We start from the raw sequence: 53,279 nt of genomic DNA, 5'->3' as shown, positions 1-53,279 counted from the left end.
CGAGTATCATTGGATTCGTACTCTCATGGCTAGAGTGACCATTTGGGTGGCCTAAATGAGCAGGGGGTGGCGTCGTCATCATTGGTAGGGGAGGTGGTACTTTAGGGGGTATCTGGGTCGATGCCGCTGGATCGACTCCGATAGTTGTTTCTCGTCCTAACTGTACTCACCTAAGTCGTTCTTGCTCTCTTCCGAGTGCTTCTTGATACTCAACTTGTCGCCTGGTGTTTCGTCTCTGGGCATGCAGGATTAGCACCTCCTCATCATCTTCTGTGTCTGATGCGGTGAGTCCATCTATTTTATCATCCATCCTCTGAGTTGAGACGATTCGCTCCATAGGCGAGGGGTCATCGTATCGTCCCAGATCGATTTCCTCATCCACAGTTCGCATACCCCTTACATCTGCTCGTGATTCCTCAGGTGGTGGATGCCCATCACTTCCCTGCCTCGGCCCCGTTACTCCTCCTTGCATGTTACTGCCGGTGATCGTGCGGTTCCTCAGAGTTCTCCCCATCCCTGACGTGCTAGCCATCGGACACAGTATGTTGTAAGTCTGAGAGTCGTTCCTACCTACGTCAGCAGAAATAGACAACACCTTACTTTGACCTGTTTTTGAAAAGTTACTCTAGTACGTACGGTTTTAAAGGAAAAAGGTGACTTACACCAAAACTAAGTTTCCAAAGTACGATTCCCTCTACTCTATCATGCTGACCTCGCCAGTCTGCCCTGTTTTGAATCTAAGTGTTTCTTTTAGACGGTTATCATGCTACGTCACTTTCAAGGTTGCACGACGTCGCTTTCAGTACCACGACTCTGCATTAACTACAATTTGTCCTACATTCCCTAGACCCCAAATCATTAACTCCTAGTTCTTTTCGAGTAAAAGATCCAAATTTGTACTTTTTATGAGGTCAACACACCACATTAAAATTTGGATCAAAACTTATGAACTTCCTTGGAACTACACAGGGATGTCTTCTCTTAATTCCTTGGGTTCTTTCGCCGACGACTGATAATCTCGCCGTGCTATTGTTTTGGCATTTTCACAGGACAACATGGAACCTCAAGCAACTTCAACCACACATCGAAGATGCTATTTGGGAGTTTTAGAGGTATTCCGTTGTTGAACTCGTATGACGAAAACTAAGATTGAAATACAGAGATAAGTGCGAAAACTAATACGAAAACGAAGATTGAAACATGAAAACAGACTCGCCTTCGAGCATGGATAGTCGATCTGTCATCAGGATCCTTCCCTAGCCTCAACCAAACGCTAACAACGTTATTTGGGAGCTCTTGAAGGATTCCCTATCAACTCGACTGTTCGGAATTGCCCCAACTGAAAATGCTTGCTAACGACACGACTTCAACAATGAAAACTCAACCATATCAACAAACTTCAAAACTAAACAAACATAAAAAGACCTCACCAAACAGAGTTCATCCCATAGCATCAACTAACACAAAAGGTGTTCTTAGGAGCTTTTGGATCGTCTCTGTTGGCACACGCAGCCAAGGTATCCGGAGAACTTAGACGTTCCCCTTAGTCGGCGCCAGAATGTAGTGGCATAAAACCACACACTACATCCAATGGTATAGAAGATGAATTAAAACTAAGTAAAGATGCACAACAAACATAGACACAAAGGTATACGTGGTTCGGTATGATTACCTACGTCCACGGGGTGAAAATATTAATGTTATTATTTCTTTTCTTTGATTACAAGGTGTTCTCTCCTTCTCAAATGGTGTAACTCTCAAACTCTCAAATGTAGTGTCTTGTTTCTCTCCCTTTTAACCTGCCTCTCTATCTCGACCAGCCCTTGTATTTATAGGCCAAGGTCGAAACACAACAGAATTACAGTGTTGGTCACATTACATCAGTTTAGATGTTCCCTATCGGTCATGTGTTGGCGCTCGCCCATCTTTCTGGTATGGCCGATAGATTCTTGGTCTTTGATAGTTCTTCACCCGAGGTCGATTCCTGATCATCTGGTTGACACGGTGTCGCCCTTCTTTCTTATCGTCCCATTATTTGACCAGCTCCCTTTGTCTGACCGAGTGCTTTCTGATCGTCCATCCGACTTGTCAGAGGATAAGGGTCACGTTCCATCCGTCAACTGTAGGGCCATCATGTCTGACCCACGTGAAACCTCGCCATTTGCGCTATTTGGTTCTATCATGTGCCCGCTCTTTCCTCTTCGGTGTATCATAGCTTAGGATCTTTCCACCTAGCCCTGTGGATTATTTACACCTACACTATGTTTAAGTGTCAGAATGCATGGACCCAGAGTCGACATGCCTGGGCTTATCGACATCGTAACAAGGCGATGGTATACACCAGTATAATTTCCTGTATCTTTTCTAGCTAGTATGTTGCTTGTACTTGGATAAAGAGGCGGTCATACCCACCGAGATACATCTTAAGACTGCCAAGACTCGTGCTGTCAAATCTGGAAACAACGACAGCATAAACGGCTTTGGATAAAGAGCTGCTGGAAGAACAAAGAGATATAGCATTGCAGCAGTTGGTTCGAGACCAGCAGGAAATCAAGCTGAGCTATGATCGTAAATTCAGAGAACGATCATTCAAACCAGGGGAATATGTCTTGAAGAAAACTCGAGCAGCCACGAAGGAACCAAACTATGGAAAGCTCGGAGCAAATTGGGATGGCCCATACACAGTAGACAGGCCCGCATCTCGTGGCTCATACTACCTAAGGAACCTCGATGGAACTCAAGATTCAAAACCATGGAAGCCATGGAATTCGTTCCACTTGAAGCAGTTTTAACATTAACTAAATTCAAATAGGAGTAATTTTGTTCAAATCCTGTTGCATTGCACTCTTTTTCCTTTATGATGGTTTTATCCCACTGGGTTTTCCACGCAAAGGTTTAAACGAGGCAAATGTTGTTGGGCAGTAGGTACTTATCTTGTTATTCCTATTCAGATATTTAATTCAATATTATTTTTGTACTCCACATTATCAAGATTGTTCGTGTTTAATTATAAGCTGCTAAGGATGGTTCAAATCCGCAGTCAGTCCTAAATGGCAAAGCAGTACAGTTCGAGTCTAATGTTAGCAACATCTTCAACACCTTGCAGATAAGATCAATGTACAATACTTTGAGCATTTTTACCCTATTCTAAGCATATCCCCCTCATACATGACGTCAACAAATGTGGCGAACATTTTCTCCTGTCCAGACATGGGAAAATGTACACATCTCAACTCTGCACGCATCTTGAATAGTGGGATTGGCCCCATGCGCGAACTCAGGATAGCATAAAAACACAAATTCTCTTTCCATACGCGAGCAAAATACAGTAAGGAAGTGCACCCTTGCGCGAGCATTGAGCAGCATGACACAGTTACATGCTAGGGGAGAGATATATAACACCTCAGCTCATAAACAAAACAATACCTGGGGGCGAGTTGCATAACACTCCATAACGCGCTTGGGGGAGAGTTATGCAACACTCCAGAACAATGCGAGGTTCAGTCGCAGACAGATTGGGAAACCCGGACTTCTTAACCCATAAAAAGTTATGGATTAAGAGGGGGCGATGTTTGTACCCTAATATTTTACACTATAAATGGGCTTACTTGAACCTAATATGCTCTTCTTATTAGTCAAAAATTTCCAACTAGGCCTCACTAAGACTATACATGGAAGCCCATGAGGAAAGGTCCAAGTCAAGGTATGGAGGTGCCACATCAGCGTTCTCACGTCAGCAGGCATCTCCAACCAGTGTTTTCCACGTCACTGGAATAGGCACAATCAGAAGTTAGTGGGCAGTGACGTCAGCAAACTTAACGTCGTCACAGCTGTTATGACGCCGTTACAACAACGGCCAATCACATCTTCCGTAGGTAACGGCGTTATAACGGTTAGAAGTAACGTGAGGAGGTCAGCATGACGTCGTCATTATGACGTCATCGAAGACGCCAGCATAGTGACACAAGCATAGCGTCATCAGACGGTCATCTTCTCCAGCACCGATCATATTCTTTGACGACGGTTGCAACAAGTCCAGCGGCCGAACTGAATCCAGAACGGCGGCAGCGGTGGTACTCATTGAAAAATGTGTGGGTCTAACAACCACACCCAACAATTCGTTTGGAAATCCGAGAGGACTTACTCCAATACACTTTCTAGATAATCAACTAGACAGTCAGACTCAATCTAAAGTAAAGTATATCAAAGAGTTTTAATATCTCTGTTTCACAATGTAATCAGCAAATTGAACAAATAAAAATCCGTGAGCCTGATTATTATGTGAAACAACTTGAACGGTAGCAAAGACCAATGTTCAAGTGTCAATCAATGTAAATCAACAACCAAAGTTTGGATATTCTAATTGATTGATCTAAACGCACAACCTGTGATATTTCAATTATATAACAAAATATAATGCAGAAAAGAAATAACACAGACACCAGAATTTTGTTAATGAGAAAACCGCAAATGCAGAAAATCCCGCGACCTAATCCAGATTGAACACCACACTGTATTAATCCGCTACAGATACTAGCGTACTACCATATAACTTCAGACTGGATTATAGTTGAACCCTAATCAATCTCACACTGATTCAAGGTATAGTTGTGCTCCTTACGTCTCTGATCCCAGCAGGATACTACACACTTGATTCCCTTATCTGATCTCACCCACAACTAAGAGTTGCTACGATCCGAAGTCGAAGAATTGATAGACAAATCTGTCTCACACAGAAAAATCTATAGGATTGAATAAATCTATCTCCCATAGAAATACCCAAGAGATTTTGTTCCGTCTTTTGATAAATCAAGGTGAACATGAACCAATTGATAAACCAGACTTATATTCCCGATGAACAACCTAGTATTATCAATCACCTCACAATAATCTTAATCGACTAGCGAAACAAGATATTGTGGAATCACAAACGATGAGACGAAGTTTGTTTGTGATTTCTTTTCTATCCTGCCTATCAAGGATATAAATCTCGAGCCAATTATTTCAGTCGCACTCAACACGATATAAACAGCAAGATCAGATCACGCAACTACAAACATAATAGTTGGGTCTGGCTTCACAATCCTAATGAAATCTTCAAGTCGTTAACCTACAGGGTTTCGAGAAGAAACCTAAAATTAAAGTAGAATCGACTCTAGTTATGCAACTAGTAACACACAGGAGGTGTGGGGATTAGGTTTCCAAGTTGCTAGAGTTCTCCTTTATATAGTTTTCAAATCAGGGTTTCCAATCTAAGTTACATTGGTAACAAAGCATTCAATATTAATAGTTAGATGAAAAACCTGATTCAACCAAGCTAATATCTTTCAACCGTTAGATCGAACTTAGCATGCAACACACAAATGAAATGTACCCTCACTTAGGTTTATGTATCCGTACCTAAATGTGTACACCATGTTGGTTCACAAATAGTTAACCGAGGTTACCATATGATTACTCACATATCAACCTTATTCATCTAACCATAACTAGTTCAAATGACTTAAATGAAACTAGTTAAAGAGTTGTTCAACTGCTATATTCTCATATAATTATACAAGAACACAATTGAAGAAAAATCGGTTTGATTCACTCGAATCAGTACATGAATATTTTAGCCTCGATTTGCAAATATTGCATTCCTTAATATATATGTTTAGGTTCACGTACAACCGATTATAGAAATTAACACTCTTAAGTATGCATACGGGTATGCGTAATTAAGTAACCAAATTTGAGTTTGGTTTGTTCTTCAAACTCAGCAAAAATTCACGGACGTGAACTTTCCGCCAGTACGCGTACGGGTACGCGCACTTAGGTAACCGAATGAGATTGGTTTTGGTTTTCAAACTCATCCGAAATTCACGGACGTGAAGTTCCTCCAGTATGCGTACGGGTACGCATACTTACCCAGTCTCCTCCAACCATTTTGTATACACACAAGTATGTATACTTTTGGTTCCCGGTTTTGGACTTATACACTAATGTGTGAACGCACTATGCTTATATCCAAATATAGTTACAAGATTCTAAACTCTTTATTTCAATCATTGAAACATTCTTCTATAATGATAATAGCCGTTTTCACACAGTATTAGCATCAAAGCAATTTTCAAGATATTGAAATATTCATTATCGAAACATTCCAAGCCTACATCAAATGATTGTATCACACAAACCATGTAAGATGTTACTCAACAATTTTCTCATGATATAAGATGAACTTGGTCGAAGCGAAAGTTTACAAACACATATTTCGAGAAATATGTAAACGAGATATACTCAGCTCGAAATCTCAAATGTGTATAGAGAAAAACTATATCGTAACACGACTTATGTCTCAATATAGGAGATCGTAGAGATAGACTTTCCAATGAGTTCAAGTCTCCACATACCTTTTTTTGAAGAATTTCCACAAGCTCCCCTTAGTAGTCCTCGTCTTCAAATGATGAACACTGTGAAAACTAAGATCAACTACACTATATATGTCCTAGTCCGAGACATCTATAAATAGGCTAGAAATCAAGACTTATAGTTTTGATCACTAACATTGACAAACATGCTTGAGATAGCAACGCATGCGAGTTCGATCGAGCAATGCTCTAACAATCTTCCCATTTGTCAATTTTAGTGACAAAACTATCAATACATATGGATTGCAAAATAAATAGAAATTGTAGCTTCTCATCCACATGCTTGATATCCTTGGAATCTTCAACGTGACTCGAAATCTTCGTCACTTCCAATTACTCCATGATCCTAAAGGTTGTAAGTTCAGCATCATAGTTGTTGAAGATCCGTAGTGATAACAATTAGAAAACAATGCTCTCAATCATTGTTATACAGTGTCATAGTATTATTACACAACATCAAAGTTCAATTGTATCACAACTTTGACAACAATACTATGGTGATATCTATCACTCCCCCTTAGTCAATACTTTATCTCAACATGAAAACCACTCCCCCTTACATAATGATCCGTAAACCATATGTATTTGTAGTATGAAACTACACATTAATTCTCCTTCTTTTTGTCAATATAAATTGGCAAAGGTACGAAAATTAGTGGGATCCTCATGAAATTTTCACGGAGATACTTCATGACCAAAAGAGAATACCATACCAACTTACTTAGATGCCATCATAAAGACGAAGCTAAATGTATTCATTAAGGAGTTAATAAAGATACAAGATAACCCCTGTAATATTCCACAGCCGCACTCCCCACAAAGATTTGGCATTTAAGCACAAGTTCAAAAGAACTCTCCTCCATAATATGTCATTCCCAAAGGAACAACAAAGGCGACCTTGCTTTTACAAGAAAAAAAGGATTTATTTTGGATAAAATCAAATCATATAAGAAACATGAGTTTGTATCCAAGAAATTCAACTAAAATAACCACAAGAGAATCCATGGTTAGTTCAATCAAAATACACAACTAAATTAACCACAAGAAAGTGATCAATTCAATTGGTCATGCTCGTCATAAGAGAACTTACGGAGATACAACTAAATTCATCATAAGAAAATGATCAACTCAATCGGTTATGCTCAAACATAAGAATCCTTACGGAGCAACACAGTATATGCACAAAAAAATGTGGATCGAAACGACCAATACTTCGGAATAAACAAGGATTCATCCTATTTTCCATCACCATTTGCACAATGACATACAATAGACTTAATCCTTGTAGACAAAAGTTTTATCCTTTTTTCCATCAAATAATGACATAAAAGGAATTTAACTTTTGTAATGTCAAAAGTTCATTTTATCTTCTATCCATACATTCATACCGACATAATAAAGATAACTTTTGAACAAGTATGGGACAGTCACAGGTTCACGGACGTAAACAACATATCCCATAACAATTTGCAATATACAAAATCATAAAGATTAAAATTTCAAAAATCATCTTACAAATAACTTAGAATTTAAATAAATAAATCTAAAAGTATGAAGATGACAATCGTTGGACATAGCTATGTGTACTCACAATAATGGCTATTCCAAACCCTAGTTATTTTTCTAAAAACACAAGAAATAAATTCTCTAATTAAATTACTAGACATAAAAATCAAAGTTCCTTGAGAACCTCATACCTTTCAATGAATCCATCATAGAAGGTGTCATTGATTTCCTTCACTCTTTTGACCGTAGACACTCCATGTTCGTGAGTTAGTACACAAACTTTATGATCAACAACCCTAGAAAGTTTCCTAGCCTTGACACAGTCCATAATGAGTTTCTTCTGATTCCGTATCAGAATATTTTGATTTGCAAGGATTTTGGCCTGGCCATCTATGAGTTGGTTTATTTGCAGTTGGAGATTTGCAAATTCGACCTTTGAATCGTTCTGAAAACGAGTTAAATCCTTGACAGAATCATCAATCCAGGAGTTGTGGTCCTTCCTTGCAAGCATCTTCTTTATAACCAGCTCTTGAATCGACTCACGTCCTTGAGTGTCTTCCTCCATATCAAGATGCACAATCTCTTGATATTTTGCAGAGTTCTCCATGTAATTTTTGATAGGGATGGATTAATACAAATAAGATGTATATGTATTAATAGAAGGCACTTCTCATTAAGGAAACCATATGAACTCACATGAGTAGGACACGGACGTTCAAGGACCATTCACAAGAGAAAGATGAAAGAAATCCAATAAGGGAAAAACACAATGTTTGTAAATATAGCTCAGTAATATTTAAATTAGAGCCTGAGTCGTGACAACGGGATTGCATATCTCATATTGATTGACAAAAGAAAACAACAAAAAAATATACAACAAATCTTGAGACTCCCATAATCATCATCCTTGTACTCCTCAAGATAGATTCAACGATGAGGTTACCTAGAGTCAGGTAAAGGAGTGAGAAGTGATCTCACTACGAAACATGGGAGAAGGGTTGTACAAGTTTTTTGAGCGTTTTACTGGTGTGTTACCTCATTTCCATCGATTATAACGTATTCCAGAAGAATTTGTCATAAACCTTTTCAATAGTCCATCTGAAGGATTTTTCTGAGGACTGAGTCTAGGACCTCTAGAAATCGGTTCCAGAATAGGGAATTTGGAAGATTTCAATTTTCTTGATCTAGAAATACCAGACTTGTTCTTATAAACACATGGTAAGTGTTCATTAGTGGCACAAGAGTTTACACCATAATAAGGAACATGTAACCTGTGATGATTTCTAGACAAGAGATCATTTTTATAAGATTTTTGGTTTTTTGTAGGTAAGAAACTCATTGTAGATGTCGTCAGATGATTTACTCCATTGACAGTAGAAAGAAGCAAATTATGGAGAAATCTATTTCTTTTTGATAAACAATGAAGAGCATAGTGATTCTTTTTCCTACAGAAGGAACAACATCGTGGATTTAAGACATGATTTCCTTGACCCAAACCTTCGTCCTTCACATGCACATTTTGCAAGTGATTATCATGTAGTTGCAGGAAATCCTACACTACACCCCTCACAAGATTTCATTAACATTCAACTCATTTTATATTAACAATCTTAATTTTATTGATCAATCTTCGAACAATCTTACAAGAAAAGATAAAAGAATCAAGAATAACCACTGCTCTAGATTTTCTCTCTCCTATTTACTTGTTTCTCACTCAAAAAAGATATCTCCCTTTCCTTTACAACTGAGCGGCTATTTATAGGGAATTACATAGTGGATGACAACTAATCTGTCATTTATTTTCGGATATGGCTTGCGGCATTCTCGCATCCTTATGAATGTTAATCTCGCAAACTCTCTAATTTTCGCAGGACCGTCACATTTTACTAATGATTTAGCTGACGTCGTTTATTATGTCGTTTCTGAAATTGTTCTGCGACGCTATTGTGTTGCTGATAATTTCGCTGAGGCATTATTGCTGCGAGATTCTGATCCTACATCTTGCCTCTTCTCATATCTTTTCTGCGAAGTAGAGAATGATGTGAGAAATGCCGCAACTGTTCATCTCTTCATATTCTGCATTTATCACACGTATTCTTTCTTTCATCTATTTCTTGACACGTCTTCCGTAACCGCTGCTTTTCAACCGCTCACGTCTTTTCGCATTAATGGTGTTTATTTCTTCGAGTAAAAAAAATCTTCTTTATATATTCTTCTTACTCTTCTTTCTATTTTCTTTTTACTTTCTCTTCTCTTTTTATTCTCTCATCTCGGAACTCTATTGTTCTTCCGTAAGTTCTGCTACTGTAATTCTTCCCTCTTCAATCTTCTTACTTTTTATTCATTCCCATACTCTATATTCAGATATGCCTCCAAGTGGCCATAAACATGAGAAAAACTTAAAAGACGTCCAAAAAGATATTGCTGAGAAAGGTTTTACACTTTCTACCATTCCTGGTGAAAGTGCCAAGTCAATTATTTCTATCAAACTTTTCTCTGATCAACATTGTGATGATCAATCAATCATAATTTCGCTAGGTCAAATTCTCGCAGGTCTCTCCATTCCTCTTTACGACCCAGATATTCCTCTATTCTATGAAATTCTCGCTCACTCGGGATTTTCGTGAGCTATCTTCCAATTGAGTGGGGATTGCATCCATCTGATGCTAGAGTTCGCTAACCGTGGTGCTGGTAAAGGATCTCTTTACTCCAAAGAACTTAGGGATCCTAAATTCGCAGACTTGGAGATAATTGCTGAAAAATACACAGTAGCGAGTTTCTTTGAAAATTATGAATTGATCTCCATGAAGAAAGAGAATACTCGATGGGGTATTGATGAAGCTAAAATACTCATGCAAGACATTGATTGGCATTCTGGTAAGAACACAACTCCTCTCCAATCTAAATATGACAAATGGTGTGTTTTTCCCTTGATGCTGAAAGGACCCTACATTGCTGGGTCAAATGTTCTTCTTGAGAATCTCGCTTCTTATCAACCTTGGGTATTCTCTTGGCCCGAGAAGGACAAAGAGGTCTGTTTCTTCCAGTTTTACCCACTTTATATTTCTTTATTTGTCTTTATTCTTTTGTTCGCTGACTCTTGCGACATTCTACAGATCCAGAAACTGAAAGATAGCTATAACCAGACTGGGAAGGCTAGTACCTTGTTAGCTCTTCGCTCATACACAGATGAGGTAAGAAATATTATCTTATGATTTTAAACAGTTTACTGTTGCCTCTATTTCTTATTTTTATCTGTGTGTGAAGATTATTGCTGAAATAGAAGAGTCTTCCAATGTTGCGAAGACTGGTGATAAAGGCAAAGGTGCTATTCGCAGGGAAAAACCAGCTGCTCCTACTTCAAAGAAGGGAAAATTATGTTCTTCCTCTCCTTCAAATATTCCTTCTCATGAAAACTCCGAGAATGATGAGGATGATGAGGATAATGATGACCTTGCTGCAAATGAAGATTCTCCATCTGAATCTTCTATGGCTAAGCTCTCTGGCATGTTTTCTGATTCTTTACAAGGAATGGGAGATAGTCAATTCGCTAATACCTGCAAATCTCTCGCTACAATTTGCGATGTTCCTTTATTGGATGGTGATAATTCTCTTCGTGGAGTTTCTAGATCAGTGACTCCCAATGTCCTGCATTCTCTTAATAGTCTGGTATGCTTTCATCCTTTTACTTCTTCATTATTGTAACTCAAAATCTCTTTCTATTTTAATACTTTTTATATTTTCTCGCAGGCTGGAAAAGCTTCTTTCGCTGTTGCCTCAGATCTGGAGAGGAGACGCGAAAATCTTGAAAAGAAGAATCTTCAATTTCGCACAAAGAATGAGGAACTGGAAGCTGAAGTCAAATGTCTTCGCGAGAAGAAAAAACAACTAGAAATTGATTCTTCTTCGTACAAGAACAAAATCTCTAGTCTTCAGCAAGCTAATAATCAACTCTATGGTATGTTACTTTTCTCCTTTCCCTTCATTCATTTATACTGTTGTTTTATCTTATTTAATTGATCCTTTTTTCAGACATTTATGGTCTTTCTGATGAAGCTACAATTCGTCGTTCATTTCCTAATGCCTTGAATAATGATACCCTTCTTGAGCGTCTTAATAAATCTTTAAATAGTTTCTCAAATGATAAAATTTCATCTCTTTCTCTGAATGAACTGAGATCCAAATTTCGCCTCTTAGAGATTGACCATAGATCTAGTTTAGGCTTAGCCAACCAATTTAAGCGTCTCTTTCTTAATTCTAAAGAGAAAATCAATGAGCTAAGAACCAAAATTAGCGATCTCATAGATGATAAGGATCGCATCTCTGATCAAGGTGCTAAGGATTTGGCGAAATTCCAAGAGACCCTTCTTGAAGTTCAACTTGAACGAGATGAAGCTAACCGCAAGAATACCGAGTTTTGCGAAAGAGAAAACCAAATTCGTTCTCGTGTCCTTATAAATAATGAGGATGAATTCGCTTGGGCTGCGAAAATCTTAGACGATGCCAGAAAAGATTTAGGTGTAAATGTTAGTCTCCAAGTTGAGCATACAGCCTTGATTAGAGATATGATTTCTGATAGAGAAGGTTATTAACTGTTCTTCTTCACTAATCTTTTGTTTCTTATGAATTTTCATCAAGTTATTAATTGATTGTCTTTTGCTCACAGATTTTGAAAGTAGATATGGTGAAAGAATTGAGGAACTTGAAGCTGAAAAAGAGGAACTCGCAAAGAATCTTTCTTCTCGCAACGATAAGTATTCTATATTAAAGAATCAAATCAAGATCACTGTTGCGAACTTTAAGAACGATGCTATGCATTTTCGCAATCAAACTATTCAAATGGTTTGTGATGACCATAGTATTCCTCATTCTGATTATCCTTGTCTCTTGGAGGAGATCCCAAAGAACATTCCCCGTCTGACTATTTCTGATAGCGAAGCTGATGATGAAGAATCTGATGGTGATGAAGGTTCTGATAGAGATAAAAGTTCTGATGCAGACGAAGAAGGGAACAAGTCTGATGAAGACGATGAAGGATCAACTAAGAAATAGTCTTTGTTTCTTTCTTAATCTTCTGTAATACTTGTACATTTATTCCTCCTTTCTGTATATTTGCAAATTCTTTTGGTTCTCCATATTCCTTAATATATGAGTTTCTTTCATTTTGACCTGCATTCATTAAAACAATTCTTCCTTGCAATATGGTTAATCAATATAATAATTAATTTCTTAATTTTTGCGTACATCTATCATGTGGAGACAAATAACATTTTCTAATTTCATTCATTCCCATACTTGCATCTGTTATTTGTATCCGAATAAGAGATTTTGCAGATTTTTCTTATTTTGTGCCTCAACTTCGCAATTTTTTATGTATAATTTCGCAATCATATGCAAAGTTAATTTTGATTCTTTTCAAAATATCATCCCTGTGTGGTCTTATTTTTCATTCCTAGTTAAAGGTCTTATTATGCCACCCCTTGTCATTGCGACAAAATCGCAGGACGTCCTTGCACTTTCATGCAAAAACCCATTGATTTTGCCTTAGCTTTTTTCTTTTGTATTATGGTCTCTTCAGGAATGTTGCGAAAATATAACAGGCCTAAATATTCTGGCGAAAATAAATCCCCATTACATTGTCGTCTTGCGACAAAATCGCAGGACGTCTTCGCACTTCCATGCGAAAACCCATTGATCTCGTCTTATCCTTTTCTTTAGTATTGTTGCCTCTTCAGGATTGTTGCACAAATATGACAATCCTTAATACCCTTGCGAGTAAAAAGCCTCATGACATTTGCGTCTTAAGACACTTATCAGCTCCCTAATGGAGGGTTCCCCCCTTATGTTCCCCCTGGTTTCCCCTTCAAGGAGGCGTACTTCTACCATACAAGGTTATCTCCTCCCATCCAGTCTTAACAACAACCAGTTGTTTTCACATCCTCTTATCCCTTTTACCTATAGGGTTTATGGTTGCGAGACTGCACCCTAAGTGGGGTTTTCTTCGGGCCGAGTGCAGTATAAGCCAAGACTTGTCAAGAATGGCAAGGTACGCTCCAGACACCCCTGGCACTCTTGACTCAACCGTGTACCTCGGTTCCTTGATCAGATTATGCACTCCTTGGGAGAGTCTTTATTACCTTAGTCTCCCAACCTAAGTCATATGCTTAAGATGAGAATCCAAGGTGCCTCTCCCGGATGGGCTTTATTGACCACAAATCTCCATGACTCAGGTTCCGGTGGCGGTGTAGCCTTTTCCTTAGCCATGCAACAGGTACCCCCTTATATGACGTACTTTAGGTCTTACATTTTCCTCTTGCGAAATTTTATTCGCGAACTATGGTGTACGCCATAAAGGTTCGCCCCTTTCTCTTTTGTCATTGTTCTCTGATTATCTTTTGTAGAATTCATTATCTCTGCGAGATTCGTGCACATCATCATATTGTATTTGCATTTCGCAATCTTAATTTTGTCATTCAATAAAATGTATTTTTGAGAATTTTATTTATTGCGAGAGTGTCGCAACAAATCGATCATTCATACATTACCTTTGCTATCCTCTGCTTCTTTGTTATTTTCTGATATTGTTTCCTTGGTAGTGGTATGTTCACCATTTTTTATTCTGAGCTAGCATTAGTTTCACAACATCTCTTCTTATTTTCTTTCGATTGCATCCACCATCAACCTCTAACTTCTTTGTGTCTCTTTGATTTTGTGTCGCCAACTTTCCTTCTTGTTTGCTCTTCCTTCGCAGGATTCAGTTTCGTAACACCTCTTTCCTTCAACCCAATATCCCTTTATGTATCCAAGGTCGACCAATTAATGCATTGTAGGGTGAGTCTACATCAACGACACGGAATAGGATTTTAGAAGATATTCCCTTCAATGGAATTCGCATAGTAACCTCCCCTTTAGGCTTGTTGGAAGTACCATTAAAACCATATATCTTATATGTTGATAGTATAAGATCATCATCTCTTCCTCCCATAGTTTTATAAGTATGATAAAATAAGATGTTCACAGAGCTTCCAATATCAATTAGAATCCTATTAATTTCCCATGAATCTTCAGCTTCATCATCCTCATCTTCTTTCGGTTTTGGATTAATTTCTAATTTTACTACCAATGGATTATCATGTACCTCTTCACCTTCGAGGATTTCTTCTACGGTAAAAGAAATAATTTGTTTCTGCCATTCCTCTAGTGGCGAGATTTTCGCAATATTCATAATTTCTCTTCCATCATTATCTCTTGCGAACACTCTACTCAAAACATTGTCATGAAAATCTTCAATTGTCTTGTATGAATGTATGATAGAGTGAAAGAATAGATTCTTTGCTTTTGCACCAACTTCTATGAAGAATGTTTCCTTCTTTGTCATCGTGTTTACTTTGTGATGCTCTGGTGGTGGTGGCAATGGTTGAGATTGTGGGTGCCCTACCAAAAAGTGGTTTAGTTTTCCTTGATCTATCATTCTCAGAATAATTCTTTTTACATTTCTGCAATCATTTGTAGTATGTCCATGAAAATGATGATAAGAACAAAACTCATGACTTCTGTGGTTTGGAAGTAGTTTCGTTCCTATGTTCCATGGTGTTGGTATATTCTCCATCAAAATTATAGCTTCCCATATTTTATCCACACTTGCATTTAGAGGTGGCATCTTGATTTCTTCCCATACCACCTTGTGACCTCCTTGTCCTCTATTATAGTTTTGTCTTTGGCCTCCATAAGTTTCTTGCGGCTGATCGAGTCTTTTAATTTTGTTATTTCCACCATGATTGTAGAAATTTCTTTCTCTTTCATACTCCTCTTGATCTCGGCTTCCCATAGCCACCAGTTTATGTTGATTGTTGTCCGTCACCTTCTCTTGTTGTATTTGCGAAGTGCTCGCAACTGTGTTTATTAGTTTGGTTAATAAGCTTGCATTCGCTGCTTGTGAACTGGTGTTCGCAACTGTTTATGATTCCATTTCATTTTGCCTTTCCTCTAGAGCAATATATTCTTCCTGAAGTTCTCGCAATTCAGTCATTGTGATCGTATTCTTGACTCTGAAAATTTGGATATACAATAGGTTGGTTGCAAACATAACATTGATAAATGATAAGATAAGATATCTCCCGTCTACACGGCCAGCCATTTCGCTACACATATTCCTCCATCTTTTAGTTAAGTGCTTAAAACTTTCGCCAATCCTTTGTTTTAATCCAAACACGTCTTCAATACCAGGTCGCGAAGAATTATTACTTATATATGCCCCTGGGAATGTAGTCTGCAAATGATTGAAGGATGTTATTGTATTCTTTGGTAGACCCTCGAACCATTTTAACGCCTCTCCTGTTAAGCTGGTTGCGAAATACTTGCATAATACAGCATCATGATTTTCCCATTGCAACATACACCTCACGTAGGCTTTAATGTGTTGAATTTCACAAGTTGTTCCATCAAAAATGCTGGTTAATGCGGGCAAATTGCATTTTGGTGGTATTCCTCCTAGTTGTACTGCCCTTGTAAATGGAGTTTTCACAGCTTCTTCTATAGCTTCATCCAATTGTCTTTTGTCTACTTCTCCTCTATTATTTAACATTCCTCTCATTTCTTCTAATTCTTTTAATATTTGTTTGTTTACACCTGAATTTTGATCCATTGGTCTTTTTAATTTCGCCTCCCTTCTTCTGCGTTCATGTCTTTCTTCTCTCGCGAAATTTTGCATTTCTTCTTCATCATCTTCATCTCGTCTTCTTCTGCGATTCTCTTCCTCATTTCTATCTTGAATTCGCATATGATGATGTCTCTCGTTTTCCCCTCAATGATTTTGTTCATTTCTCATCAATTCCATTCGCTGCCTTTCATCCATCCTCTGTACTCTATCATACTCTTCATTGATATTACCGTTATTCCGGTTTTGTGTTCGTCTTCTTTCTCGATTGTCGTGATTGTTCTGGATAATTAATTCCTGAAGCTCTTGTTCTTCCATTTCCGCTCTCAATCTTTCACGTTCGCAAATTAAACGTGCTTGTTCAGCATAATGTCTTTCAATTTCTTCTTCAATTTTTTGTTGATTTCTTTGAGCTTCCCTCTCATGTAAAATTCTCCTTCCTTCCTCTCGATTCCCTTCGCCATCTTGATTATTTTGTCCCTGACGTTGTCCATTCATTTTGCCTATCATCAAAAGTTTCATTTTGTGGAACGTAACGATCATCAGTCATTTCTCTATTTTCGCGATGTTCTTCATCAGGATTTGATATTTATTCTTGAATGTTATTTCCGGCATTAATTATAGGTGAGTTTCGCCTCATCTCTCTTCTAGTCGATCTTGAATATGATTTTGTAATACTTCTCGATCTTCTACTCTGTAGTCTCATATTTTCCATCCTCAATTCGTGATTTTGCCTTGTTAAATTCGCACGTTCTTCTGCCTCAACTCTTCTTTCTTCATGTATTCTTCGTCTCAACGTTTCTAACGCTCCAATTTCCTCATTTCCATGAATTATTCATTCATCCTTTTCTTGATTTCTCTCTACCTGTCTATGGTTTCTGGTTTGCTGCTCTTCTTCTACTTCTTCTGCTGAATTTGATTGCCAAGTGTGTATACTCACCCTATCATAATCTGTATTCCTTCCTTGTACTAGTGTTTGTTGAACTGGTGGTTGAATTTGATTTTCTCTATTATTTCTCATTCTAGTAGATTCTCCCATTTCACTTCTTTCCCTTCCAACAATTCTCTTGCTTCTTCTAACAGTAGTTGGTTGTTCTGATGTATTTCTTCTTCTAGCCATTTCTTCAATATTAATGATTGCAAGAGATTATGTAAAATTCTTAATCAATCACTCCAAATCTTCACAAATCTCAATATTAATCTTCAATTTTTTCTAGAATAATCTTCAATCTTCAATCATCCATGTTTTTAGCGCCATTATGTAGTTGCAGGAAATCCTACACTACACCCCTCACAAGATTTCATTAACATTCAACTCATTTTAGATTAACCATCTTAATTTTATTGATCAATCTTTGAACAATCTTACAAGAAAAGATAAAAGAATCAAGAATAACCACTGCTCTAGATTTTCTCTCTCCTATTTACTTGTTTTTCACTCAAAAAAGATCTCTCCCTTTCCTTTACAACTGAGCGGCTATTTATAGGGAATTACATAGTGGATGACAGTTAATCTGTCCTTTATTTTCGGATATGGCTTGCGACATTCATGCATCCTTATGAATGTTAATCTCGCAAACTCTCTAATTTTCGCAGGACCTTCACATTTTTCTCATGATTTAGATGACGTCGTTTATTATATCGTTTCTGAAATTGTTCTGCGACGCTGTTGTGTTGCTGATAATTTCGCTGAGGCATTATTGCTGCGAGATTCTGATCCTACATCTCAGTAGGTAAATCCTTGTAGGAATATTTCTTTACGCTAGGTAAAACCTTGTGAGTATTAGGAGAAGGTGTAGAAGATGACTTAATCATCAAGACAGAGTTTTCCTTTTTCAATGTGTTACACTGTTCTCAGGAAAGTTGAAGAGATGCAACAAGTTTCTCTTTTTCAATACGGTGGCTGTTTATTTTTGATGAATGAGCCTTGATCAAATGCTTTTCTCTAACTGAGTCTCCTCTAACAGTGTCTTCAAGAGAACTAATATTTTCACGTTATAGAGTAGTTTCTTGAACCAGTTGTTAGATGTCGTTAGAGAGAGATTCAATGAAGAGGTAGAGTTCACGTTCCCTTTTAAGAGATTTCTCAAATTCATCAATAAGCTGATAATTCTTTTCTTCAAGAATCTTAATTTTGGAAGCTTGAATATCAGCATAATTTTTTAATGATCTGGTGAGTTTTATTTCAGATTCGTATATAAGTTCACAGAACTTGTTTTTCCCTCGGGATTCGGAAGAATATACTAAGGAGATATCCTTTGAGGTAAACCCAAGTTCTTTGTAATCAAAATCTTTGGAAGACATATCAATATGTGTTATCTTGTGAGATACTTCTTAGGTCCTTAGAACACATATTTCTACAAACACAGACTTATAAGGTCTTTAATGTGTTTGCCTGCTCTGATACCAATTGAACGGTACCAAAGACCAATGTTCAAGTGTCAATCAATGTAAATCAACAACCAAAGGTTGGATATTCTAATTGATTGATCTAAACGTACAACCTGTGATATTTCAATTATATAACAAAATATAATGCGGAAAAGAAATAACACAGACACCAAAATTTTGTTAACGAGGAAACCGCAAAGGCAGAAAAACCCGGGACCTAGTCCAGATTGAATACCACACTGTATTAAGCCGCTGTAGACACTAGCCTACTACCAATTAACTTCAGACTGGACTGTAGTTGAACTTGAATCAATTTCACACTGATTCAAGGTACAGTTGCGCTCCTTACGTCTCTGATCCCGACAGGATACTACGTACTTGATTCCCTTAGCTGATCTCACCCACAACTAAGAGTTGCTACGACCCAAAGTCGAAAACTTGATACACAAATTTGTCTCACACAGAAAAGTCTATATGATTGAATAAATCTGTCTCCCACAGAAATACCTAAGAGATTTTGTTCCTTCTTTTGATAAATCAAGGTGAACAGGAACCAATTGATAAATCGGACTTATATTACCGAAGAACATCCTAGTATTATCAATCACCTCACAATAATCTTAATCGACTAGAGAAATAAGATATTCTGGAATCACAAACGATGAGACGAAGTTTGTTTGTGATTTATTTTATATCTTTCCTATCAGAGATATAAATATCGAGCCAATTATTTCAATTACACTCAACACGATAGAAACAACAACATCAGATCACGCAACTACAAGGATAATAGTTGGGTCTGGCTTTACAATCCCAATGAAGTCTTCAAGTCGTTAACCTACAGGGTCTCGAGAAGAAACCTAAAATTAAAGGAAAATCGACTCTAGTTATGCAACTAGTAACACACAAGAGGTGTGGGGAATAAGTTTCCCAGTTGCTAGAGTTCTGCTTTATTTAATTTTCAAATCAGGGTTTGCAATCTAAGTTACCTTGGTAACAAAGCATTCAATATTAACCATTAGATGAAAAACCTGATTCAACCAAGCTAATATCTTTCAACCGTTAGATCGAACTTAGCATGTTACACACAAATGAAGTGTACCCTCATTTAGGTTTATGTAGCCGTACCTAAACGTGTACACCATGTTGGTTCACAAATAGTTAACCGAGGTTAGCCATATGATTACTCTCATATCAACCTTATTCATCTTAACCATAACTAGTTCAAATGAATCAAATGAAACTATTTAAAGAATTGTTCAATTGCAATATTCTCATAGAATTATACAAGAACACAATTGAAGCAAAACCGGTTTGATTCACTCGAATCAGTACATGAACATTATAGCCACGATTTGCAAAGATTGCATTCCTTAATACATATACTTAGGTTCACGTACAACCGATTTTAGAAAGTAACACTCTTAAGTATGCGTACGGGTATACGTACTAATGTAACCAAATTTGAGTTTGGTTTGGTTTTCAAACTCAGCAGAAATTCACGGACGTGAACATCCGCCAGTATGCATACGGGTACGAATACTTACCCAGTCTCCTTCAACCTTTTTGTATACACACAAGTATGTACACTTTTGGTTCCCAGTTTTGGACTTATACACTAATGTGCGAACGCACTATGCTTATATCTAAAGATGGTTACAAGATTCTAAACTCTTTATTTCAATCATTGAAACATTCTTCTATAATGATAATATCCGTTTTCATAGACTATTAGCATCAAAGCAATTTTCAAGATATTGAAATATTAATTATCGAAACATTCCAAGCCTACATGAAATGATTGTATCACACAAACCATGTAAGATGTTACTCGGCAATTTTCTCATGATATAAGATGAACTTGGTCGAAGCGAAAGCTTACCAACACATATTTCGAGAAATATGTAAGCGAGATATACTCATCTCGAAATCTCAAGTGTGTATAGAGAAAACTATATCGTAACACGAATTATGTCTCTATATAGGAAATAGTATAAATATACTTTCCAAGTGATAAATGAGTTCAAGTCTCCGCATACCTTTTGTCGAATAAGTTCCACAAGCTCCCCTTAGTAGTTCTTCGTCTTCAAATGATGAACGCCGTGAAAACTAAGCTCAACTACACTATCTATATCCTCGTCCGAGACATCTATAAATAGGCTAGAAATCAAGACTTATAGTTTTAATCACTAACATTGACATACATGCCTGAGATAGAAACGCATGCGAGTTCGACTGAGCAATGCTCTAACACTCATGTACTCCGCGAATTGGTTTATTTCCATTGTCCCTGGATTTATCCACCCACTCATCTGTTCTGCAAGATGTTTCCCCCCCAGGCGAGCTAAGCCAAGTCAGTTCTGCCGAGCCAACTCGCCAGCCGAGTTGAGCCAACGTTGTTGGATGTTTCAGCCCTGATTATTTGGCTTGTGGATATTTCCGCCCCACTGCGTGGGCTTAGCCAATTGTACCAACTATTGGGCTTGGTATTTGGTATCCTTTTGCTTAGCTAATTCCATAACCCTAGTGGAAGAATCTGGAATATTCCAGGAGGCATGCGGGGCAAATTAATGCAATTTATGCCAGGAGGCATGCAGGGAAAGTTAATATGATTCATGCCAGAAGGCATGCAGGGAAAGTTAATAGGATTCATGCTTACCTCGGAATGAGGGGAAGACCCTAATTCCGAGGTGCCGACCCAAGAGGATTCGAGAAAACAGATCATGTTTTTTCCGAATAGAGATTATGGCAAAAGCAAGAAAACTGCACGAAATATCGTTTCTGCTAGCAATCCTTGACACTCACTTCAATCGCACCTGCAGTGCCTACCGAAAACAGACATGGTCGAGATCGTGTTCGTGACAGAACCCCAGATCGTGGTCGAGATCAAGATCGTGTTCGTGACAGAACCCCGGATCTAAATAATCGGAGAAGCGAAAAACAACCGATGGTCCAAGACGAAGAAATGGATGTTGACTCCATACGTGATGGAGAAAACCCACGAGTTCGAGTAAACAGAAATCATGTATTCGGAAGCCCGTCAAGGAGGAATGACGATCGACATGACCTGCTAGATGGACGAATGACAACTCCTAGTACAGAGGAAGAAATGTTGTGCTATCAGCTGAATGAGGTGGAGAAAGAGAACTCTCTCCTGATATTGGAACATGAGAACCAATCTCGACCAAGGACTGGTAATTTGAACAACCAAAAGGGTCTGTCTGTATGGGAGCGCCTTGGAAGTGATCGATCTTGATAGACCAGAGAAAAATATGTTGGTCACTGAAGATCTACCTAGAAAAGGCATGTACGAGCCCGACTAGCAGGAACCCAAGAACGGTAAACTACAACTCAGAAGAGTGCGGCCAGAACTACCACCCGCTCAAAACGTCTCAGGAATGACGAAGATGAGGTTCGAGATCGGCCCAATGAGAGATAATTTTCGCACAATTACTATGCTCGTTCGGAGCAAGGAAGAGCTGGAACAGAGTCCACTGGACCCCAAAGGAAAAGAATAATATCTAAAGTTGATATTCTAGAGGATCGGGACTATGAGCAGGAAGACAGTTCCACTGATGGCGACGTAAGCGCAATAACAGATGCTCTCCTTTGCAAGATGATCGAGAAAGTAATGTCGAAAAAGCGCTCCAGAGAGGAAAAGATAGATAGGTTGCATCGAGCCGCAGGAGCTCCTTTCAAACTGAATATCAGATAATTCCGGCCTCCAATGAATTTTCAAGTTCCCAAGCTGCCAGAATTCGATGAGAAAACAGATGATACAGATCAGTATATTTTACACTATGAAACTACCATGACTCTGTAGCAGTACATAGATCAGTTGATGTACAATATGTTTCCACAGTCACTGACTGGTGGAGCAATAACGTGGTTCAATCAGCTTCTGGCACTGTCGATCGGGATTTACCATAAGCTGTTTGACGAATTCTGCTCTCACTACAAATACAACAGACGTGACCAGAAGGGATGCCACGTGTTGTTCCTTCTGATAATTTGGAAGGAGGAAAGCATCAGACAGTTTACTCGACGCTTCAAGCAAGAGTTTGGCTGATGTGGATGGTGCCAATGATCAAGTCGTCATCGCGGCTTACAAACAGGCATACCAGTATGATCAAAGAGGCGTATACGGTTCCTTGGTCAAGAGACCACCAAAGACTCTGGAAGAACTGTATGATTTAGTAGAAAAATACGCTCGAGTTGAGGATGATTCCAAAGATCGAGAGACAAGAGAATTTAACAGATCATCCAATCATCCAAATGATGGGAAGAAAGACAAGTCAAAGAACCGTTCAAGTGGACAACATAAAGATCGAGGTGAAGTTCGAGAGAAAAATCAAGGGGAACGAATGGAAACTAGATATCTGAAACATCATGATATGAAGCTGACACTATTGAACATACGGCTTACAGAGTTGTGTGAGAAAACAAACAAGGTTTTGAGCCCCCCACGTCCTTTTCCAGCGGAGACACGTGATAAAAGCAAATACTGCAGTTATCATAAAGACTTTGGTCACAAGACTGAGAATTTTCGCTCTTTATAGATCGAAGTCCAGCGAATAATAGACGTTGGAAAGCTACAAGAGTACTTGAAAAAGGATTTTAGGAAAGGTTCGGGATAATTTGGCACATCACATGTGATTAATGGCAGTCAGAAGATGAGACCAGGAGAAATCTCAGGCAATTAAAGGAATGGTACGTGACAAATCACATGAATTTTTTTAGTGGAAATGGAGCAGAAATTCTGGAGCTTGGATGCACAAAGATCGAGTTCTCTGAAGCAGGCATGATAGGTGTATATCTCCCCACAATGATGTTATTGTTATAACAACTTGGATTGGCATGTTCCGTGTACACCGTATTCTAGTGGATACGGGAATCTCAGTGAGCGTGCTGTTTTCAGGAGCCTAATCCTGTATGAATCTCTCGCACGACTTGATCGAGGAGGACGAAAATCCAATTATCGGCTTCAGTGGCGAAGTTACAAAGATGATTGAGAAAGTAAAGATGCCTATAACAGTGGCTGACAAGTCCATTCTAGGCAATTTCTTGCTGCTGGATTGTCGATATCCATATAATGCGATCGTAGGACGAGACTTGCTGCATGTGATCGGTGCAGTCACATCCTCGTATCATCAATGCTTGAAGTTTATTACCCCTGAAGGGGTCATGAAGGTTAGAAACGACCATATGGCCTCCCACAAGTGTCACGAGAATGCTATGGATGAATACAGGAAATCAGAAGTTAGCGGGAACCATATCATGTGAGTCGAACCAAAAGCAATTACAAAATCCTCACCCTCCAGAATCATATATGGGAGAGGACGCGGCTGAACCCCCAACGGTCGAGAAACTGATCGAGGTCCAGGTTGGGGATGAGAAGCACAAAACCACGTTCGTAGGGGCAGATTTACCCGCACATGAACGCGATGGTTTGATTACATTTTTAAGGGAAAACGTTGACGTTTTTGCATGGAGTTTTGCTGAAATGCCTTGGATAGATCCGAACGTAGTCTGCCACAGGCTAAATATCGATGAGAAGTTCCATCCAGTTCGTCAGAAAATTTGGAATATGGGACAAAGCAAAAAAGATGGAGTTGCTGCATAAGTCGAGAAGCTGTTGGAAGCAGGATTTATTCGACCGGTACAATATCCTCGCTGGCTGTACAATGTCGTTCCTGCTCCAAAGAAGAATGGTAAAATTCGTGTCCATATCTATTTTACTGATTTAAATAAAGCATGTCCGAGTGATCCGTACCCACTTCCGCGGATCAGATATTTGGTGGATGCAACTTCAAGGTACGAGAGACTATCATTCATGGACGGATTTGCAGGGTATAACCAAATACCTTTGTTCGAAGGAGATCAAGAGCATACTGCCTTTGTGACTGACAGAGGAGTTTACTGCTGTACTGTAATGTCTTTCGGGATAAAGAACGCAGGGGCGACCTACTAGCATTTGGTAGACTATATATTCAAAGATTTGATTGGGAAGACGATGGAAGTATATATCAACGATATGGTAGTAAAATGTAAGCAAAATGAGTCGCATTTTATCGATCTACAGAAGACGTTCGATATATTGAGGCGATATCATATGAAACTCAATCCAGCAAAATGTTCATTCTGGCTATCCTCGGGAAAGTTCCTAGGATACTTGATGACGCACAGAGGAATCGAGGCGAATCCGGAGCAAATCAGAGCCATCAGAGAGATGTCATACCCAAGAATGAAGAAGGAGGTCTAGAAGCTAGCGGCGCGATTAGCATCTTTAAATCGTTTCATTTCACGCTCGTCGGATCGATTCAAACCATTCTTTGACGTTTTGAAGAAAGTAGTGAATTTTGGTTGAACGGATGAGGGCGGAAGAGACTTCGATGAGATCAAATAATATTTGTCAACTCCCCCCGTATTGGTGAGTCCAAAAACTGGACAACCTGTCGGAGTTTATCTGGCTGCAACGGAGAACCCTGTAAGTGCAGTGCTATTTTTTACGTATCCACATGAAAAGCCTGTTTACTTCGTCAGTAAATCTTTGACGGGGTCGGAAACATGGTACAAAAAAATTGAGAAGATATCACTTCCACTGTTGCATGCATCTCATCGCCTCAAACCATATTTCCAAAGGACACAAATCATAGTCTACTCAGAATATTCGCTGAAGAGAATCCTGGAACGTGCTGACGATTCCAACCGACTAGCCATATGGTCAAATTTCCTTGGGGCGTATGAAATCAAGTACGAAACCAGAACTGTAGAGAAGGGACACGCTCTGGATGCACTGTTAGCAGATTTTCCTGTGGACGACATAGAAACGGTTACCGAAGAAAAAGAAGAGTTGTTGAACAAACTCATAGAGTCAACCAAAAATCAGACTGGGGATGAGTCCGCAATGGAGGTTGATACACCTGAGCCGCTATGGACTGTGTTTACTGATGGGTCATCAAATGTTGGTGGAGCTGGAGTTGGATGTGTCATCCTTACTTCCGAAGGTTCAAGGATCCAGAAAATGACTAAATTAGACTTTCAAGCATCAAACAATATGAAGCAACAATTATTGGTTTAAAAGCTGTCAAACAGTTAGATACGAAGAAGGTGAAGCTGATAAATGATTCTATGCTAGTAGTTAACCAGTTTCTGGGGACCTACAGAGCCAAGAAAGAGAGGATGGCCTTATATTTGGATCGTATGAGAGAGCTGGTAAATGAATTCGACTAATTCTCTATTAGGCAGCAACCACGGTTGGAAAACAGACACGCAGATGCTTTAGCGTATCTGTCTTCCGTAGTCGATACTGATATCACCCGTTCTGTTGTAGTGGATTTCCAAGAGTTACCTAGCATCTCCGACAGCCACTTTGTTCTGGCTCTCTAAAACGCTAGTGGGGGCGAGAGGGTAACTACATCATCACAAGAAGATATCGAAAACATTGACAGAAATATGGATGTTGACAGTCCAATGATAGACGATTCGGGTAATCTTACTGAAAACGCTTCAGACTGGCGTCAACCTTATATCTGGTATTTGAAAACCAGTGAACTCCTAGAAGATGAGCAACTCTCTTCAAAAGTGAAAAAAAAATGCATTGAGATATTCAATGATAGAGGAACAGTTATACCGCAAACCTGTAGCTTTGGAGCCATTTTTGCGATGCATATCAGCCGAAGAAGGACAACAGATATTAGCGAAGACTCATGAAGGAATATGTGGCAACCATTCTGGAGGGCGCAGTCTCGCGCACATGATACTTTCCCGGGGGTACTTCTGGATATACATGCAGAAAGATGCTAAAGAATACGCGCAGAAATGTGTGCCATGCCAAGAGCACGCTCCAATTCCTAAAAATCTAGGCCCGCCAACAAATTGCATCCAGTTTTAAGTCCCTGGTCGTTCGCTAAGTGGGGACTAGACGTCGTCGGACCACTCCCCCGAGCTCCTGGAGGAGTGAAATATGTACTGGACGCTACTGATTATTTTACAAAATGGGTTGAACCAGTGGCATGGGTACATGTTACCAAATACGACGTAAAGAGGTTCATATAAGAGAACATTGTCTGCAAATTTGGAATCCCACATGAGTTGGTGTCAAACAATGGAAAGAAGTTCGACTCTGGAGTGATCAAAGAATTCTGCAAGAATTTGAGCATTCGCCGCAACTTCTCTGCTCCATATTATGCTCAGAGCAATGGGTAGGCAGAATCGACGAATCGTGTTATTATGGACAACCTCAAGAAAATGCTGGAGAAGACAAAAAGGAAATGGACGGAAGAGTTCCCAGGAGTCTTATGGTCTTACCAAATGACCCCAAAAATATCCACCGGATTCTCCCCATTCACACTGGCTTATGGAGCAGAGGCGGTCATACCCACCGAGGTACATCTTAAGACTACTAAGACTCGTGTTGTCAAATATGGAAACAACAACAGCATAATGGCTTTGGATAAAGAGATGCTGGAAGAACGAAGAGATACAGCCTTGCAGTAGTTGGTTCGATACCAGCAGGAAATCAAGTTGAGTTATGATCGTAAAGTTAGAGAAAAATCATTCAAACAAGGGGAATATGTCTTGAAGAAAACTCGAGCATCCACGATGGAACCAAACTGTGGAAAGCTCGGAGAAAATTAGGATGGTCCATACATAGTAGACATGCCCGCATATCGTGGCTCATACTACCTAAGGAACCTCGATGGAACTCAAGATTCAAAACCATGGAAGCCATGGAATTCGTTCCACTTGAAGAAGTTTTATCATTAACTAAATTCAAATAGGAGTAATTTTGTTCAAATCCTGTTGCGCTGCACTCTTTTTCCTTTATGATGGTTTTATCCCACTGAGTTTTCTACGCAAAGGTTTAAACGAGGCAGAGTTGTTGGGAAGTAGGTACTTATCTTGTTATTCTTATTCAGATATTTAATTCAATATTATTTTGGTACTCCACACTCTATCAAGATTGTTCGTGTTTAATTATAAGCTGCTACGGATGGTTCAAATCCGCAGTCAGTCCTAAATGGAAAAGCAGTACAATTCGAATCTTATGTTAGCAACATCTTCAACACCTTGCGGATAGGATGAATGCACAGTACTTCGAGTATTTTTAACCTATTCTAAGCATATCCCCGTCATACGGGACGTCAACAAATGTGGCGAACATTTTCTCCTGTCCAGACATGGGAAAATGTACACATCTAAACTCTGCACGCATCTTGAATAGTGGGATTGCCCCCCTGCGTGAATTCAGGATAGCAGAAAAGCACAAATTCTCTTTCCATGTGCGAGCAAAATGCAGTAAGGAAGTGCACCCTTGCGCGAGCATTTAGCAGCATGACATGGTTACATGCTGGGGGAGAGATATATAACACCTCAGCTCACAAAGAAAACAATACATGGGGGCGAGTTGCATAACACTCCATAACGCCCCTGGGGGCGAGTTATGCAACACTCCAGAACAATGCGAGGTTCAGTCGCAGACAGAATTGGGAAACTCGAACTTCTTAACCCATAACAAGTTATGGATTAAGAAGGGGCGATGTTTGTACCCTAATATTTTACACTAGAAATGGGCTTAGTTGAACCTAATATGCTCTTCTTATTAGTAAAAACTAGGCCTCACTAAGACTATACATGGAAGACAATGAGGAAAGGTCCAAGTCAAGGTATGGAGGTGCCACGTCGGCGTTGCCATGTCAGTAGGAATGTCCAACCAGTGTTTTCCACGTCAGCAGAATAGGCACAGTCAGAAGTCATCCGGGTAGTGACGTCAGCGTGACATCAACAAACTTAACGTCATCACAACCATTGTGACTCCATTACAACAGCATCCAATCACATCTTCCGTAGTTAATGGTGTTATAACGCCGTTAGAAGTAACGTCAACTTCATCAAACGGTCATCTTCTCCAGCGCCATACTTCTTCTCTGACGACGGTTGGAACCAGTCCGGCGGCCATAGCTGAAGGCCTTTTCCGGCGGCCGAACTGAATCCCGACCGACGACAGTGGAGGTACTCCTTTACTTCGCGAATTTGTTTATTTCCATAGTCCCTGGATTTATCCTCCCCACTCATTTGTTCTGAAGGATATTTCCTCCCAGTCGGGCCAAGCCAAGTCGGTTCAGCCGAGCCAACTCGCCAGCCGAGTCGAGCAAATGTTGCTGAATGTTTCAGCCTTGATTATTTGGCATGTGAATATTTCTTCCCTATTGAGTAGGGTTACCCAATTGTACCAAATCTTGGGCTTGGTCTTTTGTATCCTTTTGCTTAGCTAATTCCATAACCCTAGTGGAAGTTTCTGGAATATTCCAGGAGGCATGCTGGGCAGATTAATGCAATTTATGCCAGGAGGCATGCAAGGAAAGTTAATATGATTTATGCCAGGAGTAATGCATGGCAAGTTAATAGGATTCATACTTACCTCGAAATGAGGGAAAGACCCTAATTCACAATATATAAAAACAGGCGTTCACAACCCTAAAAGGTATGCAATCTTCCCTACTAAAACTCCTGCGAAAAACTCTAGCTAACTTAAGCATCAGAGGTTTTTTTGCAAGTACCCCTCCAACTCTGCACGCATCTTGAATAGTGGGATTGGCCCCCTGCGCGAATTCAGGATAGCAGAAAACACAAATTCTCTTTCCATGCGCGAGAAAAATGCAGTAAGGAAGTGCACCCTTGCGCGAGCATTGAGAAGCACGACAAAATTACATGCTGGGGGCGAGATATATAACACCTCAGCTCACAAAGAAAACGATACTTGGGGGCGAGTTGCATAACACTCCATAACGCGCTTGGGGGCGAGTTGTGCAACACTCCAGAACAATGCGAGGTTCAGTCGCAGACAGGATTGGGAAACCCGAACTTCTTAACCCATAAAAAATTATGGATTAAGAGGGGGCGATGTTTGTACCCTAATATTTTACACTAGAAATGGGCTTACTTGAACCTAATATGCTCTTTTTATTAGTCAAAAATGGCCAACTATGCCTCACTAAGACTATACATGGAAGCCCATGAGGAAAGGTCCAAGTCAAGGTATGGAGATGCCACGTCAGCGTTCTCACGTCAGTGCTTCCATGTCAATAGGAATCTCCAACCAGTGCTTTCCACGTCAGCAGAATAGGCACAGTCAGAAATTAGCCGGGCAGTGACGTCAGTGTGACGTCAGCAAACTTAACGTCGTCACAGCCGTTATGACGTTGTTACAACAGCAGCCAATCACATCGTCCGTAGTTAATGGCGTTATAACGCCGTTAGAAGTAACGTCAACGTCATCAGACGGTCATCTTCTCCAACGCCGTACTTATTCTTTGACGACGGTTGCAACCAGTCCGGCGGCCAAAGCCGGAGGCCTTTTCCGGCGGCCGAACTGAATCCCGACCAACGACTGTGGAGGTACTCTTTTACTTCGCGAATTTGTTTATTTCCATAGTCCCTGGATTTATCCACCCTACTCATTTGTTCTGAAGGATGTTTCCTCCCAGTCAGGCCAAGCCAAGTCGGTTCAGCCGAGCTAACTCGCCAGCCGAGTCGAGCAAATGTTGCTGAATGTTTCAGCCTTGATTATTTGGCATGTGAATATTTCTGCCCTATTGAGTAGGGTTACCCAATTGTACCAAATCTTGGGCTTGGTCTTTTGTATCCTTTTTCTTAGCTAATTCCATAACCCTAGTGGAAGTTTCTGGAATATTCCAGGAGGCATGCTGGGCAGATTAATGCAATTTATGCCAGGAGGCATGCAAGGAAAGTTAATATGATTTATGCCAGGAGTAATGCATGGAAAGTTAATAGGATTCATACTTACCTCGAAATGAGGGAAAGACCCTAATTCACAATATATAAAAACAGGCGTTCACAACCCTAAAAGGTATGCAATCTTCCCTGCTAAAACTCCTGCGAAAAACTCTAGCTAACTTAAGCATCAGAGGTTTTTTTGCAGGTACCCCTCCAACTCTGCACGCATCTTGAATAGTGGGATTGGCCCCCTGCGCGAATTCAGGATAGCAGAAAACACAAATTCTCTTTCCATGCGCGAGAAAAATGCAGTAAGGAAGTGCACCCTTGCGCGAGCATTGAGAAGCATGACAAAATTACATGCTGGGGGCGAGATATATAACACCTCAGCTCACAAAGAAAACGATACTTGGGGGCGAGTTGCATAACACTCCATAACGCGCTTGGGGGCGAGTTGTGCAACACTCCAGAACAATGCGAGGTTCAGTCGCAGACAGAATTGGGAAACCCGAACTTCTTAACCCATAAAAAATTATGGATTAAGAGGGGGCGATGTTTGTACCCTAATATTTTACACTATAAATGGGCTTACTTGAACCTAATATGCTCTTTTTATTAGTCAAAAATGGCCAACTATGCCTCACTAAGACTATACATGGAAGCCCATGAGGAAAGGTCCAAGTCAAGGTATGGAGATGCCACGTCAGCGTTCTCACGTCAGTGCTTCCATGTCAATAGGAATCTCCAACCAGTGCTTTCCACGTCAGCAGAATAGGCACAGTCAGAAATTAGCCGGGCAGTGACGTCAGTGTGACGTCAGCAAACTTAACGTCGTCACAGCCTTTATGACGTTGTTACAACAGCAGCCAATCACATCGTCCGTAGTTAATGGCGTTATAACGCCGTTAGAAGTAACGTCAACGTCATCAGACGGTCGTCTTCTCCAACGCCGTACTTATTCTCTGACGACGGTTGCAACCAGTCCGGCGGCCTATCCCGGCGGCCATAGCCGGAGGCCTTTTCCGGCGGCCGAACTGAATCCCGACCAACGACAGTGGAGGTACTCCTTTACTTCGCGAATTTGTTTATTTCCATAGTCCCTGGATTTATCCACCCTACTCATTTGTTCTGAAGGATGTTTCCTCCCAGTCAGGCCAAGCCAAGTCGGTTCAGCCGAGCTAACTCGCCAGCCGAGTCGAGCAAATGTTGCTGGATGTTTCAGCCTTGATTATTTGGCATGTGACTATTTCTGCCCTATTGAGTAGGGTTACCCAATTGTACCAACTCTTGGGCTTGGTCTTTTGTATCCTTTTGCTTAGCTAATTCCATAACCCTAGTGGAAGTTTCTGGAATATTCCAGGAGGCATTGCTGGGCAGATTAATGCAATTTATGCCAGGAGGCATGCAAGGAATGTTAATATGATTTATGCCAGGAGGCATGCATGGAAAGTTAATAGGATTCATACTTACCTCGAAATGAGGGGAAGACCCTAATTCACAGCATATAAAAACAGGCGTTCACAACCCTAAAAGGTATGCAATCTTCCCTACTAAAACTCCTGCGAAAAACTCTAGCTAACTTAAGCATCAGAGGTTTTTTTGCAGGTACCCCTCCAACTCTGCACGCATATTGAATAGTGGGATTGGACCCCTGCGCGAATTCAGGATAGCAGAAAACACAAATTCTCTTTCCATGCGCGAGAAAAATGCAGTAAGGAAGTGCACCCTTGCGCGAGCATTGAGCAGCACGACACAATTACATGCTGGGGGCGAGATATATAACACCTAAGCTCACAAAGAAAACGATACTTGGGGGCGAGTTGCATAACACTCCATAACGCGCTTGGGGGCGAGTTGTGCAACACTCCAGAACAATGCGAGGTTCAGTCGCAGATAGAATTGGGAAACCCAAACTTCTTAACCCATAACAAATTATGGATTAAGAGGGGGCGATGTTTGTACCCTAATATTTTACACTATAAATGGGCTTACTTGAACCTAATATGCTCTTTTTATTAGTCAAAAATGGCCAACTATGCCTCACTAAGACTATACATGGAAGCCCATGGGGAAAGGTCCAAGTCAAGGTATGGAGATGCCACGTCAGCGTTCTCACGTCAGTGCTTCCATGTCAATAGGAATCTCCAACCAGTGTTTTTCACGTCAGCAGAATAGGCACAGTCAGAAATCAGCCGGGCAGTGACGTCAATGTGACGTCAGCAAACTTAACGTCGTCACAGCCGTTATGACGTTGTTACAACAGCATCCAATCACATCGTCCGTAGTTAATGGCGTTATAACGCCGTTAGAAGTAACGTCGAGAGGTCAGCATGACGTCGTCATTATGACGTCAACGTCATCAGACGGTCATCTTCTCCAGCGCCGTACTTCTTCTCTGAGGGCGGTTGCAACTAGTCCGGCGGCCTACCCCGGCGGCCATAGCCAGAGGCCTTTTCCGGCAACCGAACTGAATCCCTACCGGCGACAGTGGAGGTACTCCGTCACTTCGCGAATTTGTTTATTTCCATAGTCTCTAGATTTATCCACCCCACTCATTTTTTCTGCAGGATGTTTCCGCCCAGCCGAGCCAACCCAAGTCCGTTCAGCTGAGCCAACTCGCCAGCCGAGTCGAGCCAATGTTGCCGGATGTTTCAGCCTTGATTATTTGGCTTGTGGACATTTCCGCCCCATTGAGTAGTGATAGACACATTTTTGTGTCTAATTTATCTCAATTTTATATATTGATAGTGCTCATTTTTGTACTTATTATGGTGTTTTATGTGTGTGTAGGTATTTTTGGCCAATAAACATTTTTTGGAAAAATGTGCAAAAAAAGTTGCGCGGGCACCCCCGGAGGACACTTGCTATTCGGACCCCTAAAATGGACAAGGGGTAACCAATTACTAAGGGGCATCCATTTCCAGGCAGCTGCTAAAGGGAGACCAACACAGGATAGGGGGAGGTCATCCTCATCATTTGAATTCTGGTTTTGGCGGGAAACAAAACCAGCGAGCCTGCAGTTTAAGAAATCAAAATTTTGAGAAGTTTTAGGGAGATTCAACCTCGGATTTTTGTTGGGATGGACGTGATATAACTAAACAGGCCAGGTATGAGTGATTTAATCGATCAAATTGGGCTGAATAATCCGGAAGAAGAAAATAGAGGTTGACTTGTAAAAGGAAACTGTATGGAATTATTTTAGGAATTTCAGGGAGACTAAAGGCGTGATATTGTTTCCTAAGATGAGATTCTATCTAAGGAAGATTTTCGGATGATTTGGAAGTCTTAGAAACGCGTAAGGAAGTCGGCAGAGAAGATTATTGCCGTGGCTTGCACGAAAAGAAAAAGAGGAATTTAATCGCTATTTTTAGGTTTCTGAGGAGTATAAAAGGTGTGTTTGAGTCCCAGGGAAGGGGATGAAGTCATTGGAGCAGTCGCAGAGGAGTTTGTAACACCACAGAGCTGAATTGATCAAGTTTCAGGAAAACCCGAGTTTCTGCTGCTGCTGCTGCTGAAGAGAAAACGTTGCAAATAAGAACAGCGTCTCAAATTTGAAACGCTGCTACAATAACTTCTTTGTAACAGTCAGTCCTTTGTTTTGCAACGCCATTACACCGTTGCAAACAATCAGTTTTATAGTTTTTCATTCTTTTAATCAACTTTTGGGCTAAGAACAAATATTTTGAGCAAGTGATTAATATGAGGAGCTAAACCCCATTGCTCAGGCGACGGAGGAAGCCATTTTTCCAATTATTATGTGGTACATTCTATTTAATTTAATTTTGTAATTGTTTTATGATTATTTGCACTGAACTGAAATTGAATTTATGATTCTGATTAAGTGGTTGTGTTCTCAATTGATGGGTCATGCTTAGGTTAAGTCTTTTGATGGTCCATGCTTTCGATTTACAGCTATTGTTTTGAGAATCTACTTGTCTAGGCGAATATTAGAATCACTTCAAACGTAAAGAGTTGCATAATTGTTGACTAGATTAAATCACATAAAAATTGGAAATTTGTGGAATCCTGAGTCTCAGTGCTTTTTATAATCTTGATAACAATTTCTTTTTAAGTTTTCTATTTTAATTTGCGTCTAAAATCGAGTCCACACAATCCGATTTGAACGAACTTTACTACCACTTTCAAAACTATATCATTTTTTGGCGCCGCCGACGCGGATTTGTATTTGGTTTTAGGTTTTAGATTTATTTTATTTCTTTTAAAAATTTTGTTCTCTTTTACGCCTTTGGTATTTTTAGATTCTTTTCAGATTGGAGCTAAGCTACAAGGAAAGAAAAAGTGTTATAAAAGGAAAGCATCGCCAAAGAAGGAAAGAAAAGAGGAATCAGAAAGGAGTGAAGAAAAATATTTTGTGTATAGTTATTTTGTTTTATTTTTAGAAACTGTAAATAGGGTTTTATTTGTTTAATTTTTCTTTATTTTTGGACACTTTTTGGACTTTATTTTGGACTTGGACATTATTATTTTTAAACCCTAACGAAGGGTTAAGATTAAATATAAACTGTTTGCAGGGAAGGACGACAGTTACGATACTGTCTAGGCCCCTAGGGTTCGTACACTGACATTGGAGTCGGTGGCTTGAGTCGACTTCAACGGTTCATCGCCCGTCTGGTACGGGAGGTAAAACTCTATCCACCCACGAATCCCCTGTCAGTGGGTTTTATTTTGTGTGACAACTCACACCCATGCAATAGAATGTCGAACTGGTATTACAAGAGCCAATACAACAAATATCCGACTGAGTTTCAAAATGGACGTTACTACTTTGACCATAGTGTGAATAGTGGTTGGCAACATCAGCCTTTTCAAGATTATGGCTCATACCTTGATGACCCCAATTAATATCCACACACACACACCGGTCATACGAGCAAAATTCTTATATTTCTCCTTTAGAAGAGTCCCTCAGGAAATTATAGGAGTCGACACGTAAGTTAGCTGAGATGAATAACTTAGTTTATGACGAAAGATAACTTTATATAGAGGAATCCTTCAAGCTGATAACTGAGACGAACGAAAGAATTGCTCGAAATAATCTTAATTTCCAATACAGTGATTCCAATAGTACCCTTGAAAATGAGGATAGTTATTTGCATAATCAAGATGACGAGGATAAAATTAGTAACACTACTTGTTTAGATGAGTTTCAACCATTTTCATGTTATTATGATGATCATGATGTGGATAGTGTTGATGAAGAATTTGAAATATATAGGCATAGTGATCAGGAATTTGTTACTCCAAATGAACTTTATGATGATAGTTTTATTTCTGGTCCAGATCCCGATAATTTTAATGATTATTCACCTATTCAAAAGGACGAGGATTTGATTAGAGATACCACTTCTTTAGATGATGTAGTATTTCCTTTTGATTACGAAGTCAATAATGGTTTAGAGGAACGAGTTTATTCTGAGAATACCGTTTTAGAGTCTAGCGATTTAGAAACAATGGTCTTAGACGAAGAAAATGAACTTGTACAACTATTAAATATGAGTGAGGATGCGCCACTTGAGTATAACCTAGAAGAAACAATTGACTATTTTCAGGATTCCAACGATCTAGAAATTGAGGAAGTTGTGACTAGTCTTTCTAGAGACACTGAAAACTCTAAGTTTGGGGGTGATTATCATTCTCCATGTGCTTTAACTATTAGCAAGGTCCCTCACTTGGGACTTGACATATGTGCCTCAACCATTTTACAAGATTATCTTCATACACGTTTTCCTGAACCTAGTGATGTCCATAAGGAAGTTCAGTTGTTAGAAACCCATCCTCTGGTTGATGTGGTTTACCCAGGCTATGATATCCAGATTGACTTTGTTTTCCCACCAAATATTTTTCAACCGATTGTGGGAATGTGTAATTTTCAGATGTGTCAGTTATTAAGTTTTGAGACTAAACCTAATTACTTTAAGAGATTAGGATCGACATATTTGTTTAAGGAAGACCACCACTCTTATTGTGGTCAGCTGTGTGAGTCAAAACTGATTGACTTTAAGGATCCACAATTATTCAGGTTATTATTATGTGCTTCTAAGTTTTTACTTGAGTTTTTACAGACTCTAATACCTGAACTGGACCTTAGCTTTGAGGAATTCCAGCGCATGAAAATATTTTATCTAGACCCTTTCATAGAGCCTGAACCTGAACCACAACTAGATGTAGTTATCTTAAATAGGAAACTAGACAAGGGTACGCTATATTTGTTAATTTTCTTGGCATGTTGCAGATTCCTTTTACTTGTGATAGCTCTATTTGGTTTTGATGACCCACAGATATTTCGGCTATTACTTTATGATACGAGGTGATTAATCCTTTCTTATGTCTGGTTGAAGACGTTAAACTTAGCACTTCTTGGGAGGTAACCCAATCTCATGCAACACGCTAATATCTTTCCTTATCTCCTTTGCCTCAAATGGTAATAACTTCTCCTTGTTCATGCTTTTAATTTTATTTTTAGAACATTGAGGACAATGTTAGATTTAAGTTTGGGGGTATGGGAGAAACTTTTTAGTTGCAATAAATTAACTCCAGAGCCTAGAAATTTATGCCTATTAAGGATGACACTAACCAATCTAAGTGGATGGAAGCATTTTGATTGTAGGATTTGAGGAACCAATCTGATTAGATGGCAACATCTAAAGAGTCTATTCATAAAAGCACAGATCTCAGGTGTTAGAAATAACATGATAGTTATGCCATATCTCGTTGAGTCCTTTTCACTTCTGTTTTTATTTTTCTTTTTAAATATATTTCTAAGTGATTTAGTGGGGCTCACGATTCAAGTTATTACCAATGCTAGGGTGAATTAGAGTGATTGAGTTACAAAGAAAAAAAAAAAAGACCAGACCAATTAGACCAAACGGATCAAAAAAAAAAAATCAGTGAATAAAGTCGACCACTGGTTCCCTTGTATATGCCAGTTGTGTTGAACTAGAATTAGGATTATCGATCACTGGTTCCCTTGTATATGCCAGTTGTGTTGATATTAGTTAGACTAAGTATCTCAATCCATTAGGATAGGTTCATTTTGGCGGAGGCCTTCAGATAGATATGGGAAACGCCGTTCACTTAGTAAACATCAAAACCATCTATGTTTTTCTATTTCCATCTTCTTGATCTATCCATGTGATTAGTTTTGACTCCGGATATTGATGTCCATAGTGCGACTATCTGAGTAGAGCTCTGTCACTTTATATGAATTTTAGTATGCTTGAGTGCAAACTCGTGTACATCAATTGGAATTTCGTATCTGGGTACTTCTTCCTGTAGTCAATAAGTATGCCAACCAAGGAGATTCTTTAGTGCCTTCCAAGGTTCTGCGTAGATAACTAAGGTCTGGAGTAAAGGTTTTGTGGGTATACCTCTTGTAAGCCCTCCGGAGACAACACTCCGTCACTAGGGACACTTAGGGGTTTAAAGGCTTATTGCATACGCTAAATGCAATCGACGATGCCTGCGTCGGTGAGTTAGGATTTTATTTTCTATTTTAGATTTGCTCGAGGACTAACAAATAATAAGTTTGGGGGTATTTGATAGACACATTTTTGTGTCTAATTTGTCTCGATTCTATATATTGATAGTGCTCATTTTTGTAATTATTATGGTGTTTTATGTGTGTATAGGTATTTTTGGCCAATAAACATTTTTGGAAAAATGCGCTCGAAAAGTTGCGCGGGGCACCCCGGAGGACACTTGCTATTTGGACCCCTCAAATGGATAAGGGATAACCAATTACTAAGGGGCATCCATTTCCAGGCAGCTGCTAAAGGGAGACCAGCACAGGATAGGGGAGGTCATCCTCATTATTTGAATTCTGGTTTTGGCGGGAAACAAAACCAGCGAGCCTGCAGTTTAAGAAATCAAAATTTTGAGAAGTTTTAGGGAGATTCAACCTCGGATTTTTGTTGGGATGGACGTGATATAACTAAACAGGCCAGGTATGGGTGATTTAATCGATCAAATTGGGCTGAATAATCCGGAAGAAGAAAATAGAGGTTGACTTGTAAAAGGAAACTGTATGGAATTATTTTAGGAATTTCAGGGAGACTAAAGGCGTGATATTGTTTCCTAAGATGAGATTCTATCTAAGGAAGATTTTCGGATGATTTGGAAGTCTTAGAAACGCGTAAGGAAGTCGGCAGAGAAGATTATTTCCGTGGCTTGCACGAAAAGAAAAAGAGGAATTTAATCGCTATTTTTAGGTTTCTGAGGAGTACAAAAGGTGTGTTTGAGTCCCAGGGAAGGGGATGAAGTCATTGGAGCAGTCGCAGAGGAGTTTGTAACACCACAGAGCTGAATTGATCAAGTTTCAGGAAAACCCGAGTTTCTGCTGCTGCTGCTGCTGAAGAGAAAACGTTGCAAATAAGAACAGCGTCTCAAATTTGAAACGCTGCTACAATAACTTCTTTGTAACAGTCAGTCCTTTGTTTTGCAACGCCATTACACCGTTGCAAACAATCAGTTTTATAGTTTTTCATTCTTTTAATCAACTTTTGGGCTAAGAACAAATATTTTGAGCAAGTGATTAATATGAGGAGCTAAACCCCATTCCTGAGGCGACGGAAAAAGCCATTTTTCCAATTATTATGTGGTAAATTTTATTTTATTTAATTTTTGTAATTCTTTTATGATTATTTGCACTGAACTGAAATTGAATTTATGATTCTGATTAAGTGGTTGTGTTCTCAATTGATGGGTCATGCTTAGGTTAAGTATTTTGATGGTCCATGCTTTCGATTTACAGCTATTGTTTTGAGAATCTACTTGTCTAGGCGAATATTAGAATCACTTCAAACGTAAAGAGTTGCATAATTACTGACTAGATTAAATCACATAAAAATTGGAGATTGGTGGAATCCTGAGTCTCAGTGCTTTTTATAATCTTGATAACAATTTCTTTTTAAGTTTTCTATTTTAATTTGAGTCTAAAATCGAGTCCACACAATCCGAGTTGAACGAACTTTACTACCACTTTCAAAACTATATCAAGTAGGGTTACCCAATTGTACCAACTCTTGGGATTGGTCTTTTGTATCCTTTTGCTTAGCTAATTCCATATCCTTAGTGGAAGTTTTTGGAATATTCCAGGAGGCATGCAGGGAAAATTAATGCAATTTATGCCAGGAGGCATGCAAGGAAAGTTAATATGATTTATGCCAGGAGGCATGCAGGGCAAGTTAATAGGATTCATATTTACCTCGGAATGAGGAGAAGACCCTAATTCACAGCATATAAAAACATGCATTCATAACCCTAAAAGGTATGCAATCTTCCCTACTAAAACTCCTCTGAAAAACTCTAGCTAAATGAAACTGAGTTGTGTGATAAAACCATTATCTTTTAGATTAGGAAACTAAACTCCCATGGATTAAGATCGTATGGGGTCAATTAGTATCAATGTCGGTTTGACAATTGGTCTTCACCTAACTCAACACAGCTGACCAAAAGTGTTCTTCACCTTTTACTACATGATCTCGAAAATCTTTCTGGTGGAGTAAAAGAAACGGCTAAATGTGGTCTTTTTAAAAGCTTGGAAATGTTAAGAGACAGTGTGTAATGACATTGCTTAGTGAATAAGCAATGACTATTTCCGGGTAATTAATTAGAGGGGTGAATGATATGCTTTTTCTTTAGAACTGTGGTTTGAATAGTAATCAGAGGCGTAACGAATTCAAACCCTTGTAGAAAATGCCAATTCCCCACCACAAAATTTTCCCTGAGATTCTGGCGCAATTTCGCATGGTAATGCTGCCATGAAAAACTACCGAGAATTTAAGACAGTTAACAGGTAGTTTTTGGTTGGGCTTCCAAATAATTTTGTGTCAACAACTCCACCTACGGACTTAAGAGGCACTAGCTTTAGAAAAAGGAATAACAACACAAAAGTTGGGTTCCCAAAATTAGGAACCGTTGGGATCTTGATGGTGGAATTTAAGTATGTATTGGAAGTGGTCACTCTATTCATGCGTATGCTTTGTCCCTGATTCACTCATCCCTAAGTGTTTGCCCAGTATAGGAGGGATAGGAAGAGGGCCACCCCACTTCCGAAAACCTCCCAAAATGGCCAAAATACTAGTTTAGACTTTAGAGAGGTCCATGGTGCACACTGTGCACGCCTGACATCAAATGGGGACGCCAAGGCAACAACTTTGCTTCCAACTCTGTGTTTGTTTTGTTGCCTTCGCACTCTTGTTATTTCCTTGGCAAGAAGAATATACAGTTCGCATTTTTTGTTAGTACTTATCCTGGTCCCTGGACCTACTTAGCCGAATTTGCACACAGTCGCAATTTCGACAAGGCATTACGCACACTTCAATTTAGATAATGCAAGAATGGATTATCAATTCTCGGGAGATCAGAAACTGTCGAGGGACACAACAGGAACTTTGATCAAGGTTTCTTAGGAGGACCCAAATGAGCAAATGAGAGTTTCTAAAGCAATTAATAGAAGAAAAAAAATCATACAGATCATTGTTGTAAAGAGTACGCAGGGCCTTTTTGATGGAAGTACGTACCACCACTTAGTTCATGTTAATAAATCATCTATTTACGATAAGATGACGGAATCTGAATGACACCACAATTTACCACGAAATGCAGCAGAATTTTCCATGTATACGTATAACATCGGAATGAGCATACTTTATCATGAACTTCATGTCTGGGATGGCAGCATTTGGATAACGGGCAACAGCTTTGTTAACTTTGCCTTCGAGTTTTACTAACATCGACAACTCTCTGATCCAAATCCAAATCCTAAGCCTTTTCCAGTAGCAAGTACCAGATCGGTTAGAGAATATCTCCTAAAAGGTCGAACATAGGTTTTACGCCGGCCTGTCCAAGTCTTGCACAACTTGCACTACGGCAAGCAAAATACTTGACGCTACCCGCGTCGCGATTGTTTTGTTTTGGACCAGATGGACAGTAATCACCGTGTTAATGGGATTACGAATTCTCGACCATTAATGCGGATATACTTACACCATGTTCCGGTTGCAGAAGCTACTGGGTGTTTCTCCTTCACAATCCTGCCTACTGCAGCGCTACAGGGGGATTTCCCCCTTTCACAAACTGCAGGGTTGCCTTTTATGGCGCATCTGATGTTGTGCAAGCATCTCCTTAATTGGCGCTACCATAAGTTTCTTTCGTACGTACTCATTCCTGATACGGTCATGCCTCGTACGTCCGCATGCCCACCTCAGGATCCGCATCTTGGTACTTTTCAGTCTCAAAGTATCCCAACTGTTTATTCGCAACATATAGCATGGCAGGCCTTATCACTGATTTGTAAAACTTACCTTTAAGCTTTAGCGGGACTTTGCGGTCACAAAGGATGCCAAAAGCCCGACGCCATTTCTCCCGGCCAGATTGAGTTCGATGGCGGATATCCTCCTCGATTCCCCCGTTACTTTTGAGTAGCAATCCTAGATAGCGAAACGATTCTTTCCTTGGAACAGGTTGTCCATCCAGCAGAATGTCCCCTTCAACTCTTCCGGGATCGTTAAGATCGCACTTCAGATACTTGTTTTTTGTTCTACTAAGTTTGAAGCCCTTTGATTCTAGAGTCTGGCGCCACAATTCCAGTTTTTCCTCTACATCTTCCTTTGAATTGCCGATAAGCGCCACATCATCTGCAAAGAGCATGCACCAGGGGATCTCACCCCGAATTTCTCTCGTAACTTGATCTAGCACTAAATCGAAAATATATGGGTTCAAGGCTGATCCCTGGTGAGCCCTGTCTTAATCGAGAAATCGACTGAGACTTCGCTGCTCGTACGGACACCGGTGACTGCGCCCTCAAAAATATAGACAACTTTCTGATAAAGGGCTTAAAAATGAGCGTGAAAGATGGATAATTAAGATCAAAAGGTGTTGGAAATAATATGCGGTTTCGGTTTCTCGGAAATCATGTTCATGCTACAAACAAAATACTAACATAGAAAGAGTTAGAAAGACTTATCGGATCGGTTGATCGAGGCGAGGTAATCCTCTTTCCTTAAAGACAATTCATCCTCGCATACGGTGCTCACGGTTCTACGGATGTCTCCTTCCAAGATACAACGATCACGCCTTATAGTAAGTAGCACTACAATACTATTAGGCCAGCGAATGTTAACAATTATTGTACTCTTAAATGACTCTGACTCTTGACTCCAAAAATGTTTTGTTCTCTTCCAACTTATATTAAAATAAAACTAGGAGATGAGTTTATATAGAGTCAATGGTCACTCTACAAGGTGTCATTTCATCCATTGGTGACTCACCATGTCTAATGGTGACTCTCCATAACACTTGTGCACTAAGTGTCTTATGGTGAAAAGGAATGACCCTTAAACACACCTCCTGGAGTTTAAACTTCCAAAACCAATTTTCACTCGCATAATAATTTTTGACCCAAAATTTCAACAATCCCCCACATGCACGGTCATCTATCTTAAAGACAATTCCTTTTTCCTTGGTATTTCGGTTTCTTAGAAATGCCCGTTTCTTGATGAGATTGAGTTTTGCATATTCTATGATAAAGACTTACAAATCTGGGCATACTTAGCATTCTTATCTATTTCTTTGGACACAATACATGCTTCCTGTTTTGGTTTCGTGAGACAAGCAATTTCATCACTGTTCGCTTTAGAATAACATGTATATATGTTACTGTTGATACATGACACACCCATACCCTGGTTGTGCTCTTCATAAGTATTGCCGACACCCATTAGGATCTTATTAACTGTATTTGTGATGCATGCAAACGTACTCACAGTAGATGGTTGCATATCGCTCCTTGATTGGATGAATCATGGAAAATAGAATGATAGATGACTGTGCATAATTTCTGTTTTACAATTTGAATATTTCATTTTGATGTTTATGCCGGAATTAATAGAGAAGTTTTTGCTTTGTTCTATAGTAACCATTAATCTATGTTTGGGATTAACATGGACATGACCTTTGAGACGAAGTATGAACAGTTGTGTCTTTTCGTTTACTTCAAAACGCCACCCTTTTCGAACCAATTAAAACTGTTTGTGAGTTTCAAAATTGGTGATTTTGAGAAATCGTTTCTCGAAATCGGAAACAGGAACACAATTATTTGTTGGGCCTCTCCTAAAGTTAACGTTGGAGGCTAGATAGAGGTTATCAATATGAATGGAGTTCCGATTGTTTGTTTGGGTGGAAAGGACGAAAGAAGAAGACGGGTAGTGGAAGAAGAAACTACCGAGTGAAACTTCTGTAAGAGGGTTTTGATGAAAGTTTTCAGGCTGGTCCATGATGTCTTGTTGTGATGCAAACTCATCAGGAAATAGATGATTTTCCTGATGTTCCGGCCTGTAATTTTATTCACTCTATATTGTGGTGATGATATATAATGAAGGATGATGCCTTTAATTATATAAAGTTGTAGTGGTGAAATAAATCTCACACGTTATATTTCCTTATAATCGTTAAATTCTGGGTTGTGTTCATTTCGGCCCTGAACGTTCTTGGAATTCTATGAGTGCTCTAGATTAACCTAGCTTTTAAAGTTATCATAGAAGTGGCCCCACTTCTCACTCATATAGGTGATCTCCTAAATGAAAATATCCTGCCATACTTTTCTTAGTTAGTCTAAGCTATAAGAATCATTAAGAGGAAATCTCAACCTCTAACGTGACAGGAAACACTGACTCTTATCGTAGGAATGGGAAAGAGAAAATCTCTTTCAGTGTTATCTGGCGAGTTCGTCACAACTTAGTTTGCCCTTTTGAACCTAGATCATGGGATCTCCAATCGCTTAGGTTGGGTTATCGCTGCAACTTACTCTTTAGTAATGCTATAAGCCCATTCCCCTCGATAATGCAATTATAAGCTCTCTCTGGAATTCGTATCCATTGTCGCGACTCGACACAATTCTCAAACACTATTTCTTTTAGATGCGCGCATTTGAGAGCAATTGCTTTATGGCATTTCGTTGACCTTGTATTTGAAGGAATGTACCAAACACCATTTTAGGCTTCCCATATATTGATGAATTTATCAGTATAACACTCTTATTATATGACCAACCCCACAATCCTGTGGCTTACTGGTTTTAGATACTCATCATATAATTTCAGTTTGTCTAACACTACTTTGCTTTTTCCTTAGCAAAATCGGTGCCAAAATCGAGATCCGATTCTCATAGTCACCCATTTATGAGAAATGTCTCGGAGTCTTTGAACCCCGCATTATGAGTGCATCCCTTTTCAAAGGCTATTAAGACCTTAGTCTACTCCGGCACCCACATTTTATAACTGTGCCCATTATTGAGGAATCTCTGATTGTCAACTTGATTTCACAGTCACACCGGGTCTCATTGGTGGAGTTGGTTTTTGAACCCAATTTGTTGCAAACAAGTCAATCGAACAACTTCGATTTTCATTTACATTTGACTCTCCAAGTCATGATCAATATTTCAATCTTTTGGGCAATTGAAAATTCTGGTTTGATCAAAATGCTATGGAATCCATAGCCCCCACACTTGAAGCGCATTGGCACTTACGAACTATTAAAAATTTTTGATAGTTAGTCAAAACTACACAGCCATAAGGGAAGCATACCCTACTTCCGTATACCCCTGACTTTACGCAGGACTCTCGTACACCAAAGCCCCATTTTCAAGTAAACATGTTTCTTCCGATGATGGGAACCATATTTATCCAAAGCGATTATGGAAAGAATCATATGTACACGGTACACCAGCCATTGTACCCCCTGTGATCAAACTCATAACAGTTAATTAAACTGCCATCAAAACTAATTTCAATCCTTTCTTAAACACACCTCTTGAAATTTAAGAGCGATTTTTTGGGACCGTGGTTTTTTTGGGGACCATGATTTTATTTTGGGTAAAGACATTAGAAGTAAATCTAGGTCACCCCTTATCTAGATATTTATATTAATACCTAAATTACCCTTCTGATTAATTTTGGGTGATGATTAGTTAGTATTAATAATAGTTAGTGTAATGATTAGTGAGATGATTAAGTTAAACATAATTAGTGAGATTAAAAAATCAGATGTTTTTTTTTTTAAAGAAGTAGAATTATTGAGAGAGTAAAGTTAGAGAAGATGAAGAGGAAAACATGAAAAACGATGGATTTTACCAACCACAACCGGAGGAAGGGTATTTGGGTACCCAGGTAGGCTTCAAACTTAGATAATGTTGGTTGAATTGCTCCAAACTTTCAAAAAAAATGAAATTTTGTATGCAGATTTGGGCCAGTTCGGTTACCATATGTCAAGAACATGTAAACGATCACACCTGAAAGTGTAGTTCGGTTACGTTTTCCAAACACGCAGGTTACCGAACTCGCTCGTTAATGGAGGTTTTGGTCGTACAGTGTAATGTTCGGTTACCTAGGATAAGATGGTAGGTAACCGAACTTTGAACTTAACAATTTATTTGGGTACATCTTGTGTGTTCGGTTAGTTCGCAAACTTCAACGCAACCAAGTTCCCAACCGAACTGCAGGTTAAAAGTAACCTAGTGTTAGAAGTTCGGTTGGTTCGCAAACTTCAACATATTTTGCGAATCAACCAAACTGGGTTATATATGCATATATGCAATTAGGCGAACGTTCGGTTATTACGAAATTTATTTCTTGGCGAATTAGGTAGAGTTCGGTTACAAAGTTTCAAAGGTAGAGTTCGGTTACAAAAAAAACTTAACATTTTTGCGAACGAACCGAACTTGTGGACTTCTCATTATTTTCGTAAACTAAAGTTCGGTGATATCCTTATTTTGCGAAGGAACCGAACTTATGGACTTGTGTTGTTCTAATACAAGGAGTTCGGTTAAAAGTATTTTTTTGCGAATCAACCGAACTCTGGGTTCGATTAAGAAAAAATTAATTCTTGATAACCAAACTTTTCTCTGAAATAAAAACCCTCCGTTAAACCTCTCTGCAACTTCCAATTTCAACTCATTTTAATGATTACTTCTCATTTATTCAACCAAAAACGAATGACAAGTAATGGGTTTGTGAGAATATCTTTGTTAATGTTTTAAATTAAGCTATATATATATATATATATATAGTGGTGGTGGTGGTTGGTGGTGGTGGTAATCGGAGGTGGTGGTGGTAATCGGTGGTTGGTGGTGGTGATAATCGGAGATGGTGGTGGTGGTAATCGGCGGTGGTGGGAAGTGGTGGTGGTAATCGGTGGTTGGTGGTGGTGATAATCGGAGGTGGTGGTGGTGGTAATCGGCGATAGTGGGAGGTGGTGGTGGGAGAAGGTGGTGGTTATATATATATATAGGTGGTTATTGGGTTGGTTTTAAATTAAATTAGGTTAAGGATAGGTTAGTCATTTCAATGCTTTAGGACACCCCTTATAACTATAGGGAAGGTGGCCTAATAAAATAATGGTCCCCTCAAAAAACCATGGTCCCTAAAAAATCACTTCCAAAACCAATTTTCACTCACATAATAATTTTTGACCCAAAATTTCAAACAGAAAGCCCATTGCCAAAGCTCATTACATGATATATGTTACAGGCTTCACAACAACAAAATAAATAACTCTGGACACAGTTTTTGAGAGGAAAATTCATAACGGTAGCTACATGGAGACACTGGACATTGGCTTCTCATACAGCCTCTGCGTTGTATTTCAGTTGTCTTTATTGTACCCAGAGGAAACATAGGCGACGATACTAGTAGATTTACTGTACCAGAAGGAAACATACGAGACAAGAATAGTAGTGAAATAAATCGAGTTCTGACCTCCATTTATCACATCTAGCAGCCACGTTACCTAAAACAAGGGAGGTGCTATTCCCACCTAGAGGAAGACTTGTACGGAGACTTGATAACTAATCAGTCACCCCCCAAAATAAATATAATTCCTACCTCTGGACTCTAGTTAGTAATTCTCCCTATCATTCCCGAATGATTCGCGAACATATCCGAACTGATCGAATTCGAATGATATTTCCGAACTATTTGAACTCCGAACCTGGTTCCCGGATTATGTGGACCTCACGAATGATTCACGAATGTATCCGAACTAACCAAGTCCGAATGATATTTTCGAACTAGAACTTCGAACCTAGTTCGCGTCCAACCTCGCTCTCCCATAGGTAATTCTCTGACCAGAGTCTTGTTGATTGGTTTTTGTTTGATTTTGTATATACTTTATATTTAAATACAATTATTCAATTAAAATTTTCTATTACTAGTTGTTTAACCAGTGTTTTATGTGTTAATTTTTGTTTAAAAGTCTATAAACTCGTTTTATAATTCATTTATGCGATTAAATTGTTTTCTTCATGTTAAATAATGACGCTAAAATGTTTTTTTCATCTTATAAATTATGTACAAATGAAATTAGTCTCGTAATAAGGACATAACACTTATCAATTTATCATATATGTAAGCCGAATTTTAAGTGTCGAACTCACAATTATAAAACGAATATGCACGTACGTATGCCGTTCCGAACTAATGCCCGAACAACGAACCGTTGACCAAATTTTTGACCGAATCTGACCTATCCAAATCCGTATAATTCTTCTATGTATGCCGTGCCGAACTACTACCCGTATCCTGAATTGCTAACTAGGATCTGGACATAGTTGACTGGAAAATAGTAGGTAATTTAATAAATATAACCTCACACAAAAAAACTCGCCAGCTCTGAGCTTTTCTGCCTTTTGTTGTCCATCCACCGCTCAAATGCCACTTTAAGCTCAAGTAACTCTTCATGGATCCTGGAGTTTCCAGTAATTACACAAAGTAATAAGCAAAAGTTAAACAAAGTACAAGAATTTGGTTTATTCCATATTTAATGTACTATATATACATTTCATAAGTACTAGCCGCAATCACCTACTAGCTTCTGTAGTATCTTTCTCGACCAGTGGATTATCTTTGGATCTTCTAGTATGAACACCCGCAAGGTCTATGAAAATAGTGTTGCACTCTTGTTGGCCTCTGGCTGATTCAACTCCGACCAACTACACAGATGTCACAGAACCTTAAAATGTCAGACATCGGAGAACTAACATTTTCAAGAAACATTTAGAGATTGATGTGAGATCAAAATATACAATGATGAAGAAAACATCACATCAAGCGAACCGAAAGTAGTAGCAAATAAGGTGAAAGCACGCAATTAAGCTCCAACATGAGTGTTAATACAACACCATCCTACAATGGGAGAATGCGTGATCATGCTATTCATGCGTAAGGAAGAATAATTGTAGTTACAAGAAATCTTACAACCACATCTTAATGAAATATAATAATTATTCAAGTGATCATTTTAAACTTCATATATTCATTCATAAAAATTTTGATATGATTACAAGAATTGAGATAAGTTCTAACGTGGAGAACAAACAATATTTCTCTCTCCTAAATTCCAAGTCTTAACTCTCAAAAAGATCTCTCTTTAATACACAAATTTCTTTCCCTTATATAGGATATGACATAGTGGATGACATCTAATAGATCCCCTATTTTCAGAATCACTGTGCGTTACAATCGCTCGTATATATACATTCAAGCTCGCACACTTTACTCCTTCGCACAGATCATCACACTTTACTCGTGACTATGCTAACATCATTAAATACGTCATCCTAATTATAACGGGTGTGATAATCCTCGCTTAAGACAAATGACCTTTACTTCGCATACATAATGAATGTGCGATATTTCACTCCTACATTTTTCCTCTTCTCGTTTCGTTCTCTTCATAAAGTGAGCGATATGAGAAATCTTCATCCAATAATATCGCACTTGCTTATTTCTTTATATTTTGTTTTACCGACATTCTTCCGTAATTTCCGCATTTTTTTCTGCACGTGTTGATTCTTCTGCTTTTTACCGATACAACCTGTCTCTAACCGGTCATCTCTCTTTTCTATTTATTTGATTTATTTCTGAGAAATAACTTCTTCTTTCTTTTGTTTTCATATCTTTTTTTTCTTCGGGGTTTCTTCTTCTGTTTCATCTATTACTACTGATACAGTTTCTTCTTCTTTGCTTTATCACCATTACTCTCATGGATCCAAATCCCAAATATGTATATTCTATCATAATCATTCTCTTTTTCTTCCGTTGATTATGATTGTTAATCATAATTGTTAATCTTAATCACGATTGTTGATTTTATGATTAATTTATCTCCCTTACTGTTTTCAGGAAAGGTTCTTCTTCGAGCAACCTTAAAGTGATTGTTTCCAACCCTAAATCTTCTTCAGATATTCAGAACAAAGAATCTCTCAAGAGGAAGGCTTCGCACAACAAAGGAGTAAGAAGTATTCTTTTTTTTATCAAAAAATATTGTTGCCTCTATTTCTTATCTACGTTGTTTTCGCAGGATTCCGATTGTGAGATGGGTGGAGGAAAAGGATTGAAACCTAAAAGAGTTCGCAAGCCCACAACTCTCAAATCAAAATTTTCCATTCCTGAATTTAGTGTCACAGAGATCATTCCTCCATCTCCAATTCAAACTAATATTTTTTCTTCTCATGCGAATGTCTCTGTTACTCTTGATGAAATTTTTCCTCCCGAAGAGAAAACTGTTACTAATCAAGGTCTACAGGGTACCTCCACTCCCGCTTCTTCATTTGCCCTAGATGTTATTCAAACTGTTTCAACCTTTGTGAACTCTCCTTTGCCCATTAGCACCGATACCACTCAAAGTAATTTGGATATTCCCAGTTCTGCGAATGTTACTACTTCCTCTCCTTCTATTTCTGTTTCCCCTTCTTCATCTTCCACTTTCTTATTAGAATCCCTTTCACTTGATAAGGAAGCTCTGAACAGTGTAAAGTTTGCTTCTCAAACTTTACTAGATATTATCAACTCTACTCAGTCATCCACTAGTGATCCTCACAAAGTTCACATATGTTCTTTTTTAAGTAAACTTCTATGCGAATTTCCTTCCAATAAAGCTACAAGAGAAGAAATCCATTCTCAAATCGATCCAAGTTTCTATACTGCTTTAGATGTCTTGGTAAGTACCTCTTGCATATGCTCTTTCGATTATAATATTCTTATTATCTGTCCTTACTTTCTTTCTTCCTTAGGAATCTCATCGTCGAATGATTTTGGCTGAAGGACGTTTTAAATATAGTTGTTCTCCATTAGAACTTTCACACAAGAACACCCTTTTAGAAAAGGATGTTAGTAGACTAAAAGGAGAGCTCCAAGTTGCAATTCTTGATTCTGAAAGTCTTCGCAGCCAGAATCAAAAACTCAGAAGCGAGTTGCAGAGAGATTCACCTTTCAATTCCTCGCAGAAGATACTCGTGCGAATAATGAGACATTGCAGATTCAATTAGATCAATTAAATAACCAACATTCATATTCGCTTGACCAGATTAACAATCTAACCCATGAAAATAATCACCTTAATCAGGATATTGAAGTATTAAATACCAATATTTCTCATATGTCTAAATTGTTATATAGTGCTGATTTAAGACATCAATCCTTATCAGAAGAAAACTATACCCTTTCTTTGGAGAAACATTATTTTCTAAAGAAAGAAGAAATGTTTTCGCATCAGTATTTAATTCTCCAGAAAGTAAATGATGATATAGAACAAGCCATTCGTTCCCTAGAATTTCAATACGAAGCATCACTTAAGGAATTAAGTACCCAGAACGATAAAATCATCCAAAGTAAAATAAACCTGACTGTGAAGATGAACCAGCTTCAAGAACAATATGATCAACTGAAGCATTCTCTTGATGACCTTAAGAAAAAGAATAATTCCCTCTCTGCTGATAAAAAGAAGATTCGATCTCGTCTCAATGGTTCCGTTGGTGACGATTTCGATAAAGCTATGGAAAGTATGAAGAATAACACTCTTGCCTTTTCTAAATTCTACAAAGGTAGTCAGCCTGAGTTAACTGCCTTAGATTTCTAAACTTTTTATTTATTTCTTGGTAACTTTTGTTCTCAGATTATGATTCCATATTAACTTTTTGCAGAGTCCGAAAAGTTGAATCAATTCACAATATCTCAGTTGAGATCTGAGCTGGGTAAAGTTCGCAAAGATCGTGCAAACATGGAGATTGCTTATACAAATCTTGAGGTTTCTCTTACTGCTTCTCGAGACCGTGCGTGAAGACGGTTCGCATATCTTCAAAATTTCGCAGAAATCAATGCCAGAAATATTGAGAAAGAAGTTATTCGCAAGGCTCATGTTAATGCTCGGACTTTAGTTAATCAAATCCTTCTGAGAAACTCTCTTCCTCCAGTAACTGTTCCTCCTCTTAATATAAGCGAAGACGAGAAGTATACAGAACCGGGTAGTGACTAAGAATTTGTAAGTGATGATGAGAAAGACCATGAAGATGATATTGATGCTTCTGTATCAGAGGATCAACCTGAGAAGAATAAATCTGGCAATGATGATTCTGTTGTTAAGGCTACTGTTGAAGTTGAGGACCCAAATCCAAGCCACAAGATTGATGATGAAATGCCTTTAACTGAACGCGATGTTTCCTCCAGCAATGCTTAATCTTCGTACTTCTTAATTATGTGAATTTGCTTCTTACATTTTGATACATTTCGAACTTATTTCTTAATCAAGAGAGATAATATATTTTACTTTAACTCCCCTACTTGCCTCTTATTATATTTCTTGTAAGAAACAAGTAAACGAATTTTGTGGATCTTTATTATCCCTGCAAACCAACATTAGTTTACATATATTTTTTCTCATAAGGTCTTATGTTGCCTTCCTAAGTAAAGGTCTTATCTTGCCTTTATTTATCATTTATTTTTGTGCGACAAGATCGCAGGCGGTCGCTACACCTAAATGTAAGAACCCTTTGATCTTGTCTTATCATATCTTGGATTTTTGCCTCTTCAGGATATATTGATGTGACAATGTGATAGGCCTAAATACTCACATGAGTAGCCCCATGAGATTGTCGTCTTTGACACAATTCAGATCCCTAATGGAGGGTGTCGTCCTTATCTTCCCCTTGATTTCCCCTTCAAGGAATCTTACCTCTACCGGATTAAGGTTGGCTCCTCCCATCCGGTAATACAACAACCAGTTGTTTTCGCAGTCTCTTATCCCTCCACCGATATGGCTTATGGTTATGAGACTGCACCCTAAGTGGGGTATCTTCGGACCGACTGCATCATAGTCAGGACTTGTCAAGAATGGAAAAGTAGGCTCCAACGCCCCAGCATTCTTGACTCAACCGTGTACCTCGGCGCCCTGATCGAGTTTCTGCACTCCTTAGGAGAGACTTTCTTACCTTAGTCTCTCAATCTAAGGCAATGAGCTTAGATTGAAAATTTAAGGCACCTCTCCTAGATAGGCTTTTTCGTTTTTTTCACCCCAAATCTCCATGACTCAAGTTCCAGGGTCAATGTAGCCTTCCCTTGAGTCATGCGAACTAGGGTGCACGCCAAAGTTGGATGCCTCTCTTATATATTTTGTTACCTTATATTAAGGTCTTATTATAAGGACTTATATTTGCCTTTTCCTGATTGGAGAACAAAATGAATCTTCAAACTTGTTTATTGATCTGACTGTTACATTCATGTTTG

At 39.0% G+C, this 53,279-nt stretch overlaps 1 protein-coding gene across 1 annotated transcript; it reads left to right on the top strand.

The window, feature by feature from the left end:
• Positions 1-48,879: 48,879 nt before the first annotated feature.
• On the top strand, positions 48,880-52,233 carry LOC113296208. The gene is made up of 7 exons (XM_026544533.1): positions 48,880-48,938; positions 49,902-50,010; positions 50,080-50,718; positions 50,792-51,013; positions 51,124-51,601; positions 51,701-51,829; positions 52,091-52,233. The coding sequence occupies exons 1-7, from the start codon at positions 48,880-48,882 to the stop codon at positions 52,231-52,233; spliced, it is 1,779 nt and encodes a 592-aa protein (XP_026400318.1).
• Positions 52,234-53,279: the final 1,046 nt, after the last annotated feature.

This window comes from Papaver somniferum, chromosome 7 (assembly GCF_003573695.1).
Source record: "Papaver somniferum cultivar HN1 chromosome 7, ASM357369v1, whole genome shotgun sequence".
NCBI classification, from domain to species: Eukaryota; Viridiplantae; Streptophyta; class Magnoliopsida; order Ranunculales; family Papaveraceae; genus Papaver; species Papaver somniferum.
The sequence above is the reverse complement of the archived record's forward strand: the minus strand, read 5'-3'. Positions and strand labels throughout refer to the sequence as shown.

Excerpts from the sequence above, each read along its gene's own strand:
- LOC113296208 (XM_026544533.1), top strand. The coding sequence starts at position 48,880 with ATGAGTGTTAATACAACACCATCCTACAATGGGAGAATGCGTGATCAT. Across the intron at positions 48,939-49,901 it reads CGTGATCATGCTATTCATGC|GAAAGGTTCTTCTTCGAGCA; the intron begins GTAAGGAAGAAT and ends TACTGTTTTCAG. Across the intron at positions 51,602-51,700 it reads CTTTTCTAAATTCTACAAAG|AGTCCGAAAAGTTGAATCAA; the intron begins GTAGTCAGCCTG and ends AACTTTTTGCAG.